At 34.2% G+C, this 72,089-nt stretch overlaps 4 protein-coding genes across 4 annotated transcripts; 1 reads left to right on the forward strand and 3 right to left on the reverse strand.

Annotated features, from left to right (window-relative positions):
• The first annotated feature begins 21,539 nt into the window (after window positions 1–21,539).
• LOC131061771 (G-type lectin S-receptor-like serine/threonine-protein kinase SD2-2) lies at window positions 21,540–22,166 on the forward strand. The gene has a single exon (XM_059217455.1). It carries the CDS (start codon window positions 21,540–21,542, stop codon window positions 22,164–22,166), a length of 627 nt encoding a protein of 208 aa, XP_059073438.1.
• Window positions 22,167–32,223: 10,057 nt separating this feature from the next.
• LOC131855960 (G-type lectin S-receptor-like serine/threonine-protein kinase At2g19130) lies at window positions 32,224–33,327 on the reverse strand. Its single transcript, XM_059217456.1, has one exon. The coding sequence runs from the start codon at window positions 33,325–33,327 to the stop codon at window positions 32,224–32,226; it is 1,104 nt and encodes a 367-aa protein (XP_059073439.1).
• LOC131061746 (G-type lectin S-receptor-like serine/threonine-protein kinase At2g19130) lies at window positions 33,298–34,594 on the reverse strand. Its single transcript, XM_057995571.2, has one exon. It carries the CDS (start codon window positions 34,559–34,561, stop codon window positions 33,335–33,337), a length of 1,227 nt encoding a protein of 408 aa, XP_057851554.2. The 5' UTR covers window positions 34,562–34,594; the 3' UTR covers window positions 33,298–33,334.
• A 35,454-nt stretch (window positions 34,595–70,048) lies between these two features.
• LOC131061744 (G-type lectin S-receptor-like serine/threonine-protein kinase At2g19130) lies at window positions 70,049–71,098 on the reverse strand. Its single transcript, XM_057995568.2, has one exon. The coding sequence runs from the start codon at window positions 71,096–71,098 to the stop codon at window positions 70,049–70,051; it is 1,050 nt and encodes a 349-aa protein (XP_057851551.2).
• Window positions 71,099–72,089: the final 991 nt, after the last annotated feature.

Consider the following 72,089-nt stretch of genomic DNA (forward strand, 5'->3'; position numbering starts at 1 on the left):
CTTTCCAGATAGAGGTATTATCAGGTTCTCTTAGCAAGTTGTTGTAGGCAATTTTGATAGAAAAGTCCCCAGAAGGGTCCCACTTCCAAATGAATCTATCCTAGGAAAAAGGGGGAGAAAGGTGCCAACCAAGAGCTTTCTGAAGCTCTCTAGCACTAGGGAGGAGGAAGGGATGATCAATGCAGTAGTCCTCCAAAGCCCTCCAAGTGTTGATGAAATAATCGTTGACCCTTTCTCCAAAGAAACTTTTGGCATCATCTTGGAGCCTTCTAAGGGAGGGGGATGAAGCAAGGGGCTTCTCTCCTAACCAAAAATCCTCCCAGAAGGGAATATTACATCCATTTCCAATAAGCCACCTCATAGCATGGGATAAAGGGTCCCTGCAACTCAAAATGTTGTTCCAAATTTTGGAACCGCTGGGGAGGCCCTCCTCTTTTAGTATAGAGGAAAAATCCCCATTACCCAGGTATTTATCCCTGATGATCCTGCTCCAATCCACATCCTTATTCAAAAGCTTCCAGGCAATTTTGGTCATAAGGGACTTATTGAACCTGGAGATCTTGTGGGTTCCCAACCCGACCATGGCCTTAGGGAGACAAACTCTGTCCCAACCCACCAAAGTGAGCCTCTTCTTTTCTTCCATCCCCGTCCAAAGGAAATTATATTGGATATTCTCCAACCTAGCAGCCATAGCCACAAAAATCTTAAAAAGGGAGAGGAAGAACACGGGGATCCCCTAAAGGGAAGAAGAGAGCAGCTGAAATTTCCCAGCACTACTGAGGAATATACCTTTACAACCAACCAACTTCTTCTGCATTCTTTCAAGGATAGAGATCTAGAAGGAATTAGAGACATCTTTGATAGTCAAAGGGAGACCAAGGTAGGTGCCAGGGAGGGAGGCCCTTTGACAACCAAGGATTCTGCAGACTTTAATCTTGGAGTTGAACATGAGTGTAAAAGAAGTAAATGTTGCTCTTCTTATAGTTAATGTGTTGACCAGAGGCCTGAACATAAGAGTTAAGAAAATATTTTAAAGCCATAGATTCCAACACAAAGGAGATACCAAAGAGAATAGTGTCGTTGACAAATTGCTGTAGAACATTAAGAGGTGTCGTAGATGTAGGTTTGATGCCCAGGAGAGCACCTCTGTTAACCATGGAGTTCAAACTAGAAGCCAACACTTCAGCAAGGATGATGAAAAGGTAAGGGGAGAGAGGATCCCCTTTTCTCAGACCTTTGTGGGCTTGAACTTCTCCAGGGGGCTCCCATTGAGAAGCATAGAGTAGGTGACTGTAAATATACATTCCCCAATAAGTTTAATGAGTTTATCTCCAAACCCCATTGTCTTTAGAACTTTGAAGAGAAAGTTCCAGTTGACTCTATCATAAGCCTTAGAGATATCAAGCTTGAGCACCATCCCTAACTGATGACACTTATCCATGGAATGAATTATCTCATGAGTAGAGATGGCCGCATCAAGAATCTGTCTACCAGGGACAAAACCTTTCTGGATAGGGCTAATCAGAGAATCCAGGAAAGGTTTGAGCCTATTAACAAGAACTTTGCTGAATATTTTATAAATAGTGTTGCACAAAGACTGATAGGGCAGAAGTCCTTGAGACTGGTTGCCTCTTGCACTTTAGGGACAAGGGCAATGAAGGTGTTATTGAGATTTTTGAGAAGCCTTCTAGATCTGAAAAAATCTCTAGTGGCCAGAATAACATCGGGGCCCACCACATCCCATAAATCTTGGAAAAAGGTCAAGGGAAAACTATCACGACCTGGGGCTTTGAAGAAACCCATAGCAAAAATAATGGAATTGACTTCCTCCTTAGAAACAAGGGCTAAAATGAGGTTGTTGTCTTCCACCAAGAGGTGGGGTGGGAGGTAGTTGAGAAGATCCTCCCCAACAGGGGCCCCAAAGTCACCATCCTCCCTAAATAAAGTGGCAAAATAGTTAGTAGTCAGTCTGCCCAAACTGTCCTCATCTTTGACCTCTTGATTGTTATCATCCAAGAGGGAGGAGATGTGGTTTCTTTGCCTATGGATAATAATAGATCTGTGAAAGAAAGTCGTATTCTTATCACCCTCTTTGAGCCATTGTACCCAAGATTTTTGTTTCCAGTAGAGTTCTTCTATGTGGGAGTTCTCCTTTCATTTTCTACGAAGAGCAGCCTCCTCCATATGAGTAGCTTCAAGGAAGTCACCTTGATCAATGCACTCTTGGATAGTTGTCAGTTTACTATTGAGATCCCTTTTTTTGCCTGAAGATGTCCCCAAAGGTATATTCATTCCAACCCCAGAGATTCCTTTTGATCAAATCAAGCTTCTAGGCAATCCAAAACATAGGTGTGCTAAGGATGCAGGTTCTCCACCATCTTTTGATGCAGTCCTTGAACTTCGGATGAGAATTCCACATAATTTCATACCTAAAAGGGTGATTTTTCCTTACAGAATTTGTGGTGCTCCAAAGGAGCAGGGGGTTGTGATCAGAGACCATTCTGGGGAGGGCAGTGAGCTTCAAAGAGGGACCAATTCCCCAATTTCCTAAGATGAAAAATATCTCAAGTTTGACTTGAATAAGATCCTTTCCCTTCCTAAGATTAGAAAAAGTGAATTTTTACCCCATTAGTTCCACATCCATTAACCCATTCCTACCAATGAAGTCGGCAAGATCAGTCATGCTGTCAGAGTACTCTGGGAGGCCCCCCAACTTCTCAGAGGGGATCAGTGGAGAGTTTAAATCACCCACAATCAACCAGTGGGCATTGGCATTATTTTGTATTAGAGTAGTTATGTCATTCCAGAGATTCAGTCTACCCGATCTAACATTGGGGGCATATACATTAATGAGAAGGCAGGAGTCCATCGGGGAAGAGAGTTTAGAGACCAAAAGGTTGGAAGAGGAGGAGAGAAGACTACTAGAGAAATGGGAGGGTTCCCATGTGGTAACCAAGACACTAGAGGCTCCAGTAGCATCACTGTTAACGAACTTAGCACCAGGCCAAATTTTTCCAGCAACAAGGGAAAAGGAAGACATAGACATCTTAACTTCTTGGAGGAGAAGGACCATAATTTTATTCTCAAAAATACAATTCTTAAGAGCATATTGCTTTTGGGGGTCATTGAGGCCCCTCATATTCCATGAGAGTACCTTCATTTCTTACCTTTCATGGATGTCTCCAAGGTCCATTGCCAACCATTGGCAATATCCCTTGCTGCTTCCTTCTATCTCAATAGTCTCTGTGATGGCCGACCGCTTGATGAAGCACTAGGTGCACCAGGAGAGGGGATACCCTAGTGCAGAGTGGGATGAGTTAACACTGTTGAGGAGCGATCCATCTCTGAGGCAAGAATGGAGCCCCTCATAATCTCACCATCTTCTAGTTGATCAACCGGTGAAACCGAGCTGGCCAACGAGGAGATGCACTATTCCTTCAAGGGCGACTTAGAGGCCTCATCCACATTCTTTGCAAGAGATTTGAGAAGGTTGATAATACTCTCAGCAAAGGGGTACTCTTCCATAACCGAGTCATCAACTATAGGGGGAGGCAAATCCGAGCCAAAAGTAGGAGCCACAACATGCCCCCCTATCGGGCCATTATGCTTGGGAGGAACATTTGGCACAAGGCATTCATCCAGGGTCGGGTCCTTAAGCTTAAGAGGCAAGGGAGCCAGAGTGTTGCATTGAGAAATAATATGCCCAACTTTTCGGCATTTTTGGCAAAAAAGGGTGGCATTCTCATAAACAATGGCCCGAGTCCAGCTTCCTAGCCTGGATTTGAGGGTTATAAAGTTGAGGAGATTCATGCTCACAGTAGCTTGAACATAGAAATGTGCATAGACTAGGAGTGATTTGGTTTTAGTAATCTCATCGACACCAACAAAATGACCAAAGGTATTCCCAATCTATTTAAAAATGGACTCATCCCAGTACTCAAGGGGGAGCCTTAAGAGTTGAACCCAAACTAGAGTAGTTTTCTATCAATCAGTCGCTGGGTCAAAACTAGCCTTCCATCGACAAAGGGAAAGATTGTTTCGAACATAGGACCAACAACTAGAAAGGACAAGAGTGGCATCCTCCTCAGTAGTGAATTTAAAGAGGAAGAGGGTTTCAGCCATGGTGCTAATAGAGACACTCCCTTTTAGTTTCCATTTGTCCTTGACCCATTTTCTAACCATCTCCACCATGGGGCATAGGGAGAAGAATTTTCCCACCAGAGTGTTAGCCATGTTGTGCAAAATGCGGTCAAGAACAATGTCAGGGAGCTCTAAAGATGTTCCCTCCTCAGTTTGCGAGTAGATGGGGATGATGTTGGGGTCCACAGTCTCAGTGTTTCCGACCAACACATTTTTTCAACCTTTGAGATTTGTGTTATCAGTAGGAGGATCAGTGATATTTTTCTTATCATGAACAACCGGTACATTGGGTTTAGGATTAGAAACCATGGGTGTTACCAGAGAACTCCCCAAATTAGAACCATCAAGCTGAATCACAGCCAGACCGGAAGGAGAATCCACCGTGGGACTAGGAGGGGATATGAAAAACATTGTTAGCATCGCAAAGTCCAAAGCAGGGTTTGTAGGCAGTGGGGGTGATCCCCACCTACAGAGTCCACCATGAACAACAGGTGTTTAAAATTTGAAACTTGTAGAGCAGCAAAAAAATGAATAAAAACTATGCATTGTTATTATTTAGATTGTTGTCATTATTTCTTGAAATATATTTACACATATTTGTTACAATTAGATTTAGTGTTTGTGTTTGGATATTAGTTTGATGTATGACTTATGTTTCTATGTGAAATTCAGCGTGCCATCTCTTTTGTTGGGATCTTATCTATTGTGAGTTAGAATGGCAGATGATGAAAAAATTCATGTGTGAGATGATCATCACCTTGATTATTGTTTAATATATCTAGACGGAGCACATGGAGCACCTAGAATTTGTGATGGTACATGTTATCTATAGGGATTGTTCCCTTGATGTTTTTTTTTTTTTTTTTTTACCTCTGATGAAATCTATATAATGAGTGGGATAGTTTTGGAAAAGGTGTGTTGTGCACCTTGCATACTTCTAAAGTATAAATTTAATATTATTTGTGGTACATCTAGAGGATCTACAATTACATGCATCACATAAGTTAGAATTTTTTGTGGTCATTTTATGTGTTGTATGGAACATTGGGATAGATATTTAATATATTGATAAAAATTAGTAACAAAAACTAAATAAGAGGGGAATTGGTTTTGCAAGCTCATGGTTGAAGTAGTCACCGGTGAGGAGAGAGCTCAAGGAGCTCAGTACAAACTGATCAGCAAGAGTAAACACAATGGAAACACACAGACATGATGGAGGCAATGTAGAACATATAGTTTTATTGCATGAAATTTGATTACATCCAACTGGTAACAACCGGGTTACAACATACCGACACACAGGCCTGGTAGAATAGGTCACACCGGGACCTTAAATCGAAAGATCTATCTTCTAGGCATAGTCTATCTTTGATTGATTATAATTGATCTTCAATTGATTGAATTATAAAGCATGATTACAAATATATATATCAATCCAAAGGATCCAGTTGGCCCAAAAGGATCAAAACCTAAAGAACAAGACCTAACGTACAAAATGAACAAGGTCGGTCTCCACCAAGAGATTCCTTCGGAAAATCCAAAGGATGAAATGTAGAAGGTTGACCACATGCTAAGAAACATCGAGATCAATGCTCAAGGATCCACAAGCTTTGAAATGGGTTTTGGTAGATCACCAGAATAGGTCTTAGGCAACCAGAAAAAAAGGAACAATCGGTAACAATAAACTGTCATAGAAACTGGTAGCAATATCTTGCCGGAAAGTGATCCAAATGAGATGCGGTTTGAAAGTAAGAAATATGGTCAAGTCTTCAAGTAGAATCCAACTCCATAGGATCCGGTGAGCCAAAAATGGGACACATAGAAAGGAAAACTGAAACTGCAAACAGAAAACAAAACAAAAGAGAAAGTGTTTTTGGTTGATGCAAGATTGTTGTGAACCGGGGATGCTCCTGCATTAGACATCCGGGTTTAATGAAAAAATTGAGCCTCTCACTTTAATGGGGTTAACAGGAAACCAAGACAGTCTACCTCTGCCTGAGAAATACAAGATGAATCTTTGAATAGTTTGCTCTTCCACTTCAAAAGATATTATTTGTACTGACTGTTCCGGGTACTATGCCCAATCCTACTGTCTAAAATTTCTTCAATCTGATCGGTTTCCTTCTGAGGAAATTGTTTCTCAATGTCCGCAACACTGTCCTCATCAAATTTTGGTTCATGGTACTCATTAAGATTTGTAATGTTGAATATAGGTGAAATATTTAGACTATTCGGTAGCCCTACTTCATATGCATTTCCAGAAATGAATTTCCTCAAAATATTATAGGGTCCAAACTTCTTCATCTACAACTTAATATAAGTTCCAACCGGGAATCTCTCTTTTCTCAGGTATACCATCACCACATCACCAACTGTAAATTCCTTATCTCTCATCTTCTCATCTGCCTTCTCCTTATATTTGCTATTCATGTCTTCCAAATGTTGTTTAACCTGAATATGCAATGCTTCCATGTGATCTGCAAATTCTTCTTCTTCTGAACTCTTCTGGTCTTCACTGCTAATGTCTCTCAATTCTTCTATTCATCTAGGATGCACTTTGGTAACAATCTCAAAATGTGTTTTTCCGGTACTTCTATTCACTTAATTTTTATAGGAAAACTCTGCTTGTGCAAGGATCAAATCCCAACTTCCAGTTTTATCTCCCACTAAACATCTCAACAAGTTTCACAAACTCTGATTACCTACTTCGGTCTATCCATCAGTCTGTGGATGAAAAGTAGAACTGAACTTCAAATCCATCTTCATCTTCTTCCAAAGTGTTCTCCAAAATAAGCCAACAAACTTAGTATCCCTGTCTGAAACTATGCTCTTAGGTAATCCATGCAATCTCACCACTTCTTTGAAAAATAGGCCTACTACATGCAATGCATCTTATATTTTCTTACAAGGTATGAAATGAGCCATCTTTGAAAATCTATCCAATACCACAAATATAGAATCATTCCCTCTCGATGTCTTAGGCAATCCAATTACAAAATCCATGCTTATATCCTCCCAAGGTCTTATCGGTACTATCAAAGGTTTATACAATCCCACATTTTGACTACTACCTTTTGCAACTTGACAAACTCTACAACTCTGCACATATCTCTTAACATCCTTATGAATTTGGGGCCAAAATTACTATTCACTCACTAATGCAACTATTTTATCAATGCCGAAATGTCTAGCTAAACCTCCACTATGCTTCTCTTTTACCAGGTTCTCTCTCATGGAACTCTTAGGTATGCATAACTGAACTCCCTTGAATAACATCCCATCATGAGTGAAATAATCCAACAATTTGCTTCTATCAACCATAACCAGTTCTCTACATGCTTTCCAAGGTTTTGTAAAATCTGGGTCTTCATCATACAAGCTCTTCAAATCTTCAAAACCTAATACTGTCACTCTCATCTCTGTCAACAAATTCCTTCTCCTACTCAATGCATCAACAAATTTGTTAGATTTCCTACTTCTATGCTTCAACACAAAGGTGTAACTCTGCAAGAATTCTACCCATCTCATATGTCTGACTCAACTTACTTTGACTGTTCAAATATTGCAAAGCTTGATGATCTATATACAATAAAAATTCCTTAGGAAACAAGTAATGTCTCCATTTCTTCAAGGCTTGAACTATGGCATAAAATTCTTGATCATACACTAAATATCTCTTCCAGGCATCATTCAATTTCTCACTGAAATATGCTACTGCTCTCCCTTCTTGACTCAAAACTGCTCCTATTGCTGTTCCACTTGCATCACAATCCACTTGAAATACCTTATCAAAATCCGATAAAGCCAACACAGGCTGCTCAGTCACATTTTGTTTCAACAATTCAAAACTTCTCCGGTGGTCCACTTGAATTCCTTTTGATCTCCTCTCATGGTCTTAGTCATAGGGTTACAAACTGAACTGAAATTTCTGATAAACTTTCGGTAAAAACTAGCCAATCCATGAAATGATCTTACCTCTCCAATGCTTTCCAGTGTAGGCCACTCAACAATGGCTTTCACTTTCTCAGGTTCCATCTTCAAACCATCCTTAGATATCACAAATCCTAAATAAACCAACTCATCCTTCATGAAAGTGCATTTCTTGATATTGATCAACAATTTTTCTTCTCTCAACCTTTGTAAAAATTGTATTAACTGCAACAAATGCTCCTCTTTTGTTCTACTAAAAATCAGAATGTCATCCAAATACACAATAACAAACTTACCCAAGAATCTCTTCAATACCTCATTCATCAGCCTCATGAAATTACTTGGTGCATTAGTCAATCCAAAGGGCATCACCAACCATTCATATAGTCCTTCATTTGTCTTAAATGCTATCTTCCCCTCATCACCTTCTCTGATCCCAATTTGATGATATCCACTCTTCAAATCTATCTTTGTAAAGTATTTTTCTCCACTCAAACAGTCCATTATGTCATCCATCCTAGGCAAAGGAAACCGGTATTTCACTGTGATCTTGTTTATTGCTCTTGAATCAGTACACATCCTCCATTCTCCATTCTTCTTAGGTGCTAATACTATTGGTACTGCACAAGGGCTCAGACTTTCCCTGATCAAACCTTTCTCCAATAACTCCTGCACTTGTTTATTCAGTTCTTCATTTTCTGCCGGTGTCAATCGGTGTGCAACTTTGTTGGGAAAAATAGCTCCAAGAACCAAGTCCATGCAATGACTAATACTTCTAATAGGTGGCAATCCATTAGGTACGTTATTTGAAATGATGTCCTCATATTCTGTCAGCAAATCTCTTATCTCTGTCGGGTGTTCTCCTTCCGGTTTTGGTCTCTCAGTCTTCTTAGGAATTAAGGCAAAACACGCATTCTCATGTCTCATTCCATCCATGAATTTCCTTCCATCTATTAAACAAATTTTGGTAGTCGTACAAACTTCATTCTTCAAAGGTTCCTCCAAAGGTAACAAGGTTTTCTTCATCCCATTGGCCACAATAGTGTATGTATTCTTCCTCCCATCATGTATTTCTTGTCTATCAAATTGCCAAGGTCTTCCCAACAAAAAATGAAAAATATATAAGCATAATATCACACAAAACTTCATCATGATAATTCCCAATTTTAATTTTACCAAACACTGTTCACTTACTAATAGCTTATGTTCATCCTGAATCCATGCTATCTGATAAGGCTTAGGGTGTTTCAATCTCTCCAATTTCAACTTATTCACCATCTCTTCTGAAACTAGATTATCTGAACTACCACTATCAATAACAACTTTATAACACTTACTAGATACCTTACATCCGGTCTTGAACAGATTCTTCCTCTGCAAGGGTTCTTCATCTCCTCCGGTATGACACAAAGCTCTCCTCATCATCAACAGTTCTCCATCTTCTGATTTATTGTCTAATCCGGTGGGGTTTTCTTCCACCACTGCTACTCTTCTGGTAGCCTCTGTCTTCTTGCATTCAAATGCATAGTGTCCTTATCCTCCACATTTAAAGTAGGTTCCTCTAAATGCCCTCTTGTCTTGTCTTCCAAAGTTCTAATTCCGGTAACCATCCGGTTCTCTCCTCTGGTAGAAATTTCTATCATCCTTCTGGTATGAATTACCTTCCTTGCTCACTTCCTTGTCCTTGTTATGATCTGCACTGGTTCCTCTTCCTCCGGTATATCCTCTTCCTCCTTGAAATCTTCCTTTGGTAAACCTTCCACCTCTACCTCTCTGTCTTTGCTCATGTATTTTGTTCAATTTCTCTTCACCCTTTAGTGCATATTGGTAAGCCTCTTCAATAGTCTCCAATTTGATCATACTCAGTTCATCTTGTATAGACATCCACATTCCATTCAAATATCTTGCAATTTTTTCATTTTCATCATCAACATGTCCGGATCTGATGTTCAACTTGTAAAATGCTTCAGTGTACTCCTTCACACTAGATTCCTTCTGTCTCATATTTTGCAACTTCCAGAACAAATCCACTTGATAACTCGCTTGGACAAACTTTGATTTCAACTTAGCAATCATCCTATCCCACGTCTTAATCTTTTTTTTACCTCTTCTTTTCCTATCAACTTGCAAGTGCTCCCACGAAAGAGATGCATGACCTTTCAACTGGGTACAAGCATATTTCACCTTCCTCTCTTCTACAGTGTTTTCAAAATAAAAATACTTCTCCATCTCCGAGATCCAATCCATCAATTCATCTGAATCTAATTTCCCATCATATTCCAGTGGGGTAAAATGAGGTTTAGTGTTTTCCCTACTCAAAACCCTTAAAAAACTTTCTTCATCCAGATCAACTGCCGATAGGTTCACTTGTTCTACCGAGGCTTTTTCTCCTCCTTCTTCTCTCACATTGTCAATATATTAACCTCTTCTCTGGGCTGTCTCCACGACTTCTAATTGGGCTGCTATTCCTTGCAACATCTCCATCACAACAGGGTCTACATTCCCACACACTTCACCATTCCTAGTTCCTCTTCATACCATTGATTCATGCTAGTCCTCTAGCAATTGTAGGTCGGATCCGCAATCCACCACCCTACAACAAAATTCAGGACACGCAACCTCCGGAACAAAATTTTTCTCTAATACCACTTGAAGAAGTCACCAGTGAGGATGGACCTCAAGGAGATCAGTCCAAACTAGTTAGCAAGAGTAAACACAACGAAAACACACAGACATGATGGAGGCAATGCAAAACATATAGTTTTATTGCATGAAATTTGATTACATCCAATCGGGTTACAACATACCAACACACAGGCCTGGTAGAATAGGTCACACTGGGACCTTGAATCGAAAGATCTATCTTCTAGGCATAGTCTATCTCTGATTGATTCTAACTGATCTTCAATTGATTGCATTCTAAAGCATGATTACAAATATATATATCGATCCAAAGGATCCAGTTGACCCAAAAGGATCGAAATTCGAAGAACAAGACCTAACATGCAAAATGAACAAGGTCGGCCTCCGCAAAGAGATTCCTTCGGAAAATCTAAATGACGAAACGTAGAAGGTCAGCCACATGCCAAGAAACATCAAGATCAATGCTCAAGGCTCCAGAAGCTTTAAAATGGGTTCTGGTAGATCACCAGAATATGTCTCGGGCAACCAAAAATAGAGGAACAATCAGTAACAAGAAACTGTCATGGAAACCAGTAGTGATATCTTGCCAGAAAGTGATCCAAATAAGATGTGGTTTGAAAGAAAGAAAGATGATCAAGTGTTCAAGTAGAATCCAACTCCACAAGTTCCGGTGATCCAAACCGGGACACACAGTTAAGAAAATTGAAACTGCAAATAGAAAACAAAACAGAAAAGAAAATGTTTTTGGTTGATGCAAGGTTTCTGTGAGCTGGGGATGCTCCTGCATCAATGGTATTAATCATGTACTATGCAAATAAGCACATGGGTATTTGTTGGGGTTATTTAGTGGAATATCTTGTGTAGGTTGCACATGTGAGGAAATGAAACATGGATTGGGATTTTAGGGTTGCATGAAACACATTTTCTTCCTCACATGGAGTGCATGTAGAGAGCTTGATGCTTGAACCTTGGTATTCATGGATACTTTATAGATGTATTATAATCTTTGTTCATGAGATAGTACATTGAATGTAAATTCTTTTGGAGGCTAAGTTTTTTTCGAGGTAAATCTTATGCCATATTGATAGTATGTCTATCTATTCTCTTGTCATGTGGTCTTTAAAGAAGGATGAAAACAAAAGAAGGATGCATCAGATTCTAGCCTCTTAGGAGGCATGATAGTTAAAAGAGTCCAAGACACAGGGGTAGTGGAAGCTGCAAGCACAGTCCTAGAGATTGCGAAATTCAGTGTTGCGGTGGTAGAGAAAGAGGCACAAGAAAAGGCTAATCTCCAATTGAAGTTGGAGACTATTTTAAAAGCTTACAATGATGCTAAAGAAGGAATAGCCAACAGAGACAACATAATTGCTAGACTCCAGAGTCAACTGGCAGGTCAATATCATCCCGGTGAATCTTCTACACTCATGATAGCCTCCTCTCTAGCAAGACCCCCTCCTACTAGTCCCATCATTGAATATCCCCCTTCTCCTATGCCTCTAGTTCCCAATTACCTGAAAATGCCCAACATGAGTTGGAAAAATTGAAACAAGCTCAGACATTGTATGCAGACAAATATGAGGAGAAGGTGAAAGCCACCATCTTGAAGTTTGCTAACTCAGTCAAAACCTCCAATGTATACATAAATATGAAGAGGATTCTTGAGATTTTGATCAAATTGAGAGAAGAAGAAGCCACTTTGGAACCAATCCTGAATAAGTGGGTGCCTAGAGGTAAAGAGTTAGAGCTCATGTGTTCTTCCCATGCAGATGCAGAAGAGAATGACAATCTAAGGTCCACATGTGAGTTTATAAAAGAGATGAATATTCTTTTAGTGGAAGGAGCAGGTATAAAAAGAAAAGCCCAACTTTATAGGAAAGAATATTCAAATCATAAATTTGAAATGTTTCCAGGAGGTTTCATTGGTCCTATCCAGCTAAAGGATGAGAAGACTTGGTTAAAGGAGGTGGACCAAAATTTGTCCCTAAGGATCAATCAGATTATTAATACTGATGACACATCCTTATTTGTCCAAACAATTGAGGAAATTGAAAAAGTGAAATCTCATTATGGTTTCATAGAAACAGAGATTGGGCATGTATGAGTCACTTGGAAGCGGCTAGAAGATATGAAACAGAAGATTGCTAGTTTTACTTGGCCTAGTGATGATGTGTATCAGGAGTGGAAAGATAAGTATATGGGACAGAAAGAAGATGCTCAGGAGTAGTTATAGGAGGTTGCAATAGAACAACAAGCAGAGGAAGCCGCAGATGCTGAAAAGGACTTATAACCACTTCTTGAAAACGTTTGGTTGTTTGTAACAAACTTTCTTTTGAAGGGTCCAAAGCTTGTATGCATCCATACTATTATAAATGGATACCAGGACTCCTAAAAAAATGATTGCAAGTAATTGTAAGAAAATGCTGCAAAAATTTATTTGAGCTTTTTTTCTAGTCTTATGGAGAATACTCTGAGTTTTGTAATATTTTCTCAAAATTAATATCAATATACAGACTAGAAATAGTGTATATACATAAATGTGCATAACAGTCATAGGGCAACTCATGTCAAATGTGCAACTCAATACAATAAATAATCTTAGTTTGTAGCCCTATAGCATCATAATGCAGTCCTTGACCAAGTATGCATACAAGAAACATCTAGTTCTATTAAGGCACAAGCATCAAAGTCAGAGGTTATGACAACTAGTGAAAAACATCAAGAAAAAAAAGTTTAGTCTCAAGAATTAGGAGCTGTAATAAAAAAACTTACAAGGATGAGGCATATTCATAACTTTTGCAGTCCCACCTTGGATATCAACACTTGAAGCAACTCATATTGTTCGTGTAAAGACAAGACAATATGGGAGCTCATTATACCGAGCAAATCATGGTGTTGTTGTTCGTGTTGGCTTTGTTGGACCCTGAAATTAAGATTCAATATACATTATTCAATAAGATTAACTGTGCAACATAATAAAATATTGAAAAGTGTGTTACCTTGTTGAGCTTCGCTTGGTTTCGAGAATAGTTTAATATTCTCTACTTAATAGGGCCAACCACGTGAAGGTGTAAGCTCATTTGGCCCCTCCCCCCCCTAATTCTTTCTACCATTAATAAAATTTAACATTCATTCATTAATTCTTTCTACCATTAATAAAATATAGCATTCATTCATTAATATCACATAACGTTCATTAACACATAATATTGATTAACATTAATTAACATGCAACATTCATCAATATTAATTAATACATATCATCCATAATCATTAATTAGCACATAATTACATTCACTAACACATAAAAATCAGTCATTATAAAATAAGTTAGATTACAATTATTTCTTTCTTTGTTTTTTCTTTGAAGCTATGAAAAGACTAAGTGGAACATCCATGTCTTCATCATTTCCCCCCTCTGCAGATGTTCCGCCAACTGCTCATGATCTCAATGTATGCTTAGTCCTATACTGAGGACGAGGACACTAAAGCGAAGGGGGGTCATGGGTTAAATTCAAAAAAAAAAAATTTATTATTGTTACAAGTATTTCATTAATTTAGAGAATATAATTGTTGTGCTCTTTACTTGATGGGGCCACATCATTTTGTGTAGCCTCAACCTCAACATGCTGAACACCACAGTCCTCTTCACCTGAGTGGGGAACATCACGTTCTTGAGGTTGTGTACCCAGATCATGCTCCACTTGCTCACCACCGACTACATGCTCTAAAATATTAACAAGAAAGGTTACATTAATTACTACTCTAATTACAAATTAAGATGTTTAATTGTATTAATAGCTAAATAAATAAATTTGAATAGCAAATGAATACCTCCACTACTGGGATGCACATTCGGACCTTCATGTGCAAGTGGTGTTTCACAATTAGCATGCTGCATTCCAATGACATGCACATTGTTATCATTGCTTGCTTATTTAAAACAAATATAGTCACTTTATGTTGGGACTCAACATCAATTAGATTATTGGTAAAGTATTCAATTTGAAACAACTTCCATTTACCATGTTTACCTGTGTGATAGATGCACTCGAATGTTATGTATGCCCACTCAATTCTCATAGCCGATCAACCACGACTGAATAGCCTTGCTGGTAGGCAATTCTCTTGTTATCTTATGTGGGCGCTCTATTGAATTCAGAGCCCTGCATTTTTGCTTGGTAGAGTGAATTTTGCTTGCATTGTTTGATTAAAAAAAAAAGGTTTGCAATTTATTAATATTTTGAGACAATATGGGAGTTTACATGAGATACTTACAATTCGTGCAACAAGTTTCATGTAACCACCAGAGCCGAGTTTGTGTTGCCCATGATTTTCTTTCCTTGGTTGCCTTTGACGTGTCACTCAGTCTATAAAAATTTTGAAATATGTTAGATTATATAAATATAAAGAGTAATTAATTAGTACATAATTACATTCTTAATAGTATCCCGTACCTTCTTCTGGCGTCTACTGGTGTATTTCCTTTTTTCCTTTCAATTCTCTCCTTGGCATCCAAAATCAGATCCTTCCACTCCCTCTCTCGAATCATGGGGGGACGCTTGTACTTTAAGTTCCTTTCCAAATGGGTCCTGTATTGGTCCCTCACATACTTTAGATATGTGCCAGCTTTTTCAAGGAGCTTGGTTTTGTCAAAGGTGTCATTTCCAAACCACTCAACCATTTGGTTTGACAATTCATCTTTTAACCTTTTTTCTTGGTCATTCCACCTTTTAAAGCAAAAACAAACCTATTAGATTCATAAATGAACTGAAGCTACATTTATTACACTTCAAGAAATGGATCAAACGAAAAGTATTCTAGCAATGATATGAAATCAAAAGTGGATAAGGGTTAGTTCACATATGATGTACCACCTTTTATGTATGGTGGGCCCAAATATCTACAATGAAATTCCACTAAGATGTTTATAGAAAATATCATTGCCTGCAAAAAATTCATGGGATCAATATTAGTCCAAAATGAGTGATCATAAAGTTAATTACAATTAGAGTATATATAATAATAATTTTAAAGTGCCTGGAACCTTTTGTATCTTTAAGGGAAGCATTTCTTCGTCACTCACCATGAATGTGGCCTACAATGTTCTCATACTAGCAATATGAGAAGATCCAGGAAACGATGCTATGTATCTTTATGGATTTCTTTACATGACAACCATCTACAAGGTATTCAAGATGCAAAAAAATATATTATATAAGAAGTAAAACAAATCGCAAATATAATATCTATACAATGAACTAAACAAATATCACTACTTACCTCATGTATTTTCCAAGATCATATATGACTTGCTTGACATTATTGTCGAAGTCGTCTGGGAAAGATAGAGGTAGAACGTACTACAACAATTATAAAATTATCTTTTCATTTTTTTGTAACATAATGAAAAGTACACGTACGCTCAGTACTTAAATACATACTAAAAACACAAGAACATGAATTACCTTAATGAAGGTATGCCAATCATGTGTTTTCATCCCTAGCCCAAATTCACTTTTCTTTGATATGAGATTGTTTATGTTCACAGCAAATCCTGTGGGAAATCAAATTTTTTGTATGACTTCTTTTATAGCATTGCTTTGCTGGTTCGTTAATAACTAAGGAAGCTCACTTATATTAATCTAGTCTCCATGGCTATTTGATTGAATGACATTTATCATTGCATGATTGGAATCTTGAATGTCACTACATATTTTGACAATTTTTTCTTTGTCACGCCTTCCATCCAATATTTTCCATAATGTCTCTATTATATTCTTTCCAATATGCATACTATCAAACAAATGAACAATTTGTAACTACTCATAGTAGGGCAACCTACTAAATTGTCGGGGATAACTTTTTATTCCCTTAGGAAGGTGGTCATTTATGCCTTCATGACCTTTGTGATCATCAATCACATCATCAATAAATAAAACAAAATAGAAAAGATGTTTTATGACAAACCAATAGATGGAATGGCATTACCTTAACGATGAATTCTATTATATTCCAACATCCACAGGTGAGGTGTCATTCTTTGTGGCTTTGATGTATTCTCTTCTTTCCCATTGAAAAGATGTTTTTCCGTATTTTGCTACTTATGATTTTTGTGGAGGAAGTTCCTATACTCATCAAACACCTGCTTTCCTAAACTTTTTGAATGATGAGATTTCATCTTTGGACCACAAACAGGGCATGCAAATTTTCCCTTTGTTTGAAGACCTACAAGATAATGTATAATTGGATTAAATATGATAATTTTTTGAATTATAATGTTCATGCACAACTTAAACACTATAACATACCACAAAAATGTGTTAGCCCCGGGGCATCGTGTATTGTCCATAGAAGCATCGCATGGAATTGAAATTGTCTTTTTCCTATTGGTCTAGAGATGTCATACATAGTGACACCATTCCATAGCTCCAGCAACTCGTCAATAAGAGACTCGATATATACATTCATATCTTTAACTTGGTACTTACCTAATCGAATGAACAAAAACATTACATAATTATTATGACCATTTTATTGCAATATTTATAATTAAATTTAGACGACTATATTTAAATGATAAAATACCTGGAACAATCATTGCCAACATTATGTGCTCCCTCTTTATTGACATCCATGGAGGAATGTTATTGTTGATAACAAAAATAGGCCACACTGAGTAAACAGATCTCATCTCTCCAAATGGATTGACACCGTCCATTGCCAATGAAATCCTGAGATTATGAGGTTCTTCTTTAAAGTGTGGCCACTTTTCCTCTATGTCCATAAATGCTGAACCATCCACAGGAATTTGAATAATGTCATCTCGACTTCTATTGCATGCATGGTAATCCATAAATTGTGCCAAGCTAGTGCACTTGAATAATCGTTGCATACGGGGAATAATGGGAATATAGCGAAGAACCTTGCAAGGAACCCTTTTTGTTATTTGATCTATTCGATATCTACTTATATGACATTCAGCGCATTCAGTTCAAAATTCATGTTGTTTGTGATATATAATATGATCATTGGGACATGCATCTATTGCTTGATACTCCATTCCAATATCTTTCATAACGGCAGATAATTCTTGGTATGAGCGAGGTAGAATATTTGATGGTGGTAACAAAAACTCACCTATCAATCTACAACAACAAAATATAATTTGTTATAATAAAGAATATTAATGGTACAACATGATTCATAGTTTACTATGACATATATGACATGCCTTAACATATGTGACATTGTTATGTTGGATAAACCATACATAACCTTCAAGTTCACAAACAACAATACATCGGAGAGAAGAGTTGCCTGCGAGCCTTCATAAAGGGACTCAGATGCCTTCTCAAGTAGAGGGACATCATGAACAACATCAAGGTCATCTTCATCATCATGATCAGTTGCGCGAGTACTAAATGAGTCATGGATCAATGTATTTGTACCATCATCTTCAATTGTGTTTGCTGGCTCATGATCATCATCTTCCATGGGATCATTATCTTCAGCTTCGATATTCACACCTCCATGTTCGTCCACTTCAAAAACCATATTCTCAGGGTTGTGTTGATCCATACCATGTGCTCCGAGGTGCTCGACCTATATAAAATTGATATACATAAATAAACCGTGATCATGATCTCATCATCACGTGATTTATTATGTATATAAATTGTCAGAATGATATAATGAAAAACTTACCAATGGATGATAATCATGTCCACCTTTAATGTGACCATGTGGCCTACAATGTTTCTTTGTTGTTTTGATTAGAAGTCTTCTAGTCTTTAACCCCTTACAAATTTTGCACGGACAATAACATTTTCCATCACCTTTTCTTTTCAAGTTAGACCACAATCTAGCAATTGTCTCCTTATTTTGTTGTTCGTTGATATTGTCTGACATGGTCTTTCTTCACAGGCAAGAAAATATAAATTATTGTCTGACATGGTCTTTCCCTCGGGAGCTGGCAAATGTTGCTTCCATACTTTAATTCTATTTTCTCAAAGGACAATCCTAAAAATCCATGCATTGCAAACAACTTTTTACACCTTTGTTGGTTGTGGTGGCATCATAGAGAGTTTACATCAATAAATGAAGAACATGCCAATGCTTTAATGCAGCAGTAGAAGTCTGTCTCTTATTCAATATCTCTAGTGAAACCCCCATGTTCTTTTGTTGGAGTAGAATTTGTTATATTCTAGAAAGGGTCTTGTCCTTTGTTGATGGGATATTCATCTACCTCAAGAAATAACTGTTCTTATCTCCAACAAGAAGTGGAACTAAATGAAGATCTAGCACCATGAAATTAATCCTCAAAAGGATTACTATAGTTAGTTTTGGTAGATAATGATATGGGTAAAATACTAATGTGGCTTTACGAAACATTATGTACTAGCTTAGCATACTCTAACAACTTTGTGTGCGACATGCTACATCCAATTAAGTCTCCATCGATATCTCTATTGTGTTTATGGATTGGGATTCAATGTACTCTTTTTATACATAGATTTTACTTTCAACTGAGGAGGTTTGTATGTACTTACTTGTCTTTCGATTGTATCCCTATTTCAAGAATTTCTTCTATCAACAAATCATTTGTTGTAAGTTGTACAAGTGGAAGCTTGAACATGCCTTCCATGCTAGCCTTGTTGATATGTTCAACACCATCTTGTGCAACAAATCTTTAGAACTCCATTTTTTCAAATTGAAGAGTGAGTAGTAGGGACAATCTAGGACACTTACAGAGGTTTTGCAAGAGAGATAAATAGACCTAAATATTATGGCTTAATAATGATCAATAGGTAAATAGATAAGAAACTCTCAATATCAAAATGACTTTCTCAATTGTCTTTACTAGAAATGGATAGATCTGCTAATAATGGCTTTATGACTGTATGTCAACTTTAGACTCAATCTAAGAAGAGCTATAACTAATATGTGATATCTAGATTTATGATCTCTATAATATAACAATCCCATAATTATGTTTCCACGCATCTATACCACAACACAAACATCATGCTAGTGTTCAGCCATAGCAATTGATATCCTAATTATAGAATGTGAAATATGCACATAACTATGAATAAAGATTAAGAAAAACAAAGAAAGATGCTTATTGCAAACATAAATGACTAATGGACAAGAATTGAATTCATTGTATATAGTTTTGAATATCAAATTCACTTATTTGTGTGCATTTAGTAACTCATGTACTTGTGGCCAACCATTTATCTCTTTCATATATTAAACACTTATTAATAACATTAAATGGCTGAGTAATTATGTTTTAGTTGAAATTGAAAATAAAATATTTTATTTCAGGATAGCTCACACTATTCCCTATCATATTTTAGACTCTCGGTTTTGTTAGTAGTGGTTTGATGTCTTTGGAGTTGATCATTGCATTTCTTTAGTTACGTTTGCCAGCCTACTCCTAGCCTGTGCCAAAATGGAAGCTTTGGAACAGGGTATGGACATCCATCAAAGCATAAAAGATAGAGGAATTTTGTCAGATGTAGTTGCAACTGCACAAAATGGATTTGTTGAGAAGGCTTTAGAAAATTTCAAGCAAATGCAATCGGCAGGTGTAAAGCCAAATTCCACGACCATTGCTACTATCCTCCCTGCCTGTGCCAAAATGGGAGATTTGGAACAGGGTATGGACATTCATCGGAGCATAAAGGATAGAGAAATTTTATCAGATGTTGTAGTTGTAACTGCCTTGGTAGACATGTATGCAAAATGTGGAAGCATAGACAAGGCACGTGAACTATTTGATAGAATGCCATAAAGAAATGTTGTCTCATGGACTGCAACGATTGCTGGATATGCACAAAATGGATTTGTCGAAAAGGCTTTAGACACTTTCAAGCAAATGAAATTGGAAGGCATAAAGCCAAATTCTACAACCTTTGCCAGCATCCTCCCTGCTTGTGCAAAAATGGGAGCTTTGGAACAGGGTATGGACATCCATCAAAGCATAACGGATAGAGGAATTTTGTTAGGTGTTGTACTTGCAAATGCCCTGCTTGACGTGAATGCAAAATGTGGAAACATGGACAAGGCTCGTGAATTGTTTGATACGATGCCACAAAGAGATGTGATCTCATGTGAACAATCAACACGTGCATATACGGGAGGAAGGGATTGCTGATACAAAATTGAATGCTTACTCCTCAATCACAGTTCTATGGTTTTACGAGATTAAACTAGGACAATTAACCACCACATGTATATTTTTTGCAACATGAAATTAAAAACTAGGGCAATTTGAATCTACCTCCTGCGTGGGATTGCCTTCGACGTGGGTTTGATGTTCTTGGGGGTTGAAGTCGCCACGGATGCCTACGAGGGATTGCAATTCACAAATGAATTCCCCACCTCTTTTTTAATTTTGTAATGGCCATTGTCATCGGAATTACGACGAACTCAAGCAATTTTTGAATAAAAGAAAATTCTCATATCTAATGCCTTCTTCGTCGAAACCAAATGGGTAATTTCCGTCAGAATTACGACAAATGAGGGCATTTTTTCAAAAAAAAATCAAATTTGGCCACAATATACCTTCTCCGTCGAAAACCTCAATCGGAAATCTAGTCCAAATGTATTAGTGTGGGGAGACAAGGATTTGGCTCGGTGATCAAAGGATCTCTACTAGATGGTACAGTGGTTGCTGTAAAGAAAATAAAGTGTTCACGATAAGATGAAAAGCAATTCCGAGCAGAAATTAGTTCTCTTGGCAACATACAACATGTCAATTTGGTCAGACTACGAGGGTTTGTACAGAAGGATCAAGACGATTACTGGTTTATGATTACATGCCCAAGGGTTCTCTGAATTCTATACTGTTCACCGGTAGTTCCAAAAGTAAACGGAAGGTAGTCGACTGGAAGACCCGATTTGAGATCGCACTAGGCACTGCAAGAGGGTTACTTTATCTCCATGAAGAATGTCGAGATCACATCATTCACTGCGATGTTAAGCCGGAAAGCATTCTGCTGGATGGTGATTTGTCACCTAATTTGGTCGATTTTTGGCTAGCAAAGCTTGTGGGTAGAGATTTTAGTCATGTGCCGACCACTACAAGGGGAACGAGAGGATACTTGGCTCCAGAGTGGATCTCCGGTCTTCCCATCACTCCCAAGGTTGACGTCTACAGTTTTGGTACGACACTCTTGGAAATCATTTCGGGGCGAAGAAATCTGGACTTAAAAGTGCAAGATTCAAGTTTGTTTTACTTTCCCCCATGGCTTGCAACTCAAATTCAGCAGGGGAACACAATGAACATTGTGGAGGAGGGTGTTGCAGAGGAGGCAAACATGGAAGAGGTGAGAAGTTTATGTGTTGTAGCCTTGTTATGCATTCAAGAGGACGAGGAAGTGAGGCCTAGCATGATGCAAGTGGTGCAGATGCTAGAAGGGAAGATGGAGCCTCAAACTCCGTAGGTTATGGACAGGCCAGTGGACCAAAGCGACACAAGCAGCATCACCTATAGCCATGTTACCAGTTAGAATATTGTAAGCGGTTGGTTAGTGCATTGTAAAATGTAGAGGAAGGTTATTTAAGCTCAAATTTTAGTTAAGATAGCTATACCTCGTATACCTATTTCAATATAAAAAAGCTAGTGAACATTAGGGCATATTAAGTGTGCGTTCAGCTCACTGTTTGGACCTTTGCGTTAAATTTGTATTTCATGTGGAAGAAGTGATGGTAACTTAGGGATAGATAACTAATTTTGTTCCTCTCATCAATGGATGTAGGTATTGCTCTTTATTGTAAGTTTTGGATGTCCTAATGATAAGGTTAAATGTTTAAAGTGATTTTTCAATCTATATATTTTTTTAAACTCTTTCATTAGTGGTTGATTTGATAGGAGGATTGAGAATTTTGGAGGTTCTTATTTCATGTAAAATAATCATGTAGTTATTTCAGCTGTTTAAAAATGTTACCACTTTAAAGTTTTTTTAGATTATAGTCCATTTTGTATGTACTAGATAAGGTTTATCATAACCGAACTTAGCATCTATTTAGAGTTTTGTCTTCAACATTTTATCATTTACGAAAGTCAAAATTAAATCGAATGAATATTATTTTTTATATGTTATAAGTTATTTTATTTGTATATAACTTAAATTTATAAAAAAAATCATATTTTACTTTTATTAATAGATTTTCTTTATTTTAAGTGGATACGTGACTTACTTCCAAGATAGATGTGGAATGAATGAATTGTATGATCTATGCTCATTTTCTTCCATATTTCTATTAACATTTTACACTTTCAATATTATTGCAATGTCCCTTGCTTTGATTGAAAGTTTCTATTGTTATTCAAAAAATGAATTACAAGAAATTTTTAAATCACACATGCATGAAAAACATGCATAAACAAGTCACGTTTAACATTCCACTCTTTTAATTTTGCCACAACTTTGAGTTTCTATTACATACTCCCTTCTAGAAGACAGAGACTATTAATGATCATACACGTTATATTTTTGGTATTCGTAAATGTCTATATGAAACAATCTCCTTTCTTGAGATTCTTGTGAACAAGATTATTGTTTAAGGGAACCTTTTCAACTTATGTCATTTTGTAGAAGGTTCTTTAACCTATGATATTTTTCGATTTAGCACATTTGTTGACGCTAGAATCCATTTATCAGTCAACCATACTACTTTATCTTCACTCAAATTAATCTTAATTCTCAAATCAAGATTGCTTGGGTGACCTGGACCTAGTTAAAGACTACTTATTCAAATATTTTTTGTTCACATCTTGCTCCATGGAAGTCACCTTCAGAGAGTCGCGTATAATAAGAATCGAGTCTGCTTATAGACAAATTGCCTTGCTGAGATGTACTAGCAAAGACAAAATAAGTGCAAATCGTAGGTTAAATCGCTTGCATGGGATTTAGCAAATCGATGGTATACTTCTCTTTATGCTCACAATCTTATGTATCGCCCTCCACAATGAATGAAAATAACATGCAAAAGAAATTTTGTATCCTATATGAGGATTTTCCCCTGCAATAAAGAAGTCATTGCCTTTCACATTCTTCTGGATGAAGATGTTTGACCTCTACACAGTTGATTTGCCTTTTCAATGAATAAAAAACCTCACACATGTTTTTTTGGCAGTCTTTTACACATCATAGTGCAAGAGGCATCCTCAATCTCAAAGACTTAGTTTCAACATATTTATTGGTGGAAGAACTCAAGCGAGTTGCAAATTTGACACAAGGACTTCGATTAAGAAATATAACTCTCCCAACAAAATTTTGATTCCTCTTGGATGCCTCATTAAAGAAATGATAGCAAGCATCATGGGACAATGGGGTTTGAATTGAAAATGACACCATTCCTAGCATTTACGACTCCCACAAAAAGATAAATGGAATTGCACAAATATATTATTAAATTTAAATATAATATTGCTAAAATTGATCAAAAATCATTAAACAATAGAAATACAAATACATTAATGTCAAGTGCACAAATTTCCACACTAAGCTTATTTTACTCATATCTCAAGTGCAGAACTTTGATGGATTCTTGCAAAGTGTTGGACCACATGAAATAACGACAGTGTCTCATGGAATATGACTATCATTGTGTTTAGAAGGTATGTGTTTTTCTCTCAAGGTAATCACACAAACACATATAGAACAATGACAGATAAACACACTTTGTAGACATAGATGATTGAGATAAATTTAATTGTCTTGCATCATTAAAAATATCTATTAATTATAGATCATAAATACACTAGATATAATAAATAAATTGAAATCATCATATAACTTTATTTATAAACAAACATTCCTCACTAATAATACTAAAGAATAAAATTAATTACATGATCGATCCATCTTGCCTATAAAATATCATGTTGAATTCAAGGTTGAAAAATGATAATATTAATTTTTTTCAATATGTCTTTCATTGTGGATTAAAACCATTTCACAACCCTATTTGTGATAAACAGAACATTTCAAATTACTGATGTTATGATCAACTAAATTCCCTAATAGGAAGTGATGTTGATGGATGAGGTAACTCTTATTTGCAATTGACTATACTTAGAACTTGAAGAATGTATTGCCAAAAATATAAGAATAAACTTGTATTTGTATTCAATATTGTACTTCATTAGTGTAGAGTACAAGGTAAAGTATGTGTTGTACAACCTTCATTGTAGGTAGATAAAATGAATTACTTTGGTCAAACATATAAACACAATTTGAATCATGTTTCACCATTCAATGAAGGAATTCATCTACAAATAAAATTTCACAAGATATAATTTATTTAAGATTTATCTTTTTAGATGTTTTTTTTAATGAGTTTCATAGTAAATGTACTCTACTTTGTGTGGTGTGCTTCATGACATGATCTTCTCATTTTTTTAGTGATAAATTGTGTTCTTTATAGCGTATTGGTGGAATGTGGTAGTATTGGCATGGCTATTTAACCATTGAAGAGCTTCGATCAATAAAAAATAATTATATTTATGCAAGATATGCATGATTTTCATGGATTAGAAACTATTGATATCCGTGAGGGAGGATTACTTTCTTTTAATAACATGTTTGTCTTTCATGTCACCACTATCTTTAATCTACAATAGTACAACCTCTAACTCTATTGTATTATTATAATATTATTATTTATCTTTATTTACTATCTCTATATACTATTATATTTATTCTACTTCCAATGCATCTGAGAGAAAATATTATAAATTATAATTAAAAAAAGTGTTTATCTATCAATTATCAAAATTAACTAAATATTTTTATTTCTCCCAATTTATAATATTATAAATGTAATGCCATAAATTTCATAATGAAAATAGAATATGCACCATTTTCTTTTATTTTGTTTTTGAAAGATCTTTTAACTCTAAGGTTTGATTTGATACTTACATGAGGTAGAGAATGGAACCATTTGGCATAATTCTAGTGGGTGAACAAATATTCACATGCATATTTTGTAACATAGATTATATTATTATGCGATTAGTATCGTACACAGGTCTTTCAAGGATAGCTATTTGGACAATTATTCCTTGGTGGGTGACCATCTATTGATAGAGAGTGATTAAGTTTTCTCAAGATAGGCTTAGCATTAGGTCATCATGTTGAATTTCTAATGTCATTAGTTAGAGAGTTAATTTAATTTAGTAACAAAGTTTAAATGTCTCATCAAATAGAAAAGAGGATCTAGGAGAAAATGATCTACACAAATTATCGATAATGCAAAAACCCAACTGATATAGGTGATAATGGAAGGGGGCTCATGGTTGTGGCTTGGATACACCAAGCTATAATTTCTATAGCTTGGTGTAGAATTATACTATTTTTACATTACTATTAAAATAATCCACACATTTTCCTGATTATTGCCACAATGTATTGGCTTATAGATCATTGAATTTGTGTGTAGTTACGTAGTGTTGAAACTAGGCAGTGCTAGATATAATCTTTAGCCATGACAATATATTTCATTTTAGTGAAGGAATATTTTCTTTAGAACATTAACTTTTGTTGTTACAAACCAAGCTTATCTCTCTTAATTTTTAAATATATTATTGAAGTATAACCTTAAAGAGATTATTTTATTTATGATTGCTTTGCACTAGTATTAAATTAAAAAGGGATATTCTTTGATATTCATAGTTAAAGGAGTCTTCTTTTATGTTTCTAGTTACATTTTTTTTTGAGTCATTAAGATTCTTTATTTACTGACCTATGCCTATTCTCGACATAAAAACACACACCTGCAAAAATAGAAATTTGCATAACATGATGGTTTTTCATCATATTTTTTGGGTTTTAATAGCATTGTGGAGGCTGATTATGAGGATTCGAATGATGAAAATCATGTGAAAAATCTATCATGATTTGCATATTTTGATTTTGGTATGGAATGTGGTTTTGTGTGGAGATTAGTTGTGTCTCAGATATTGGCCAAAAATAAAGGAGAGCCAGTAATGGTGCATGAGGGGAGTAGATTTTTATAATTTCTTCCTATATAATTTAGGGGATTGCAGAATTATTAGCCAATAGGCTATATATGGTGGGCATCACCCACCAAAATTCAAAAATCTCACGTTGTTAAATTGTCTCAAAATCATATAAAATTTAAATTAAAACATAATTAGATAAGTATCATTTATTATAGTGTTAATAAATCTAAAATGCACTAAAAACAAAGAGAAGTGCTAAGGGATTGTAATTGTTAATCATTATTATTGTTGATTTATATTATTTAAAATTAATTTTATGTCAAATTATTTTTATCCTTGATTCTTGCAAAATCATATTACTTACATTTAAAATATATAGTTTTTATCTTATAATATTTTAAAAAAATTAATAAAATTAAAAATATTTTTACAAAATTTAGAACAAAGAATCAATACAAGAGATAGGAAGGTTTGCATAATATTTTTTTAAAATTATATTTAAATAGCTCATTAATTAAATAATGAAAAAACATTAAAAATAACATTAAAGGATAACAAATAATAATTTTTATAGCTTGTAGTCAAGAACAACATATCCAAAAACTAGCCCAACATTGATGATATATTAAAAAGGAATGGCTAGAACAATATTGTCTACTAAGTCAAAATAACAAATTTCTCAAGTATGAAAAATTATGACAAGATAGGACAGTCTAAATATTAATTATTTATTAATATTTTATTATAAAATAAAATTAAAATATTTAATTTCTAATTTTTTCCATATAATAGTATTTTTTCTAGCACACGATCATATTATTCGAAAAATAAGTAGATATGACATAGCCATTATTTTCTCCTAATTTCAAATTAGTTTTCAAACTCTTGCTTCAAATTCAAATTCATTGTTGATCAAGCTTAACTTTTGTGATTCTCAACACTTCCTCTTCATAAGGGAAAATGACTTTTGACTTTTCCATAAAATTTTCACCACTTTCTTCCTAGGTTACATAGGGAGGGTCATAAATTGATAAAATGTAATATTTATACATAAGTAATTATCCAACTCAAAGCTAGACATATTAGGTACTTAATTTTGAAAAAGAATTAAAAAAACCTTTTAACACTACTTAGAAATATAATTGAATAGATTCATGCTATAATATAACATAATTTTCAACATAAAAATCTTAGTTTCTTCATGGGTCTCAATCCGTGTCACAAAGAATTTATCACATCGAGATTTTCTTGAGAACGTCTAAATATTTCTATTAAACTTTATATCACTTACATACTTAAAATATTTGATAGTAAATATTAGATATAAATAATTTTTTTATAAATTAAGCTTAATAACTCTTGTACACAATTTATATAATAATAATATTCTATGTGTTTTCTTTCTAATTCTAATAGAATATAAAATTTTTTTATTCATAATATTAATATAAGAAGAATCTAATAACTTATAAATTATGTTTATCATGAATTAATATCAAAACCTATTTTGTTTTATAAATTATATAAATTTTGATAATAACCAAAAATTCATAACTATATATCATCAAATATTTTTTTAATTGAATTCACTACAAAAATAAATACATAGAGGTACCTAGCATATCTTAACCACTTTAAATTCATATTTTGTTTTCAAAAGATCAATGAAAAACTTTCTTTATCAAAATTTATGACTGACTACTTTAAGTTTATCCTTTGTCTTCCAAAGATCATTGAAAAACTTGCTTTATCAAAATTTATAACTAAGGGTTCAATTATGAATGGTGAATAATAATAACTGATATTAATATGAATATTTGTATCCTTACTTTTAGTATCATAATTTATATCTTAGTTGTTGTTAATGTTGCCCACCAATTATAAACGACTCCTCTCCCTTTCTTTAAAATTTAGAAAATGAAAAAACATAAATTAGGCACATGCCTTGATTGACCCGTCTGCACGTTGCTCTTCCACGTTCTGGTAAATTGTATTGATTTTCTTCCATGTTCAGTAAAATAAATAAGCCTTTGTTTGGACCGAATCCTTGAACAAATAAATTAGATATTGATTAGACTGAATCAACATTGCAATGCCTATTTAACGCATGTATGGGAGCGTCTATTTATAGCACCATTTGGCTTCTGATAGTCAAAATTCCTCATTTAAATATGAATTTGAACTTACACATATTTTTTTCACGTTTAAAACGACAAATAACTTCAATAAAATATCTTATTGTTAAATTGGAATAATTTCCTTGAAAAATCTTTACATTTAGGAGTAAAAAAGAAATGATTTCAATAGCACGGTGAATCCTAAAAAATAGGGTTTACTTTTACACGGTCATATCACCTTTCTGAATGTCGAAGTCCGATATCCCGTTTAAGCCAAATTTTTATAGATTTCACCATTTCTGCAACACCATAAGATGCACTGTCAATTATCATATATACACCATGCACACTTGCAATTGGAGTCAGGCTTAGCACAGACCCGTCCCCTGCGGCGCCTCTTCTTTTTGATGCATTTTGCAAAACAGAACCAAACGAAATAGGGTTTCAATTTTGGTACATCCAATTTAGGGCTTCTACAATGAAACACAAAATATATTTAAAGTGATAACCAACTAAAATAGTAGAAACTTGGCACCTAAACTATTTTATAGAATGCCACATTGCATTGTTTCTGTTGCACTACATGAACCAACGATGCCTATGAATAAATTCAAAACATTATAAAATTGAGTTTTGAACGTTGTAGTCTTGGATATTCACGCATTCTCTCGCATCAGAGAATACAAGAGACGGTGGAAGTTTTAACATATAAAAGTCTATCATCTAGTTATATTATAATCAACTTGCATAATTTATTTTAACTATTAAAGCTATAAAAGATTGGTTAAATCATAATAATATAAGCTTGGTTAATTTTTAAACTATAAAAATTATAAAAAACATTTTTAATTGGAATTTGATACTAATTTGATTTTGAGATGGTAGAAATGGACATTTGTCTATTTCATAATTTTTACGGTGCTAAAATATGGTTCATTGATGTTTTGACAAATATTTATTGCAAGAATTATCATCTACCAAGATATACATGATTTTCACGTATTAGAAATTACTTATATTAAAGAAACTCTTAGATAAGCATTGGCCATGAAAGTAAATCTAGGTTGTTCTTTTGAAGAGAAAGTACCTCTTTGCAACAAAAAAAAAGATTTTATTTTTCCTCAATTTGTATTTATTAAAATCTATGTGGTATACAAAGGGAGAGAGTGATAAAAGAGATATAGGGAGAAATATAGAAAGGGGAAAGTACGAGACAAGAGGACATGAAGAGATATGTAGAGAAAAGTAAATAGAGAGAGGAAAAGGAGATAAAAATAAGAGATATAAAAGGAAAGAGAGATAGTTAATGTAGAGATTGGATTTTGATCAACTCTTTTATATCAAGAATTCAAACATCTATGTAAGTGTAGAATATTGTGTTAAGAATATATTCTTCTAGATACGTTTTCTATTTTGTTGTTATCTTGTTCACATATTTATTTCTTAGGTGTGAAATCTTGCATGTAAATGCATATTTAATTCTATAAACAACAACTATTCTAGGTTGCAGTGCACTATGTACTTATTTCTAAAGTAATCCAAATTAATCCTTCAATCTTTCGATTATTGGAATGGTTTTTAGTTTGCATATTGACTATTATTCTTGGTTCTCAAATGATATGAGAGGTAAAATATCAAATGATAGTTGCTTGTAGGTTGGTCCATGTATTGGGAGGTTTATTCCATACCAGTGGCATGCGCTGTGTTGTACAAAAGCAAGGCATTGCATGATGGGATACTGATCCCATCAACAAAACTTTGTAGAAAAATAAGGGTAAACCAAAGGATGAAACAATGATCAGCAACCGAGTAAGGCTTGGCAGTCAAAGCAGCCCAAAGGAACACTAAAACCCCCACAATAGTAGAAGAGAAATGAAACACAATCCTTCACCCACATTCCAAAGGAGTGAAGAAGATGGGACTATAGATCAAAGGGAGGGTCACAAAGGGACTTGCTCTAGGCATCCAGTGCTAAATAAAAAAGAACATAAAATCTCTACCACAAACAGAGCCCCCCCCCCACACACACACCCCTACAACAAGCAAAGAAACCAACACTAGCACCCAAGTAGAGAGGAGGGACTCCTTTAATAGAAAAACCATAGCAATAAGGCCTAATGACAACTTGAAATATAATCACTAGCCACCAAACCCAACATAAACAACAATCACTACCAATAGGAGCACCAAGTGACCAAGGGGCAAAGGATCCTTGCACACTACGACTAGAGACACCCTCTATATAACTCAACACAAATGAAATCCAAACGAAACTGGAGGGGAACAAAAGAGAGGGGACACAACCCCAATTATAGAAAGAACTCCCTACAAAGAACCCTAACAACACCATAGATCACTAGAAGAGGGTAGGTATAGACCCAAAGGGAAGTACCCAATAGAGGGTGGGGCTCCAAGAGCCAAGTACACCAAGAGAAAATGGCAAAGGCTAGAGAAAAAACCAAAAAGACAAAAACCCTTATTGATCCAAAGGGGGACAACAGTGGAGCAAGAAAACTGCTATTCCTGCACCAACCTAATAAGGGGCCAACAAGGATCAATTCCCTCAGGCAGGTTGAGAGGAAAACACCAATGATAGAAGGAAACTCTAGAAGACACATCCTCCACAAACCCCAAGGAGAAACACAAGGCAAAGCAAAGTCCCAAAACCAACCAGGCAATAGACCCAATCCCATTTGTGTCACCATCGCCATCTTCATCTGCTTCCTCTACAACATCCAAAACCCTACCACTCCTTCCTCCTCTCTCGCACACTGTCAATTTGGTTAACTTGTTAATAGTAAAGGATCATATATGTTAGTTGTGTTAGTTTTATAATTACATGTTAGCAATATATTTTATAAAATAAATATTTAAACATATTTATCACATGAGATACTTTTGCATTATTTATAACACTTTTTCAGTGTGACAATTAAATAGACATATTTTAAAAACACATAAATTATGATGGTTAAATAGAGGTTTTTTAGATCTTGCCACCAAGATTCAAACACCATTGCGATGTTATTGTTGAGTTCTCATATAAAATTTATTTGCCACCAAGAATCAAACTCTATTGTGTTTTTATTATTGATTTCTCTAATGACAATGAAGTACCCCATTTAGAACCTCACTAATTTATAACTCTCACGAGATACATTTACCTTTAAAAAATAAAATAAAATGATAATAATTTTTAATTATAAACATAAACATTATAATAATAATATTATTTTGAAAATTAATTCTTAAATAAAATATAAAATACAAAATATTATGATTGTTTCTTAGATATGGAACATAAATAAAATGATGACTTACATAAATTTATTGACTACTCAAAATTGAATTTACCTAGCAACTAAAGTTTAAGCTTAAATAGCATACCTCTACATTATTCTAACTAGTAACATTTCAGTCACTATAGCTGTTACTATTGCTTTGGTCTCCATCGTTGTCCGTCAGAGGAGAGCTTGGAACATGTGGAGTTCGAGGCTCCATCTTCCCTTCCAGCATTTGCACCACTTGTCTCATACTGGGCCTCACTTCGTCATCCTCTTGAATGCATAACAATGCTACAACACATGATCTTCCCACCTCTTCCATGTCTGCCGCCTCTGCAATACCCTCCTCCACAATATTAATCGTCTTCCCCTGTTGAATTTGAGTTGCAGCAAACGGGGGAAAATAATACAAACTTGAATCTTGCACGGTTAAGTCTAGATTTCTTCGCCCAGAAATAATTTCCAAGAGTGTCATACCAAAACTGTAGACATCAACTTTGGGAGTGATGGGAAGACCAGAGATCCATTCTGGAGCCAAGTAACCTCTCGTTCCTCTTGTAGTGGTTAGAACGCGGCTTAAATCTCTACCCATAAGCTTTGCCAACCCAAAGTCGGCCAACTTCGGTGATGAATCACCGTCCAGCAGAATGTTTTCGGGCTTCACATCGCTGTGAATGATGCAACATCTGCATTCCTCGTGGAGGTAGAGTAACCCTCTGGCGGTGCCTAATGCAATCTCAAATCGGGTCTTCCAGTCGAGTACCTTTTTCTTACTCGTGGAATTACTTGTGAACAGGAGGGAATTGAGAGATCCGTTGGGCATGTAATCATAAATCAGTAACCGTTTTGATCCTTGTGCACAAAACCCTCGCAGCCTGACCAAATTCACATGTTGTATGTTTCCCAGAGAACTGATTTCCGCCCGAAATTGTTTCTCATCTTGTCTTGACCCCTGCATTTTTTTAACGGCCACAAGCGTACCGTCTTGTAGAGATCCTTTGAACACTGAGCCGGATCCTCCGCTCCCCAACTTAGACCTGAAATTCCTTGTTGCAATTTTCATCTCCTTGTAACTAAACATTCTCAGAAAAGAGTCCGAGGAATCTGCAGGCCTGTCCATCGACCGCTGCTGATGCCTCCACCAAATTAAAACTGAACAGATACCCAGGGCAACGGTGAGTGCACCAACGATACCCAGCACGACGCCTACAATACTTGTGGTTTTGCTTTTCATTGAAAGTTTAGAAGCACCTACTCTTGAAGACATTTGAATTGATTTTTGATGGAGTAGAGTTGCGCATGTTTAGCAAATCTCCAGACCAGACTTGGCACGCCCCTGAAGGCGGATTGAAAGCAAACGCGGTGCACGAACAGTTGCGGAGGCAGGCTTCCTGGCAATCTTTCTTTGTGGATGCAGCGTATGAGGAAGCCTCATCATCAGGCAAAGTTACACCATTGTCGATGAATCGGTCAGTGCTGCAGTTTAACGGGCTCTGCCGAACACAGCCACTAGACGCCCAATCTTGCGAAACCCAGGCGTGATTGTCCGAGGGTTTGAAGCCTTCTTCACAGCTGCAGAGCGCCAGATTTCGTGAGTCACAGGTTCCGTACGGACCACAGGGACCATATACGGCGCATGCATCTCTGGGCACAGACCAGAACATGTTCCAACCAGTGCTTTCGAATGAAAACTGTTGCCCTTGTCCGAACTTAGTCACGACGAAGCGTGCGAGAGCATTGAAGTTAGGAACCAACGTATAAGTAAAATCCAAACCAGAGCTATTACCTTCAACGCTGACATTGAAAATGTGTTTGTCTGATATTTCTGGAATTCCACTGAAAATTATGCCGTCCCAAGTTCCAGTCGTATAATACTGTACAGAATTGTTCCATGTCAGAACGAATTGTTTTGCACCAGAAGGATCCATGTGTAGGGAAAAAAGCCCAGGAGCAGGATCCAATGAGCTTTTCCAAGACACTAACTTTTGGTGTCCACCGAACCTCATTCCGGGCAACAAGGTATCTACAGGATTGTCGAAACTCTGCCAAACAGTTTCAGATTTATTGCCATCGCTCAGAACTAGAAAATTACCAGAATCCAATATCACAGCTCGGGAGGCCTTGTTGCTTGTGTTGACTGACCAAAGAGATGCGCCCCATGCATCGAACAGTACCAGATTACCTTCTCGTGACAGCTTCAAAACGCCTGACTGGTTTCTTGCGGGAGTCTCCCTGTTAGCCACCCAAGCATACGTCTTCTGTGGTATTTGGGCATACCAGATGCCAATATACCAGTTGCTTCCATTTGGGGTGAAGAATCCCAACTCAAATGTGCCATTCTTTGAAATGATTGTCTGATTTCCAGTAAGCGAGGCACCCAGGGAAAGAGTATCTCGAGCACCACTATTACTCTCGAGTTGAATAAACAGGGTAACTGCAAAAAGCAGGCTTAAGCATATATTTCCCATCGCTAAAGGGCAGCGTCAGCTCCAAGAGAGCTTCCCCTTGAAAGAGCAGCGTTACCTCCAAGACGAGTCCCCTAACTATATATAAGCCAAAAAAATTCAAGTTGCGGGTAATGTTTTCCCTCTTGCGTAGCGTGTCAAAGGGTTCACAAACACTATCAGACAAATAAAGCCAAAATAATCAACTTGTGTGTAATGTTTTCCTCTTGCGTTACGTGTCAAAGGGTTCACTGACACGCTTTTTCATACCAGACAATCTGTCAATTTTCAACGCACTTGCAAAGTTGTGGACAATAATAGAAGTTGAAAAAAAATATATATATCTTGGTATTTTGGAGTTCATTAGTGATAAAAGTAATTGTAATGAGCCACACAAATATTATATGTTTTAATTCATTATTATAGTTTTTAAGAGTTTAAGATTTTTAATGTTTTTTTATATTTAATATATGAATTTAAAAATTAATCTTAATTGAAACATTGAATTGAATCTATTTAAGTTTTAAAATTAAATTTTACTCTTTAGTTTTTACATTCTATTTTTTCCCTTTATTTATTCGTTCTCAATTTAAAATGACATATAATTCAGAAGGGTTACATTGTAATTAATAAGTATTGTCATTAATTTTATATATATTATTTTTTAATTATATATAATAAAATATTTATTTTTTATTCTATATATAACTGGTATAAATATCTTAAATAGATCAATCTACCATAAAATTCTTTTACTTCATATTAAATTATGTTTACTATATACAAAAATATTTAAATTATATTGTATCTACATTATTTAATTTTTCTAATTGACAACTAATTTTTAATACTTAAATTTTAACTTTTTACCCTTGGTAAAAAATTAATTAAAAATATTTTTTATATAAAATATATATTTTAAAAAAAATCTAAAATTATGAAATGGTGGTATATTTTTAAATATATTTGTTTTTATTTTATATTTATATATCTATTTAAATATTTTAATTTTGATGAGGGTATATTTTATTTAATATGCTATTTATTTTCAAAATATTAAGTTTATAATAAATATTAATATTTTGACATGTGAATGGTTGTCAAATTTAAGCTAAATTGTAAAAGTTAACATTAGCACAATCACACCATTTCACTCCACCCCTTGTTGCCATTATAGAATGCCTCCCATCATTAATTGGATTTTATGTTAATTATTTTAATATGATTCTATTGAAATGAAAATATGACGTTTAAGTTACTTGTTTTTCTTAAATCCTTTTTGAAAAAGGTTGCAATCTAGATGACACATATTGTTGAGAGATTAAATTTTAAATTTAAATATAGACATTCTTCATAATAAAATAAAATGTATCCACTAAGGTATTTATAATTTTTTGTAGGGAAAGATGTCAACCTTATTCAACACTTACATTTTTCATTATTTTTAGATTCATATATTAATATTTCTATGTAGAGTTTTTATAAGTGTGTCCTTTTTTGTTGCATTGTAGTGTGGCAAAGAATATATATTATACTAGCATAGATATCTTTAATACATCTATCTAGAATATGTTAAGATATCACTTTCAAGGACACTTTGAGATTAATATATTTGTTTCCAGCTCACCTCACTCCCTACCTGTAGTTAGTTTAAGGACATATAATTCATTTATTGTATTCTCTTTCTCTTATAATCCCAATGACACATAATGGAGTGTGATCCAAAATATTTATGATAAAATTGATTATGTAGTATAATCTTCAAAAAATACTAATATTATGTATTATAAAAATTTGATGCCTTTAATTACTTCACAATGATAAATATGAATGTTGTATCACATTTTACAATGTGAGTGTAATATGAATTCTATTGAATAATTTCTAATTTCATGCAAATTTTATTTTGCAAATCTTTATTCTTCATTTAATTCATTTAGTACATTAGTATTAGAATGAGGTTAGAATTGAAGGATGAAAGGAAATTATGAATGGTTTAGAATATTTATTTGCAATTCTAACCCATTAATTTTAGTCAAAAATATGGTCTATAGAAATTCATTACAGATATCTTATATATGGTACACAAATTTTCCAATTGGAATTGTCTACTAAATGTATATTTTATACCACTCTGGGTCTAATTACCCAAAACAAAATTATTTTTGAAAAACTCGATGTTTCAACATCTCTTAAATGTAAAAATACCCTTTTATAGATCTATAAGTGAATTTTCAAAAATATATCTTTTATTATTTTTTATTGAAAGTAGGTGATCAACACTAAAATATAAGGTTGATTATCTTGTAAAGGAAAAATACTAAAATTATTCAAATTTAATATATATATATACTAGAGAAAAGAGTGTATGTCAAGATGATATAATTATTTTTTAATTTGAATAAATAATTAATAAAAAGGGTGATGCCAAATGGAAATATTTGTATTTCAGTACACATAACTTTTTAAATTTATTAAAAAATATATATACATAAACAATAGTTAAAAATATATTGTTGCACTAATGTTTCAAGTTATAAATATACAAAAAAAATTGAAGAAAAAAAGGTAAAATTTACTATATAAAGTGTGACACCTCGTGCAACTTCAATTTTAGCATTTTATCATCAACTAAATTATAGTGTTTACTCTATAAGAAAGTATATTCAAATATTTTTAAAAATTTATAAAAAAATTAAAAACATAAAATACACAAAAAATATACATGTTATTAGTTTACATCATTTCAAAATTCAAAAGATGTAGTGTTTTTTATTGATTTGATTTAAAAATTTGAATTAGCATTGGCAATTTTCTTTATAAAAGTGTGATACAACTTTGTGCTTTTACCCATAAGTGGTACATAAAATTTGTATAAGTGCACATGACATATATGAGTGCATAGATTTTAGGTGATTATTTATTCCTAGACAATGTGGATGATTGTGGATGGTGTATTATTATTAGAAGAAGACATGCCTAGTGAGAAACAAGCAAAAACCATGAAAAATATATCAATAAAGTAAGGCTCTAAATGTTCAGTTTGTAAATAGTGAATATGTTAGAGTTTTTTGTAATTTATATAATATTAGATGTCTTTACATTCAAATTATTATATTTCGACAAAACAAATAAATATTGTAATGAAATGGGCATGATTTATATGAAAGACTAGGAGTGTGTGGGAGATAATCCTAAGACATTGCATATGGCATACAAAATAAAATCTATATGAACACCACTTAAAATAATAATATATTGTATCTTATATGTCTAACTATATTATTTTAGCCATAATAAATTAGACATTTCTCATGTAGAAAGAGTGGGAGTTTAAATAAGAAAAATATACAAATTTAAATCTTTACAATGTAAATCTACACTTCTACAAATAAATCATCTAAGACATCTACATATTATTTTCCTCTTCTCCTCCAACCATACTATCATACCAAGGTAAGCCCATGAATAAAATGTAAAGAAAATATTTTTAAAATAAAATAGGTGAGATATTAGAAAACAAGAAATGACTTGATGGATCTCATATTCCATTTATACAAAATGGGATAAAATATTCATAATTATCAATTTGAAGTAACCAAAGACATCTAATTTTAACAATCTATAATATGAGTATCAGTTTTTTTAGATTATATGATGTACTAGCTTTTATTATTAATATTTTGGATTACACACCATCATCCATAATTAGAATGGTGAGAGAAAGAGAATAAAATTATTGAATTCAATAGCTAAAAAAATATATTTTCAAAAAACATAAATATAAAAATAAAAATAAAATATGAAAAAAGTGACTATTGAATAAACTTATCATCTTTCACACTAAACAACTACAAAGACCTTAATTGATACATTGAGAATATTTATATTTAAATTTACTTTTAAGATCTCAACAATATGTGTCATATAGATTCCAATATTTGTCCAGATGACTTAAGAAAACAACTTAAACCTTGTCACAATAATTAACATTAAATCTTTGAAGACATTTCTCTTCTCTTTTTATTAACAAAATATTTTAGAAACTATTAAAAAACAAGAGAGCATGATTAGATTTCTTACAATGAAAAATAAATATTTTATGATGTATAAAAATAAAAAATAATATAAATAAAGTTAATTACAATACATATGAGTTACAATGTAATCTTCTTAGTTATATCTAATAATAAATTATTATTGTTTCCAAAAATTATATTAAAAAAGGTGTATTAAAGAAACCAAAAGTAATAGATTGGAATCAATATTATAGTTAAAAATATATTTTAAATTGATAAATTAAACATTAAAAATATTGTACCCTATAAACCTAAAATAATACAATAAATTATATTTTTTTTAGATGGATAATATTCATGTGACGATAAATTTTATCACGCATTCTCCCGAACACCACTATATATATATATATATATATATATATATATTATCAGTAAATTCTTTTGTCAACTTGTGATATTTTTCACTAGAACACCTTAACTGATGGTGTGTGAACCCTCTGACATGCAAGGCAAGAGAGAACCGATAGTATGTGAACCCTTTGACATGCAAGGAAAAAGAGAAATGATATAGATTTCCATGGAAATAAGTGATTACTATGATAAATCTATTGATAATGATTTTAAAATAAACATGCATGACCATTTGAAACATGCAAAAGAAGACTGAATGGCATGCAAGAAGAGAGACCTATGAAATGTGTCATTGCTACTATAGAGATGCACCAATACCAACATGTATGGAGGTATCAATATCAACCAAGGCTACAAATAATTGATGCAATATGAAGAATGATTACTATCTAAAATTGGAGAAGTTGCTTCTACACAATCTCCCTATCCGGAAAATCTCGTCCAAACCTAAATAAAATGATGCCAATCTTATCAAACATAAACCTTGAGTGAGATTAGTAGTGTTGGGTTTTTGTCCAACCTACGAATTTATCCAAGGGTTTTTTCATCTTGAAATATGGCTACTACTATCAAACCAGCAACAATATTGGTGAAACTATCAAGTATCAAATCAACATATCATAATGGTTGGAGAAGGAAGAAAATACCTTAAATAGATTTTCTAAACCACTTTTGGACCTCAAAATCACAATGTGTTAAATTTTTAATAAAATTTTCCCTCCAAGAATTTCTTCCCATTTCTAGAAGGCTTAATAAATGTTAAAAATTCATTTTATAACTTTGCCCCCCTAATAAAGTCACTTCATATTTTATTAACTTCTTAATAAAGTCGCTTAATAACTATATTTCATAACTTAAGTCACTTTATTTTTATAATTTAATTTTCTAACCAAAATTTACTTTTCCCTTATAATATTACTTTATGGGCTCAAAGTAATATTATTTATTTCTCCATCAATAAATAAATGACAATGTGAACCTCTCATCCCTTATATCTCCACATTAGCCTATCAGAATGACAAAAGAATAGGCCAATCAACACTTTAAAGTTCACTAAGGAGAAGGGGACATTACAATCCTTCCTTCTTGGAGAATGCTTTCCCTGAAGCAATCTACACTAATATGCTAAAACCAAATACCAGGATCCCATATCAACCTCATGAACATTGCTCCACCAATCCTCAGCACTACTCTGATATAAAATTCACGATGCCTTGAGTTGTGGAGAAACTTTTCAAACTCCTATTGAAGAAAAGTATCAAACATCCCGATTTCAATTGTCCAATTATCTTGCAAAGGCTGATGTGCAAAATTAGAAATCTTGTTAAATCTTTTGCATAAAGTGGAAGTGCCATCATCCTCATGTGAAGTGGCAGCAATCTCATGGTGATGAAAGGGAAAGAGATTGTGGTTTCCAAGAAACAAGTTAAAATGGAAGTGATGTGCAACCACAGTGTTTACAATCACTCTTTCCTTCATGGTGAAAGATTCCTTACCAAATGCTTCTTCAAGAAATGGCTCTAGTTGGAAGTGACAAATTTCAAAATTTACTTCATGGATGCCAACTACCCTAACTGAAATGTTGTTGTCAATAATCAGAACATCAGAGTATTCTGAGTTTAGCATAGTGTCAAAATCAATCAAGCACCCACTGACAAAGTTTTGATCACTATTCCCAAATAAGAAATTAGAGCTTCCCAAGCTTATGGAAGCACTAGACCCAATCAAGAAAGTATTATAAAAAAGAAGACAATTTTCTTGTGTGTGTAGGGTAGCATCAAACTTTATCAAAGAATCATTGTTCTTAATCAACAAATCAGAAATTTTTGATTTTGGTGGAGTGTTCTTTTGTTGTTTGAAACCTTTTTGTTTTGACAGAAATCCACCAAAGGTCTTCCTATGTGGTTGGAAGGGAGGTGTGGTATCCAAGTCAAGTGTTAGGCCAATGGCATCATGAAGTGTGCTAGGCTTATAAGCCTTTACTAGACCTCACAATCTATCACTCAGACCCTCAACAAATAGCATGGTAACATGCTTCTCAGACATGTGAGGAACCATAATACTATTTTCATAAATTCATTGATATACGATTCAACATAACCAGCCTACTTTAGTTGTGCCAACTCCCTATAATAAATATCAACATCCTTCCTATCAAACCATGCAATCAATTTATTAACAAATTCCTCATATGAATGAATTAATGCATGATCTTGTGTAGCAAATCCATGGTTCCACCAATCGTATGCCACACCCTCCAAATGCATTGTGTCAAATTGTATGACCTTGTCTTCTTCCATCAGTTTGTGTGATAGGAAGGTGTCTAGTTTGTGGACCCAAGATTTGGCACTCAACTATCCACTACCATCAAAAGTTGGTAAGGGAGTTTTATTCAGTGTATTGTTATATTCCACCGGTCGAGCACCTTGTCTAATATGTCTCTAATCTATCCTCTAGGCCTCTTGTCTTGCTTTTTTAGATGGTACCTAACCTTATCCTTCCACTAGTCTATGAACAGATTCAAGTTCATTAATCCCCTAACCTACTTTGTAAGTGCCATGTAGTCATCATATATAGTCATCATGTCATCAGTGATATGAGTTTCCTTAACTACTTTGTTAGGAATTTCCTCTTCTTGTATTTGTCTAGGTAGAAAAGTAGGGTGAAGAGGTTTGTCATACCATGTGTTTTCTATCCTTATAGTATTAGAAGATGCACTATCTTTATTTTCATGTCCAATATTGCCTATACTAGGTACACAACTAGATCTTCTTGATCGTGAACAATCCATTCTCATTTGTCCCATAGCTATGATCATGTGATCTTGGAACTATTACATCATTTGTTGTTTCTTTTGTGCAAGAGCTGTTAGAAATTTATTCAATTGATTATTCAAGTCCCTTTGTGGGATTTCATTTCTTGTTTCATCCATGTTTGCTTCAACTAGGTTAATTTTAGCCTCTTGTTGTTGTCCGGACCTTCTCCTTGTGTTATATCTGTGCGATCCTAACTCCCTAGAGTGCATAGAACTAATTCAAACTCAGATGCAATTGGTTAGAAGTAACATGCAACCAATGATTCTGACATGCAACTGATTAGAAGCAACATGCAACCATAAATTTTTACATGCAACTGATTAGAAGCAACATGCAACACTCAAAATCAACATGCAATTATCTAGGTAGTTGCCAAACTGACATGCAAGATCTAGGTAGTCTTCAAATCCGACATGCAAGATCTAGGTAGTCACCAAAACTAACATGCAAGATCTAGGTATTCACCAAATAGACATGCAACACTAAAATCCCAATAGAGTGGCAAGATCACTAACTTTGATACCATTGAAATATCTAAAACTCAGATATTGCTTCAAATTTGATTTGGGTTTTCAATTTTTGCCATGTTCTGCTTCATTTCATTGCAAAGTAACATGCAAAATAAATGATATATATTTCCAAGAAAATAAGCAATAAAAAAAAAAAATCTATTAAGAATGATTCTTATATAAACATGCAGAAGAAGATTGAATGACATGCATGAAGAGAGACCTATGCAATATGCTGTTGTTGTTATAGAGATGCGTCAATACCAACATGCAAGGAGGAATCAATATCAACCAAGCCTACAAATAATCGTTGTAATATGAAGAATGAATACTGTCAAAAATTAGAGAAACTACTTTGACACAATTGCCCTATCTAGAAAATCTCCTCAAAACCTGATTATAATGATGCCAATCTACTCAAAGATAAACCCTAAGTGAGCCCACCTCTCAAGTAGTGTTGGGTTTCCATCCAACCTACAAATATCCAAGGGTTTTCGTCCTTAAATATGGCTGCTACTATCAAACCAATAACAATGAAGAAATTATCAGGTATCAAATCAACAATTCATAATGCTTAGAGAAGGAAAGAAACCCCTTAAATAGATTTTCTAAACCACTTTCGGACCTCAAAATCATAATATGTTATTTTTAATAAACATTTCCCTCCAAGAAGTTTTTCCCACTTCTAGAAGGCTTAATAAATGTTAAAAATTCATTTTATAACTGCTAGAAGCTAGTGGATAAGGAAGTTGGATCCCTAAAAGATGGGATTCAGGGAATTATTGAAACTTTCACGAAATCCCTTGGGCATAATAAAACTAAGAAGATTATGAGCATGATCCAGAAGATATCTGAAGATGTTGAAACTATGAAGGTATTCCATGAGCGCATAATTGATAAGCTAGAATAGTATGTGAGTGATATCAAGGGAAGCCTAAACAATCTAGTGGAAATCAAAAGAGAGGCGATGGCCAGTAGTGTTGATGGTTTGGAAAAAAATAATTCCATGATGGTCGACTTTAGAACCAGATCCATCGCCAGTGATCCTCTCTTGGGGGAAAAGAAAAAAAAGAATGCTTTGGAGGGTGGACAAAGTGTTGTTGATGGGAAAACTAGCTCGGGTCCTTGCACTAGAACCAGGACCTGGAGCCAGGACCAGAGAACCTCCAGATTCATCATGGAGGATATGGAGAAAATTAACAAGAAGAGTATTCAGAAAAATACTAAATTGGTGCACTCTCTTAGTTGAGTGTTTTCCCTGTTTTTTGGCTATGTTGGTTTTTTTTGTTTGGCTTTCAATCCGTGTGGGATTTTTCCCCTATTTTTCTCATGTTTTTTATTTGGTTGGCTGTTGGCTTTGGTCTATAATACTCTGGGTTTCAGGTCCCTATAAAACCTGTTTATCTTTATCATAAAACTTTGCCTCCCTGATAAAGTCACTTTATGACTTTATTTCATAACTTAAGTCACTTTATTTTTATGATTTAATTTTATAACCAAAACTGACTTTTCCCTTATAATATTACTTTACAGACTCAAAGTAATATTATATATTTCTCCATCAATAAATAACTGAAAAATTTTGACCTCTCATCCATTATATCTCCACATTGGCCTATTAGAATGCCAAAATAATAGGCTAATCAATGCCTGAATATTCACTAAGGAGAAGGGGACATTACATTTTATATTTCAAAAAAAATATTATTTATAAGAGTAGGAGTTGTTGAAACATCGAGTTTTTCAAATTTTTTTTTGGTAATTAGACCCAAAGTGGTATAAAATATATATTTAGTAGATGATTCCATTTGAAAAATTTGTGGCCCTTATATAAGATAGCTATAATGAATCTCTATATACCATATGTTTGACCAAAATTATGTTTTAGTTAGAATTACTTTAATTCACTTGTGCTGATAAGTTGGCTTGAAACTTGACATAGTTTGCGCTTTTACTCTAATAGAATCAAAACTAATATCCTAACTGCAAGAAAAAAGTGATAGCTTATCAATGTAACATAACATAAACTAAATGTTACCTTATAACATTCCCCCCTTATTACATTAATCCAAACAAGGGTGGAATTACATAATTCAATCCAATCCTTCTAAAACATTGAATGGAGTACCTTCACCAATCCTCCTTACCCAAGAAATACTAGACTAATTCTCTTAGTGGATCTTCTAACTGCAAAACTTGCAAACCTCTTCACAACATGAGAAAATGTAAAGTGACCCAAACCTCCTTACAAAATGAGATAACAAATTTCCTTTAAAATTCCACATATCCTTAGAGTATTACAAATCCATCCTCTATAGTATGAAATACCCTTAACTAAATGTGTTCATAGATTAAATGTGATCTCACGAGAAATATCAAGATGCTAGGCCACCCACTTTCTAAGGGAAACTCACAAGAAATATTAAGATGCCCAACCCCCTTTTCTAAGGGACACAAATAAGGTGATTCTCATGCAATGAATCGTCCTTGAGAAAGAAGCATGCTCAGGATGATAGATGTCTTCCTGCCTCCATTTCCTCCAACCTTTGATTTTACCATCTTTACATTCTAACTGATGTATTCATTCTCACTATCATTTTGTGGTGAATTTGATTTATGCACATCAAAACCACAAAATTATATTTCATCTTTATTCATAGTAGAAACCTTATTTTTCCAAATTTCAATTAATGAGACTTTTGACCCATCGAATACAATTAATTTTGATATGTCCCATATTAAAAAAATGAATTTAAGTGCTATTATTTTGATATGACAAGTTAAGAAATTTCTTCAATAAATGAATATTTTATTCTCTCTTCTTTCTTTGTCAATGAAAGAAGAAATCACTATTCATAATCTAGTATTCATTTAATTCAATGTAAAAATGATATGATCAAAACTTGAATGCATGTAACTTAGTAATATTTATTTAGCATCATCATCATTAGTAGTAGATTTTACATCTACAAGTTGATAAAGAAGGAAACAAAATGTACAAACATGTTGGCCAATATTGTCTCCCTCTTTCATCATCAAACTAAAAAGATTTTTTCTTAGTAGATATTTTAGCATTTGAAGCTTGTGATCACATAAATAATTAAGACCTTCCCATATTTCATAGATCAATATGATGCAAATATACATTTAATAATACAAGACCAATCAATGTTGTGGCCCTATGATCTTTAGCTATCCATTTTATTCTTCACCTATATCTATATAGACTTAGTAGTTACAATCATAATGTCCCATAAACCTTTTTCAATTAGAAGTAATGGCATCTTTATATTCTTTATATGAAAATCATGCCTTTTAAATTTAGTAATTCTAAGTATTTTTTCCAATTTTATAAGGTTCCTTATTTACTCCAACATATTTAAACAACATCAAAAGTTGGTAAAAAAATTTTAATACTCCTTATATCTCCCTAATAGATGCATAAAATATCTCATACACCAATGTAAAATAATTCACACGTACCTTTAGAGACACACCATATACCAATGCTAAATCTCTAATCCATAAGCCATTAATTCATGGACTTACTACCTAATAACAAAAACATTCAAACAAAGAATTTGTGTTACACTCTATTGTTGCCCATACATTAGTTCCTTATGCACTCTACCTCATTTGATACTAATTTTCTTTTAAAATTCAATCTCCTTCAAATCACTTTCACCATCATTTCTTTAGTGATAATTTGAATGGAATACCATAAGTTTTAAAATAATACTACCCACAAATAAAAAGACCAAATAAATTTCTAAAAGTACTTTTAAGTTCCTCGCATTTCTTTATTTTGATATATGAATCTCACACCTCTAGTCCAGAACCATATTGCTTGAATTATTTCTAAACACAGTGAAGATAACACTTCAAACATAGGGAGACTTAGTAGGTCAACAAGGTTTCCCTTGACATTATAGCATATGATTTTATATTCTCATAGATTCTAAGATGCATTGGAAGGGCCTTTCTTCTATAATTTAGTTTATGCCTAAGAGAGACTAATTTCTTTCCACAAAAAACTTATGCCTTTAATACATCACCTCCAATTTTAATTCAATATGCACAAGATTATTCATTGCTCTAATATTAAGTGAGGTAGGAAAGAAAAAGTTAATGTTTCATTAATTCACTTCAACAATGTTAAATACTCAATACATTTGTAAAAGTAGAATAACAAAACCAAAACTAATATTCCAACCATAGTATTGTAAAGACACTTTTCTCCAAGACTCAATTAAGTAATTGCAACAAAATGAATAGATTAAATATTAATGTTTTTTAATATGGGAAAACATGTTTTGATGGGCCCCTGAAACCCATTATAACCAAAAGATCAAAAGATTTACATCAAAGCGCAGCAAAACATAAAAGACAACACACTAAGAAAAGACAGCTGATGAACAAAACGAAAACAAACAAGAGACAGCAAGTCAAAAACCAAAAAGGACCATCAAAATCCCATATTTATGTTAATTTCTAAAGCATTTCAGTAGCTTCCAGCTCCAGTTGTTCCATATTAATAGTTGGCCATTTGATATCCTCAATTTCCTTGCTATGGATTTGCATCTTTTTAGTACTTGCCCGCGTTCTTCTCCCAAGCCCCGTTTCCTTATCATCTGGGATGTCATCCTTTACATCAATAATGCCCACTATAACCTTATCCCCATGGTCATTCTCTAGCTTACTAATAAGAGCCTTCATACTAGTCGGGGGCAACCTTAAGAATCTTATGACTTTGCTCACCTATTTTTTTGAGTGTGTTCTCAACTCCATCAAGTCTTTTTTCAGTAGCCCCTGCTCTATTCTCTAGGCTAAGAAAGCTATTTCGATTAGCATTGATAATCTGCTCTGCATTACCAATAGCTTTGGTAAGCTCACTAAGATAGTATGGTAGGGAATTGATCTTTCTCGAGCCTAAAGCTTGTAAAGTCTCGATTTTTCCAACTTCCTAGGCCTACTTGGTTTTAATGCCAGCAATTTCCTTATGCATCCAGTGAAGTACCTGTTTGAAGTTATCCATACCATTATTGATGCAAAGGTCAATATCCAAGTGATGCTCTTTCTGGGTCTTGTCACCAGCAGTTTCAATATTCACTTCTAGTCCCACCTCCCTGACATCAGAGCTTTGAGCTTCTTTCATGGTCGTATCCTCCCCCATCAGGCCCTTATCCTTAAACTCAGTCATGAGAGGTGATCGGTCTTTGGTATTCACATCCTTACTTTTAGGAGTCTTCTTTTTCTGCTTTTGGCTCACTAGGGTTCGGACCTCCTCGCTTTCAATATCCATGTCATTGTCAGTCTCATTATCCTCCTCATACCATCTATCCTCATCCTCCCCTCTCTGCTTCTTTCTTTCCAACCCTTTATTATGTTTCCCATGCTCTTTTTTTCTATTTTCCCATTTGACCTAGTAATTTGGGGGTCATCCTTTGTCTCAGCTTTCATGCCATAGCCTTCACCTTCCTCATCATCAAAGTCATCAAAATCCTCTTCCAAATCAGAGACAACTATATTCAACTAGACGGTAGTGTTTTTGATGTGATTATACAAAATCATCATCAAACCTTTGTGCATTGCTAGGTTGATACTAGGGTTGGATATAGCATCCTTGATCCTAGCATTAAGGGCACAAAAAAGATAATATGGAATAGAAATTTTATCTTTATACCTAAAGTGATTAAGTAAGACAAAATGGTAGTTGTAAACCCTAGTGTATCTACCATCGAGTGTGGTAAATTCCATTATAGAAAGAAAAAACCTTCACTAAATTAATTTAATTACCTTTGGCGAGAAGTAGGTATGGCTTCCCTTCACTAGTCTAGCTTTCTCATCCTCATCCTTCAGAAATTTCTTCACGACAGCGTCTAAAATATTTTTGTCCTTGTAGAACTTGATGTCGTCCATTAGAAGACCCATTGCCTCCACAATCATAGTTTCAATCACCTTGATCATTCTGTTGCCTATGGTTAAAGTGCCTTTGTTCCAGCCCTTCTTGAAGATTCTCATAATTTTGGGCCATTTCTCTTGCATGCACTGCATGAAATCAGTCATCTTGGCAGTGTGAAGAACCTCCTAGACCTGCGGACAACTCTTCTATTTATCAATAGTGGTAGCCTCTGTTCTCTTTCATTTTCCACCCATAATGCTATTGATGTCGATTGTCTATAATTCCCAACTGACACCTTTCTTCGCTATAAACTTTCTGTGAGAAACCACCCAAAATCTATAGAAGATTATGATGCTTTTGTTCAAGAGGGATAAAAACACCCATAAAGCATGTGAAGTGAACCTAAAATGATTATTGTACCTCCTTCTCGGCTATCTACAAAACCATCTCCTACTGCCACGACTTCTCCTTACACCTCGAGAAATGATTTCAAATCTGACCCTGCTTAATCTTTCATAAGCTAAGATATCACATGCCACACATGGTAGCTCCCCTTCACCATTCCAGGTAATAATTATCTTGCTTCGTACTACCTCATTGGCAGCCCAATTAGCACTCCTATTAGCCTCTTTGTAAACATGGGAAATGTAGCAATTTTTAAACCCCTGAAGCAACTCTCTAGCAGAATCAATGATGTTTTTGATAGTCCACAAAGGTTGATGTTTACCAAGAAGGTAGTTAATAATGTTATTAGATTCGCCTTCCAACCATAGCATTTTGACCCCTAAATTATAGGCTAATTAAATTGATTGAAGGGCACCCATAGCTTTTGCCAGATTATTGGTCTGAATTCCTAAGGGATAGGAAACCACCCCAGTGCAGAAGCCAACCCCATTTCTGATAACACCACCGCAACTAGTAGGTCCTGGGTTTCCTTTCACTGCGCCATCAAAGCTGGCCTTAAACCAATCATTAGGGGGAAAGGACCAACAACATAATCTTCTATTGATTTGGTTGATGTTGGAGCCCAAAAAGGCTGGGATATTCCATCTTTTGAGAACATCAAAGTCCTCCTTATTGTTACAACAATGTACCCCCCTAGCCATCACATTCTCAACATAGTTATTTTTTATCTTGACCCACACCACTTCAGTGGTGTTAATATCATTCTAGAATATTCTATTATTTCTCTCTTTCCATATCTCCCAAAGGACATGGGAAAAAGAGAACTTCCATAGATTTCTTATGGTGATGTTATTTGTAGAATAATGCTAGCTTCTGAAACAATCCTGCATCTCCTCCGGGAAAACCCAATTCAACCCCCACATTTGAAAAAACATCCCCCAAATAGGAGTGGTAAAAGGACAATGTAAAATGATGTGGTTCACACATTCCTCATTATTAAGACATAGATAGCATATGTTTGGGAGACAAATTAAATATTAATGTTAATGTCAATTATAAGATGACGTAAAATTAAACTAGATGTAATTAGACAAAGTGAATATGACATGTAATAATCTATTATAAAGGCAATTGTTAACATAATAAATTACATTTAGTAGTAAGAATCCCCCCAGATGGGCGGCCAACAAATATAAATATACCAGCAAACTGATTTTTGAGGCCGAGCCTCTTTCTAAAAAGAAGAAGCTTATGGCTAAGGACTATGGTCCGAAGACTTCGCACCAGGAAATTAAACTGAACATTCTTATTAACATCCTAAAGGATAGGCAAGGGACCATGCCTTAAGAAGAGGATAGTGGGTTACAAAGGAATGGTATGCTGATGAACCTGGTGATGGAAGCGACCAGAAGCCAGAAGAGTTAATGGAAGTGGGTAGAGAGAGAAATTGATACCCTCAAAGTGGGGGTCAAGGAGATAATAGATATCTTCAAAGCTTTTCTTGAGCCTAGCAAATTTGAGAAGCTCATGATTATGACCCATAAGCTCTCCCAAGATGTCGAGGTTATGAAATGCAACCATGAACAAAGAATTGAAAAGGTGGAACAGTCTATGGTGGAGATAAAGAAAAACCTCAAGAACCTGGTTGACATAAGCAAGGAGGCCATGAATAATAGTATAGAGGGGTTCAAAAAGATCAATGTCATGGTTGTGGAGTACAAATCCATTCATAGTGAACCTGATAAATATCTAGGAGGTGAAGACATGGCTATTGGAGGCAACAAAATGATAGGCCCTAGTTCCAGGACTAGAAGCAAGAGCAATACGTCCAGATTCATTATGGAGGAGCTAGAAGAAATCAATAAGATTACCATCCAGAAGAACAAGGAGCTAGTGCACTCTCTTATTTGAGTGCTTTTGTTTTGTTGTCAGTGTCTCTTTTTTTTTCGTGTTTGTTTTGGGGTGCTCCCCTATTTTGTTGTTGGTTTTTGTCTGTTTGGCTGATGGCTGGCTTTTGTAAAACTTTTGGTTTTGGGTCCATGTAAAACCTGTTTATCTTTATCAAAAGCATAATAAATTAAATAGCATAGCCACATAACTCAACCATATTACCATCAAATCATATATAAAACCTTCTCAATATATTCTAACATCAACGTTTCAAATAATTATCTTAATCTTGAGAACTTGGAATGGTCATTCTCTCTCTAAGAAGATTCTAGTGGCCTTGGGTCCTTTACGACTATGGCACCCAACAGAGGAAATCGGTTCCTACACAGAACCCATTGTTCTTATGTAGAACCCTTCATGCCTTCACAAAATGAAAAACATAGCCTTGGCCAGGACATCCTGAGTGTACATTGTACCCCGAGTTGGACACACACTATGTGCGCCTTCTCACTAATTCTCATAGCCCACCAATCCACCACCTTCTGCTTCTTCCCACGAGTGATCTCCATGCCCTTCCAAGCCTCACATAAATGGTCTATATAACTTTTTAGTGGTGGTTTCTCAAACCATCATGTCCTTTCGAAAAGGTCACCTTTATTTAACATTTCATTTGTACAATTATACCTCTCTTTTAAGAGAGTTTTCATTAACATTAGTTACTAATCTTTCTTTAAGACAAAGGATAAAAATATCCTTTATTTTTATCACTCTTTTTCAATATAAAAATTTTATTTCATAACTTTATCTTCTCTTGGAGAAAAGGTCACATAACAAGTAGTAGCAAATTTTTATATTGGCATTTGGTATGAAAAAACATGAGATCAAATATATGTTTGGGTCGCTAACAGTGAAAGTCCCATGAGCAATAGGGTTGGTGTTTTAAAATTTTCTAGTGAAGGTAATCTAACATTGCTTGATGCAGACAATGCATCTATTTGGTCATTCAAGAGGACGATGAAGTGAGGCCTAGTATGAGGCAAGTGTTGCAGATGCTAGAAGAGAACATGGATCCTTGAACTCCACATATTCCGAGCTCTACACTTAGGCCAACACACCGAAGCAACACAAGTAGCTATAGTGATGGCAATGATACTAGTTAGAATAATGCATTCTAAAATGTAGAGTCAAATTATTGAAGCTTAAATGTTAACGATGCCTTGTTTACCTAATTTAGTAAATTTATGTATGTAAGTATTCAATAAGTTTTGATTATTTTATTATTTAATAATATTATAAACATTATGTTATTAATTAAGTATTTTGATTTTTATATCTAAATGATTGTTAAACTTAAGCTCAATGTAATCAATTAATTTTATATTCAAGTAAAATTGACACATTGAAATAAATAAAATAGTTTATATACACAATTATAATATTAATATACATTTATCTAAACCCTTTTAGCATATATATTCCATATATCTAAATTTTGTTACTATATATCTTAAATAAAATATCTTAGTGTCAAAAATACTTCTTAACATTATAAAAATTAAATTAAATTGAGAAACAAATTTACACATCTTAAAAAGTTTATTGTGGTTTTCCATTTTATATTGACTATGCCCGGGACAGTAAAGAGCTTAAGCACGATTCACCATTCACTGCCTCTACCCCATTGTCGCTTAACACCAATACAAGAGCTACAGTTGCCATTTTCATTCGCAGCCTCGTCTTTGTTTGATTTTTATCCCCACCTTTCAAAGGACAGAGGTAATAAAAGGGCCAAAAATGAACCTGGGCTATCAATCTAACTAAACATGTAATCATTCACGGGCTTGGAAATCTCGAGTCCCTTTCCACTGAACATGTTTTTCCCTATTTTCATATTAACAAGACGACCTTTTTATAGAGAAATTCGACGTATGGAAAAAGAAAAAAATTGTGCACAGTAGGGCCATATCACATGTGAGCTACAGCTACTTTTTTATTAGATAAGGTTTAGTATAAGTGATCTTAGTATCTTAATTTTGTTTCTAGTTTTTATCTTAAACATTTTAGCATTTAAAAAAAATAAAATTACAGTATATGAGTATTATTTTAAGTTCTTTGGTTTGTCTATTAATTAAATTTTTAAAAACAATATTTTACTTTTGTTTATCAAATTTCATTATTTCAACACTATCCTGATTGGGTACTCATTTTTTAACTATCCTATATTATAAGTGGATAAATGTGAATTTAGTCATAACTCTATATCTAAGTATTTTATCTTGGCATGCAAGGTAGATGATAAATATTTAATTGTAAAAAGACAAGGGAAGTCATTGATGTTTGATAAAATGGAAGAACCATCCAATAAAAATACCACCTAAGTAAATTATTTTTTTATATAAAAGTGTCCACATTTGATCAAGGATGAGAGCAATAATTCTTTGAAGAGGGAAGCATGCTACACCCTTAATCCTAGTGTGTGTATAGGGTTATAAGTTGTCATCATGTGACTACCTTAATAATTAATTAAGTCATATTATCATTATTATATTCTTTTTTAGTAAATTAGGTTAGTCTAGGGATTATAAGTTGTTATCTAAGTTTTCTTGGGTAATATCCTATGAAAAAGTAGTTACATGTAAGATGTATTGAGTCTTATTTGATCATAAGATAGCCTCATTGGAGATTTTTTTATTTTTAGCCCCTTGAGGTGACTTATTTTTAATTAGTGGTAAAACAAGTTTTAAAGGGACTCGAAACCCTTTACAAATGCATTGTGTTGGGATTTAAAATCCACTTACACAATGATGCTAGAAGATAGAGCACAGAACAATAACAACCAAACATCATCCAAACAATAGTAGAATAGATTTTTTACAAAATTAAGGCCATAGCCATAAATCGAACTAGCTCAAGGAGACAACCATCTTAAACCTTGAATACAACAAGAAAAGCATAAAGAAAAATAAACTTTTAATCATCACTTTTCTTTGATGGAGAAGCATGAAACCTCTAGCTTCCTCAAGCTCCACCTCAATAGGAATAATAGAAGTAAAACTCAAAGCACCGCTCGAACAAAGGGCGGTAGAAATGCTCTTATCACATCTCCCATCTTCTCCTCCAACACACATCTCGACCTCTATAAGAAGATGAAAAGAATGACCAACAACCTACTACAAGAAATAAAAATATCCCACCAACATTCTCTCTACCTCAATAGGAAAAAAAAGGGTGGTATAAAAGAAAGGTGAGGGAAATATCTCCTTACAATTGATCCAAAAGTTGGAAGCAAAGATATCCAAAACATCCAAAATCCTAATAACATGGGATTAAATAGATATATTACTCAATGAGCACTCCACCTCTAAAAGAATAAAATGAGCAAGAACCAAAGAAAACACCACCATATCCACCACTAAAAAAATAAAAACAAAAACCTAAAATTGGTCCAAAAGAAATAGTGGCCATAGTTTCAGTCAAAAGGGAAGGAAAAAAACCCTACGTCAACAGAAGAAGTTAGAGCACCCAAAGAAACCAAACGTGGAAAAACCAAGAGGGCAATATCTCCCTACCAACTCCTCCAAACAAAACCAATAGAAAACATGGTAAAATTAGAAGATAGGAAGAATAATATCATGCCCACCAAAACATAGCTCATCAAAAAGATATAAATGCCCAAAACCAAGTGAAGAAATCCATGGCCAGAACCAGCAACAGAGTATTTGGCACAAATCAAAATTAGAACAATCATTACAAGTCTAGGAAGAAACATAGAAACCCTCTACAACATGATAAACCACAAGACATGCTCCACTAAAACCACCACAACTCTCCTCACAAAAGCCCTCTCTAAAGAGGGAAGAGGACAAGAGAAACCCAAAATGATGTTTCAATCCCCACAGAATATAGAGCCCAATATTCAACATCCTCAACTCCAACAATAAGCATAGAGAAACACCACCACGACAAAAAAAAGCCAGAGTATGCCCATCAAGATCTACATAATTGTAAAATTTTTAACCTGACCTATCCTCTCTAAACCAGCTGATTAGCAAACAATAACAGCAAAGAGAATAAATTGCAAAATGAAATCACAATTCAGAATAAAAAAACAAAGTGCCTTGTTTTTTTTTTGGAATTGCACACACCAATTTCTTTATTGAAGCTTAATTAAAAAATTACATAGAGGTTGTATATATAAAGAATTTGTAGCCTAGAAGAATTAATAATAACTGCAGTTCTAAATATATTCCTAGCATTGCATGGAAAGCTATTAAGGCTCTCAAACTAAAAAAACAAACAACTCCCTAAATTAAGGATACAATAAGTGCATGCACATCATGCTTTATTTACTAAAAACAAACTCATACAAAAAACAAAACTAAAAACAATCCTAAAGATTAATGGATGCTGGAGTACATGCTTTATTTGCATGAATAAACAAAAACTGATTTAAACTAAAAATAGCTTATGCATGGTGATGAATGGATAGATTCATGTCCAAACTGGAGCTACATGGAGCTGCATGCTAAAGCAGCATCAATTATCAACATACTTCCCCTTGATGCTGAGAGGGCTCACAATCTTATCTCGTAGTGCTATAAACTGAGCTTTCACAACCGCTTTGGTGAATATATCTGCTAGCTGATCCTGGGTGTTGATGTGCTTCAATTCAACATCCTTCTTCTACACCAAATCTTGTATGAAGTGATATTTCAAATCAAAATACTTTGTTCTGTTGTGATGAACCAAATTCTTAGCTAACTTGATGGCACTCACATTGTCACAATAAATTATTGTAGGCTGAATTTGTTTTTCTCCAATTTCTTCCAAAACTTTTCTAAGCCAAAGAGCTTGTGTACTTGCTGAGGTAATTGCAACATACTCTGCTTTTGTATATGAGAGGGCAACAATACTTTGTTTTTTCGAGCTCCAGGTAATCAAACCAAAACCAAAAGAAAAACAATTTCCAGATGTAGATTTACAATCATCCATACTACTTCCCTAGTCTGAATCACTAAAGCCTACAAGATTGAACTTTTCAGACGAGTAGTAATGAATACCAAAACTTAAATTCCCTTTCACATACCTCAAAATCCTCTTGGCTGCCTTCATATGTATTTCAGATGGATTTGTCATATACCTTGAAACAAGTGAAACTGAATAGGCAATATCAGGCCTCGTGTGGATTAGAAACATCAAGCTCCCCACAATACTTCTATAAGTTGTCTCATCAACTAAATCAGCACCATCATCTCTACATAGCAAAACTCCATGAGCACTTGGAGTGGAGGCAAGGTTACAATCAGTCATATTAAATTTCTTCAGCATATCCTGTGCATACTTTGTTTGACAAATGAAAATCTCATCCTTACTTTGATAAACCTCCATTCCTAGAAAATATTTCATCAAACCAAGATCTTTCATCTCAAATTCTTTCATCATAGTAGCTTTGAATTCATCTTTCATCTTAGAACTACTACCCATATACAAAAGATCATCAATATACAAACTTATGATGAGAATATCAGTACCTTCTTGTTTGTAGTAAAGGGTAGGATCACTCTTACTTCTTTGGAAGCCATTCTCCTAAAAGTATCCATCAATCCTGGCATACCACGCTCTTGGTGCTTGCTTAAGGCCATACAAAGCCTTCTTCAATCTGTAAACAAGATGCTCTTTTCCTTCCACTTCAAAACCTTGTGGCTGCTCCACATATACTTCCTCTTCTAAGTATCCATTCAAGAAGGCATTTTTCACGTCCATATGATGTATGCTCCACTTCTTCTGAGCTGCTAATGAAATCAGCATTCTTATGGTCTCTTATCTTGCTACTAGAGCAAATGTCTCTTCATAGTCAATTCCATACTTTTGTGTGAAGCCTTTAGCAACTAATCTTGCCTTGTGTCTTTCAACACTCCCATCACTGTTAAACTTGGTCTTGTAGACCCATTTGTTGCCAATCTTTTTCTTCTCATGTGGGAGTTCTGTTAACTCCAAGTGTCATTCTTGTGAATGGAATCCATCTCTTCTTCCATGGCTTTCACCCAAACTTCATTAGTACATGCATCTTCAAAACATGATGGTTCAAAATCAGCCTTGGCTAATAAAGCAAAATTCACTATCTCACCTATTGGGTTTTCTTCATGTACTTGATTTCCACTCTTCTAGTAGATATCACTCAATCTCCTTACCTTCCTTGTAGAACTTGGAGAAGAAGTTGGACTTGAACTTGGTACTAAAGAACTTGATGAAGGATTGCTTGGTGGAGTTAAACCAGTGGATGTAGAAACATTAGTTGGTTGCTCATGATCAATATCAGAAATTATATCATCATTCAAAATAGATTTTGGCTTCTCAACATGTCCTTTTTGATGACCATAAACTCTCCCTTCATCAAAAATCACATCTCTTGAGACAATAAGCTTGTTAGTGAGGGGATTATACAATCTATAAGCCTTGATTTTCTCACTATATCCAATAAAAATACATGACTCACTCTTTGCATCTAACTTCTGTCTATTTTGATCAGGTACATGCACATAAGCCAAACAACCAAAACTTTGAAATGATTAACATTAGGCCTTTTTCCATACCAAGCTTCATAAGGAGTCATCTTTTCTAGTGCACTGGTGGGGCTATAGTTGAGGATGTATACCGTTGTAGCAACTGCATCTCCCCAATAAGAATTGCTCAATCCCTTGGTTTGTAACATGCACCTTGCCATTTCAACCATAGTACAATTCTTTCTTTCAGCTACCCCATTTTGTTGAGGTGTGTATGCAGTAGTAAGTTGCCTCTTGATGCCATTAAAATCACAATAACTTTGGAAATCCTTTGAACAAAACTCTCCTCCATGATCAGTCCTTAAACATTTGATCTTGCACCCTTTCTCATTTTCCACAAGGAATTTAAACTTCTTGAATGTATCCAAGGCTTCATCTTTGGCCTTCAAAAAATATACCTAACAATTTCGTGAGTAATCATCAATAAAAGTGATGAAATATGATGACTTACCCAAACTCTTAGTCTGCATAGGACCACATATATCTGAATGAACAAGCTGAAGTGGGTGATGAGCCCTCCATGCATTTCCCTTTGGAAACTTTTCTCTTGCATGATTTCCTTTAGCACAACCTTCACAAACCTCCTTGTGTTCCTCAACCTTGGGCAAACCAGAAACTAATGCATGCGAGGTTAGAAACTTCAAACTATGAAAATTTAAATGCCCATACTTGGGATGCCATAACCAACTTGAATCCTCATAAGCCATATTTGCCAAACTGTTGTTATGTTCACCAAACCTCAAGGGGAACATCCTATTTCTTGTCATAGGAACAACAATGATCACCCTATTATCCTTACTCTTATCATAGATAGTACAAGTCTTATTCTCAAAGACTACTTTATAATTTTTCTCACATAGCTGCCCAACACTTAACAAATTATGCTTCAATTGTAGAGTATAATAAATATCATGAATACTCTTTATACCTTCTTTTGTTTGGACCTCCATAGCTCCTTTGGCAGCAACCTCCAATGATTTATCATCACCAAGTTGGATCTTGGATTTGAAACTTCCATCCTTTGTTGAGAACAACTTCTCATTCCCTGTCATATGGTTAAAGCATCCAAAATCTAGGTACCAAACATCTTTACTAGTATTTTCACCCTTGGCTTAAGATAAAAATAAGTGATCAGGAGGATTCTCACTACTTTCTTGAGCATAGTTAGCACTTTTACCTTCTTTCAATCTGCATTCTCTTTCAAAGTGGCCATACCTATTACAATGGTAACATTGAACATTTCTCTTATCAAATCTGCCTCTACCTCTTCCTCTGAAACCACCACTTCCTCTTGAGACACCTCTTCCTCTACCTCTTGAAGAATTTTGGCTTTTCCCTTTACCTTGGTCTTAATTGATTTTGGCACTACTGCTGCTTCCATCTTCATTTTTTGTGATTAACAATTTAGAGGAAAACACTTTCTCTACACCTTCAAAAGAATCTTTCAATCTTTCTTCATGAGACATCAGGGATTCAACCAGTTGATCAAACTGTAGTTTTGTCAAATCCTTGCTTTCTTCTATGATTATTGCTACATGATTCCATCTGGGTGTCAAAGATCTCAACACCTTTTTAATCAAAACTTCGTTGCTTACAACTTCCCCAAGTGTAGCCATTTTATTGACCACATCTTTGACTCTGACACAATAATCACTTATACTTTCAACTTCTCGCATCTTCAAATTCTCGAACTCTCACTTCAATGTCTGAAGCTTGACCACTTTAACTTGATCACTACCCTGGTAAGCTTTTTGTAGAGTCTTCTAGGCATCTTTGGTAGTTGTTGCTCCTGATATTGTTGGAAATAAGCTCTTATCAAGAGCTATCTGAATGTGAAACAAAGCTTGAGCATTCTTTTTCCTTGCTTTCTTTCTTGCTATTCTATCATTGGCTGTAAGGGCATTCCAATCAGCTGGCTCTTCATAACTTGATTCAATAATCTCCCACAAATATTTTCCAATCAAAAAGGTCAGCATCTTAATGCACCAATAATCATAATCATTCCCATCAAATTCTGGAATGGTCATATTGTTAGAATTCGACATGATTAACTTTGGTGAAATTCCAACAATAAAACTTTAACCCAAAACAATTTTACCTGCTCTAATACCACTTGTAGAATTTTGAACCTAACCTATCCTCTCTAAACCAACTGATTAGCAAACAATAATAGCAAAAAGAATAAATTGCAAAAATAAATCGCAATTCAGAATAAAAAACAAAATGTCCAATTTTTTTTTTGGAATTGCACACACCAATTGCTTTATTGAAGCTTAATTAAAAAATTACATAGAGGCTGTATATATAAAGAAATTGTAGCCTAGAAGAATTAATAATAACTGTAGTTCTAAATATATTCCTAGCATTGCATGGAAAGCTATTAAGGCTCTCAAACTAAAAAAACAAACTACTCCCTAAATTAAGGATACAATAAGTGCATGCACATCATGCTTTATTTACTAAAAACAAACTCATGCAAAAAAAAAAACTAAAAATAATCCTAAGGATTAATGCATGTTGGAGTACATGCTTTATTTGCATGAATAAACAAAAACTGATTTAAACTAAAAATAGCTTATGCATGGTGATGAATGGATAGATTCATGTCCAAACTGGAGCTGCATAGAGCTGCATGCTAGAGCAGCATCAGTTATCAACAATAATGTATAGCCAGGGTCTGGCCGGGCTTAACCGACAGACTCGAAGCTCTGACTTTCGATCAAAACGTTTACAATTCCGTTTACAATTATGTTTTTGTTTCCTGGCATCTCCCTAACAGTTATCACTATCACAGTTAAGTATAAACTTGTTTTTCAAAAATCTGTCTCCCACCCACCCAGAAGTCACAGTCATATTTGACATTTGTATCTCCTGCCTACTGTCCAACTGACCAAGCCATTTAAAAGGTAAACCTAGCACCCTGTAAATGCTCTATTTGTGAAGGAGATGAAAGACAACACAGTTAATGTATGCAACACAGGCAAGGAAGTGTAGAAAAAGGTGAGGGTAGCGAGCATGTTGCCCTTGGGTGAGGCTTTCATCATATGGTTTTTTTCTAAGCTGGTTTTTTTCTTATTATAGAAATTGGCATGAAATTGTAATTTAAAAAAATAAATATTTTTTAGAAAGCCTCTCCACGAGACTCGGCCTTATTACATTTTTACATTTTTATGATTGTGATAAACTCTTTTGACAAATGAAAAATGATAAAAATCAACAGTCTATATCATTTAGATCCTCTTGCATAACATATCCAACAATTTGGAGGTTGATATCCAAAATCAGCTCAATCACTTCAAAAGAAACTCCTATTAATTTCCACTAACAAATACCTACTTTTCAGCCATTCATTTTAGGGTTGGGAGAAATTGCTTGGATGTGCCCTACTTTTTAAAAAATTTAATCTCTTTTAATTTTGAGTGCTAGTTGTTTCTCCAATGAAGAGTTTACTGCATTCTCCAAATTTCTTTCACAATCTCTTTGATTTGGCATTTTGACTTGGACTTCTAGTTGTTTCTCTATTTTTCAAATTTAGAGTTTCAGTTGTTTCTCTATTTTTCAAATTTAGAGTTTCAGTTGTTTCTTTATTTCTCAAATTTAGAATGTCAGCTATTTCTCTATTTGTCAATTGTTTTCTTAATATTTCTTCTTAACTATGGTTTAGAATGTTAAATATTTCATTTAGTGAATTTTTTGTTTCTTAGAAATCTTTTAATTAAATCTATGTTAATGTGGAGCATCAGTTATTTATCTTGTGAAATCCACTGTATTTCACAAACATCATCTGTTTTATTTTCTGTTCTCTAGTGAAATTCATTGATTTCACAAATCGCATCCTTTTACTTTCTGAGATTGGAGTGTTTATTAAATTAATGTACAAATATAATCTAGGTAGACTATAATTTTCATAGAAATATTTGTATATATTTATTTGTATTAGTGTTTTGAGATTTGGTTTTCATTAAAATGTTCAAGGATAATACATATAAGAGAATAAATAATTTAATTTTTAAGTATATTTAATTTCAATTAATCAAAATGAACAAGAGACACTTTAACATTAAATAGGGAGATTTCATATTGTTCTTTTTTCACTATTTTTGAAAGGAATTAATTTTTTTTTAGTTATTTTCCTTTCCATTAGATAATGATATAGCAACACAGTTGAAATTTGAAAATAAGGAATGAGAGTGATTATTAAGAAATTATTTAGTATAACTAATACTTACTATATTCAAATTATTATGTCTAAAGGTTTCTAAAGTTGAAAAATTATAATATGATTTTACACAATGAGGCATCTCATGCATGATCAAGATGTGTGGAATGCCATAATTTTTCTATTCACATTACTAAGCTGGGTTTGCATGCACGCTTCCTCCATATGAAGTACTTTGATGGATTTTGCCAATCTAATTGTTGTAGAGGATTGATTAATCCTTATTCATGTCTTTGATGCAATTTTTTTCTTCATGTGTCGAGGTTTTATCCTCTATCTTTTAATTCTTATATTAAAGTTTTGTTTTTCTTTACATTTAAGTTTTATTGTGAATTATTTTGGGGATCACAAAAGAATTTTAATATATGTTTTATGGTCATTATTTGTTATTTGTAGATGGATAACCTTAAGGTAGCTTCCTTTAAGAAAACACAAATCTAATTATGTTCTTTTGTGAGTGTTATGAATTTAATAATGTTATTGAGGCTCTATTTTCTTTCTTATGCTTGCAATCCTACAATGTTTCACCATCCTACAAATAATAATAATAATTATATATCAAAATAAGATTGTAATATGGTTGGCTCTTTTAGTTGATTTCTTACATAGAGGTGTGGTTGACTTGGATGATGATAGGGAAGTTGTCAAGATCTCAGTTCACTTTTTTTCTCATCAATACAAATGAATCCATCATGCTAGAAGTTTCTCAATAAATTAGCATGAATTCACTTTGCAACCAAGCCAATCAAGATTTTAAGTTGTTTCTTATGCAATATTTTGTTATATTGCATAGTGAATCACATGATGAAATGGAAGGAATCATTTTATAATCCACCACCCAATGGGGATATTTTAGAAGTTTTTTTTTTTCTAATTTTTGTTTTGATTTGTTGAAAATATACAATAAAATAAACTAATAATTTTTTTAGTCAAATCAATATCTAGTGCAATGTCCCCATCTCCCCTATGCTCTCATTAATTTTGATTTCCATGTGGATAGCTTGATAAATTAGATTTCCTAAGAGCATAATCAATGCTTCTAGTGTTGAAACCATTGACCCTAGTGAATGTGTGTGGGAATATTGGGTGAAGAAGAAGCAATGATGGGTAGAATAGGAAGAAGTCGATTTGGATCAACATGTGCCAATGCCTTATGTTGTGCCATTCCACCACCAACACCTTATATTGATTTGATGTTAAAATAAAGAACCTTTTTTTATCAAAGTAAAACTCCACCCAAAATTTTCTAGAAAAAACAATAGCACCTCAAAATCAGCATGTGGTCAATGGTCAAAGACCATCCACGATCACCCCCAAAATATACTACAATCCATGCATTCCTAGACCACCTAAGTGGAATTATTATTTTTTTGTTTGGAGACATAGGCTGATTTATGAAAGCATAAATAAATTGTTGGCCTATAGTTTGTTTGGTAATATGTAAATCCAAGATCTATCTATGCAATAGTCCATCAGCATATAGTTTTCATGTCTCTTTTTTCTCTAAAGGTGGAGTCTATCTAGATTTCAAATGAAGTAACTAAATTAACAATGGTTTGCATTGAGGTTGCAGACCATGAAACATGTGGAATCATATTAGTAAAATGTTAGATTAAATCATTTTTTCTTGGAGCAAATTTATGTTATCATTTATAGTTGCTCACAAGAGAGCCCTATTAGGTCGAGGTGTGTGGGGTTTCATTGAGTTGGGTTTTGGGGAGGGGAGATTCACATGAGCTATTTTATATAGTGGGGTTTGAATTTTTTATAGAACATATCCTAATAAAACTTCATACTAAAGTATTTGGTCTATATAAATGTAATGTGCATTGCCTACATTTATAATAATAGAAAAATAAATAAATAATTAGTTGTACATTTTAATATATGAAATAGAGGATTCAAGGTACATTCCTTAATAGTGATGCTATCTTGGTCCATGTAAGGTAGTAGGAGATAGAAAGTACTCTAGATCAATAGTTTGAACCTAGAGCGACCTATAGGGTAGATCAATAGAAAGGTAAAATGAGGGGTATCTCAATCAAGTAGAATGAATATAATTTTTTGATAAATTTATTGTCTTCAACATTTTCTTTTGGTTTAATGAATGAGAGAAATATATTTCAACTTACATGGATTTTTTATATAGATTTTTACTTTTCTTTCTGATAGGGGCATGTGTCAAACCGATGCAAATATAAAGATGCAAGGGTTTATCACTAAATTTTAGACCACGAAAGTATGGACATCATGAACTAAAATAATGGTATATGATATGTGCTTCTTTTAAAATTCAACGTTCGATGAGGAAATCAAGGGGTGATTTTACTATAAGTTTCGATGAGTCACTAATGAGATCAAATATCATGAAATCTATCTATGGTATTCGAAAGGCAACTTTTAATGAAAACACTTTATAAACAATTTTCTTAAAATCCAAGGTGTAGGCCCTAAAAGAATAAGACAAAAGGTGTGGAATTTCAATGGATACAATACATACTCTAGTTTTTTTTGAGTATGATTTAATTTTTTATTATCTAAAAGCTTTTGTGATGTCAAGAAATTATTATTGGATGTGCTAGTCAAATGAGTCAACTATTACTTTTCTTTTCTCTCATTTCTAGGTAATCTTATTGCAAAAATTAGGGGTTGTGGCTTATGGGTTCCATATAGTATATGAGTCTCTACAAATATGTTAAACATGTAAGAGTATTATATCAGACATGGATTTGTGAGTCTTGTCAAATTAGGAAATCATAAAGTCAGTGTGCATCTATAATAGGTAAATTACTCTTTTAGTAGTATTTGTGCATTTTTTTCTAAGAGAAGCATACCTAGATAGGAGATTGGTAAACCAAATACTTTAAAGTTGAAGATGTGTTGTATGTTTATAGTTTATTCCATGATCCTTCAAGAACAAAATTGTTGATTTGTTTAGATTAATATTTTCACAAGTTACTCTTTCATATCTATCTAGCACTCTCTTGATAACTCTAGCCTTTATTTTTATGGTTTCCATAAATAAGAGTGTATCATCAATAAATTGGAGATAAGTAACAATAAATCCAAATTTGAATAGATTTTCAACCTCTTAATATTCTTGCAAACCACTTAATTCCCCAAGGCTCATTCTAACACCTAAAAGTTGCAATAAGAAAGAGAAAACGAGATAGTGAGTCTCATTGCCTAGAATTCCCATTTTCATATTGAATAAATCCACATGTCTCATTGATGAGGATGGAATAATATGCCAGAAAAATACAACTCAAAACCCACCTACTCTAATCCCCATAAAACTTGATTTTATTTATCGTTTGGAGTAAGAATATACCCATGACATTTTTGTATGCCTTATTCATATCGATTTTAAGAAGCATCATGTCTTTCAAGTGTTTTGTTTGATAGAATTCTCTATTTCATGGACAATGATAATTCCATCAAGCATATGTATTATTTTAAGTAACCCACTCAATTTCTCAAACATACTTCTAACTAAATAGATCAAAGTATTATAGATTTATAAATTTATAGTGATGAGTGTCAAAAAATTAAAATCTCATCCCTTAATAATGATTTTTTGAGAGTGACACTCCATAATTTTATAGACATCAAATCGCACAATGTCCTAGAACTTCTAATAATTTTTTTCTTGGAAACTAATTAGTCCTCAAGTCTTCATAGACCCAAGTGGGAAGATAGCAACCTTGATTTCCTCCATAGTGAAGGTTTTCTTTAACTCATCATTTTTATTTCACTTGATTGTTTATGGTATATTATAAAGAAAGAGGTTTCAGGATCTTGTTTTTTCTTTAGTTCATTTCCCAACAACTTCTTAATGTAGTACACTCCTTCACTGCACTTGGTTGCAATTTCAATCACCTCACTTATAAAGAGAAGAACTATTCTCTCAAATTTTTCACTTAACTTTTGATGTTTGTGAAGAGGTGAAAGGTTTTGGTGTTTGTATCACCCTCCTTTGGCAATTCCACCCTAGACTTTTGTATCCAATATATCTCTTCCGTATTGATAATGGTGTTCATACCATTAAGCTATTCTCCTTACATCTATTTTATTTTCTAAGCCCAGACAACATTTTCTTCTAATTTTTCTCAAGTTTCCTTTACACCTTCTACTCTCAAAAATGTCAAGTAATACAAATTTATTACAAAGTGTCACCTTGTGTTTAATATCTACTAACATCCTTTAAACAATGTTTATAGCACCCTTTAAATTTTGGCCTTCCACCATTCTTTTGACATTGAAGAAAACTCTAGATGTTTAAGCCAAAAAAATTGAATCTTTGAGTAACCTCTTAACATAGCTTCTTTTCTATTTTTTAATCAAATTAACTAGTGGTTCGAACTATCATAGTGAATCACCCTAGTAAAATTTTACTCTAAATCCAAAAATACCATCCTAGTGGATGTAAGCTTTGTCCATCCCCATGTTGCTTTACACAAATCACCCATCTTTATGTTTCTTATGCATTAATGACTGATGAGAGAAAAGTGCCCTAAAGGCATTCAAGCCTAATGGAAAAATAATATTACCTCCTATTTTATCCCATAAGTCTAAATTAGTATTGAAATATATTTTAATGATCCCATTTTCATTTGATATTTTGGATTCTAAAATCATCAAAATTGTACTAATACTTTTACTCACTTTCCATGTTCAAACTATATATACTTGAAATCATTAATCTTGACATTCACCTAAACTCTAACAATTAAAATATTTTAATATAATATATATTAAATAAATAAATTATACAAAATTTATAAAACATAATTCAAATTATTTCAATCTTCAATGAACAATTCATACATTAATTATAACATAATGAACCATTGTATACAAAATTTAAATATAATTTTTAAATTTTAAATATTTAGAAAACCTTAAAATTTATATACATTAACAACATAGCCAAGAATTTAGAAGAATTTACACCGAACAACTTAAAACTATATAATTTTAAAAAATTTAAAATAATAATAAAAAAGACTCGTTCAAAATCAATTGACAGATTGATCAAAATAGGACAATGGATTGTTACAGTACATTCACCTGAGTAGTTCCAAACCACTTTGGAGGCTATATTATAATAGCGAAAATGAATTTTGGGTTTCCTTCATGATTTATAGGGGATTTTGATGGGAATCAAGAGCCCTTTAACCAGAAGTATATATCAATTTAAAGGATTTTATGGCATTGGAGGTGAACTTTGGATGAAAGATTTTTTTATATTTCAACCAGTAAGCCCAAAAGAAAGTCCTAAGTAATATTGCATGGAGAAGGTCCTTTTTCACTGATGATTTTCTGGTAGCTTTTTTCTCTGTATCTTACCTTATTTAAAGGAAGAAAGCTTTTTTGTGCAAGCTTCCCATGATATTATTCATGAAATGCCCCATTATTGTCTAAGTATACTACACTTCCATCATACCAATATCACGTGGATCATCACAACACTTATCGCATGGCATGTCAAAATCTGTATTCCTTAAAAATCTTTGAAATGGATTACAGGCCACAGTATATCTGAGTCCTGTGCAAAAGTAGCACTTTTATAAAATTTAAATTTCTATGGGCAAATAAATTAGTTTATCTGCTAAATAGAGTCGATAAAGAAAAAAACTTTAGGAAAAATCATACAGAAAAAACAGCACAGTGATGAGGGGTTGAGTTTAAAGAGCACTTAAAACATCATTTTTTAATTCCCCGCCCTAATCTTATCAAGCTTGCGATTGTCAGGCAGCATAAGTCTTGAATTTTGGTAACTGTCGCTTCTACCCAACTAAGAATCGACATCCCCTTTGATAGCTAGAGAAATATCATCATTGCACATCATGACGTCCTCCTTTGACAAGCTGGGCAAATCAAACCTGATTTGCAATTCATTGATTGTCACTCTCCATAACATCCCATGGCCTTCGAACCCTCAACATGTTGTCTCTCGAAGGCTGTGTGGAAAGGAATATAAAGGAGTCCTTAAAAAGCCAGTCCATGGTATTTAGCATCTTCCTCATACTTGTCAGGGTGTATAAGCCCTGCATCATGAAAAAAAAACCCTTAGAGACAACACACCCAAGGGCAACATGCTCGCTACCCTAGCTTTTTTCTCCACTTCCTTGCCTACGTTGCATACATTAACTGCGTTGTCTTTGCTCTCCTTCACAAACAGAGCATTTACAGGGCGCTGGGTTTACCTTTTAAATGGCTTGGTTAGTTGGACAATAGGCGGGAGATACAGATGTCAAATATGACTATGACTTCTGGGTGGGCGGAAGACAGATTTTTGAAAAACAAGTTTATACTTAACCGCGATAGTGATAACCGTTAGGGAGATGCCAGAAAACGGAAACGGAATTGAAAACGGAAATAGAACTTTTTGACCGAAAGTCGGAGCTTCGAGTGTGTCCGTTAAGCCTGGCCCCAGGGCCTCAACTAAAGACTCTAAATCACATACTAGAAAACCACCAATAGCAACAAGGGCCAAAGATAGATTAGCCCAAGCTACGGAGAAAGCAGCGGGAGAAAGGGGAAGCTCATGCCAAGTAAATCGAAAACCCATGCAGGACCCCCATCCAAAAACAGACCCTCCACACACGCGCTCGCCACATAGTCAGAAGGTAGAGACACGCTCCTCTCTACCAACCCAGGATAACCCATTTACTCCATTGTCCTTCTTTGATCCATCTTCACTATTCTCATCGTCCCTTGCAGTCGAAACCCCTATTCCCGCTCACTCGCACATTCTGGCTCTATTGAGGTGACTTGTTATTCTTTACCAGTATTTGTACATATTTCATATTATACTTATCCTTTTGTAAGTTATCTTAGTAAAATATTTCTGAGAGTATCATATTTTTTAAATAATGTTGGTTTTTGATAAATTGGTCTCAAAGTCATATTAAATATGTGTTCATTCGATAATTTTAGTTGAAAAATTTATGATCAAAAACTAATTTAGCTAGAATCAATCTAGATAGACTGTATATTTGACCAAAACAGAATTATTTATTAAAACAAAAAACGTTGTATAAATAAGTTGGCATGAAATGTAGTTCACAACTTTTAAAATTTCACCAAGAAACTAAGAGCTAGTTAGTGTAACCCGAATTTTAAAGCCAAATAAATATGCACATTACTTCTAGGTGTTATATCAATTTTTCTAATAGTAAGATTCAATGTTTGTATCTTTGACATTTTACTTCTAGTTATTTGAAATAATCCTTAATGTATGTTAACGCTTGATCCATTATCATGTATAAATTATTTAATGATCAAAATAACACAATTCACCATAATATATAAAGCTAATGTTTCAAGAAATACCTTCCAAGTTAAACTTATTTATCATTGAACAATATATTATACTATTTTTGTGGCTAATAAAATCTATTAAAATGTTATTAATTAAAAACTGATATTAAATGTAACTTGCACTTTAAATATAGCCTTTTGTATTATCTCTCTCTATAATGTTGATGTATAAAATGTGTCCATATTAGTAGGAATTGTTCACTTATAAGGACTTGAATTGGCATCATTCTTATAGTAAGCACCTCTTATTACTCTAAACCCAAGCCTAATGGACATGATTATATATGTGCCACAAGATACTAGCACTTACATTCTAATGCTATCAAGCAAACAAGTTACTTTTTATATTTTATTCCTACCATTATATTTTGAAAAAATGGTTATACATTACATTCTATTTTTTAGGTTCAAATGAACTAAAACCTCATGATTAACTTTTATATCTTTTATTTTGGTTTTTGTCTAGTTCTAATTTTTGCAGTGGTTGTTAGTCTTAACATTGGGTTTTCTCACACCTCATGAGACCCCTTTCGTCTACCTTTTGGCTATTATGTAAGGGTTCATGCCCTCTCTTGCTTTATCTAATCAAAACTTTAATAGTTATCTCTAGAGTTAATTCAATTAAGAATCTTAGATAGAACCACCAGTCTCCTTCAACTAATATTCAAGAGTAAAAAAAAAAATCTCATACAATTATCAGAAGATGACAAGTATCATCTACATCTACTTTTATTATAATAAACTCATTTACGTAGTTTCCAATGCAACTTTTTGCAGATAAAATTTCAATCTAGGCTTTTAATTACTATTTTCATAGTATATGCTTTACAAAAGTAATTATAACCTAATAAATTCACAACTTTATGGTGTACATGTGTAAGCTTCACATTCATGTACGTTACTACATCTAGCAATTTTTTCATGTTGTAACAATATTGTATTTTCTCACCTATAATCTCTTTTCTTAACATAATCTTTCTACTTTCTACACTATGTACCTTTAACATGAGACCAACAATGCATTTATGATATAAGTTCACCAACTTCTTGTTTCAATGTTTAGAAACAAAATGAATGAATATGCAAAAAAAATACTCTTCACAATCTCATTTTGTACAAACAAGAGGAATTATCATTTTCAAAATTGAAATCATTACATATATTTCCTTCATTTATAACCAAATATGCAATGCAAACATTTTTCAAATATTATAAACAATATAATACATATTTCAAAATTATATAACAACATTATATCGTCAATAAAAAAATATAACTCCTTAATCTATTAACTTACCTATACTATACTATTGGTATAACCTTTGCAACAATTACTACTAAATTGAGAACAAATAAAACATCACATACTTATATCTCAACATGTTAACTTGCATATCCATTTCTATCATAACAAGTACTACTAGTTATAATTAAGTTAACGTGTAAGCTTAAATAACATGCCTCTGCATTTTAGAATGCATTGATCCATTAACATTTTTCTTACTGGTAACGTTACCCTCGCTGTAGCTGCTTGTGTCACTTGGGTGTTCTGGCCTAAACGTTGAGCTCGAAATCTGCGGAGTTTGAGGCTCTATATTCCCTTCCAGCATCTGCACCACTTGCCCCATGCTAGGCCTCACTTCCTCGTCCTCTTGAATGCATAGCAACGCTACAACACATACTCTTCTCACCTCTTCCATGTTTGCCTCCGCTGCAACACCCTCCTCCACAATATTCATCGTGCTCCCCTGCTGAATTTGAGTTGCAGCCCATGAAGGAAAGTAAAAGTTACTTGAAGCTTGGACATTTAAGTTTACATTTCTTTGTCCCGAAATGATTTCCAAAAGCGTCATACCAAAACTGTAGACGTCAACCTTAGATGAGTTGGGAAGACCAAAGATCCACTCTGGAGCCAAGTACCCTCTGGTTCCTCGTGTGGTGGTCAGCTCGCGGCTAAAATCTATACCCACAAGCTTTACCAGGCCGAAATCCGCTAACTTGGGGGACAAATTACTGTCCAGCAGAATGTTTTCGGGCTTGACATCGCCGTGAATGATGCAATCTCTGCATTCTTCGTGGAGATAAAGTAACCCTCTTGCAGAACCTAACGCGATCTCCAATCGGATCTTCCAGTCGAGTACCCTCCGTTTACTTTTGGACGGACTTGTGAACAGAAAGGAATTCAGAGAGCCGTGGGGCATGTAATCATAAACCAATAACCGTCGCGACCCTTCTGCAAAAAACCCTCGTAGCCTGACTAAATTCACATGTTGTATGCTTCCAGGGGAACTGATTTTCGCTCTGAATTGCTTCTCATCTTGTCTCGAACCCTCCATTTTCTTTAGGGCCACAAGCGTACCATCTGCTAGAGATCCTTTAAACACGGAGCCGAATCCTCCCCTCCCTAACTTAGACCTGAAATTCCTCGTTTCAATTTTCAACTCCTTGTAACTAAACATTGTGAGAAAAGGGTCTGAGAAATCTGCAGGCTTGTCCATCAACCGCAGCTGATGCCTCCGTCAAATTAAAATTGAGCAGATACCTAAAGGAAAGGTGAGTGCACCTACAATTCCAAACACTATGCCCACTGTCCTTGTTCTTTTGCGTTTCGTAGAAAGATGAGAGGCACCTACCCGAATAAAGACGTTTGAATTGCTTTTTGATGGAGTAGAGTTGCGTATGTTTAGCAAATCTCCGGACCAGATTTGGCAGGGTCCTGAAGGTGGATTGAAACTAAACGCGGTGCACGAACAGTTACGGAGGCGGCCATTCTCGCAATCTTTCTTTGTGGACGCAGGGTATGAAGAAGCGAAATCATCAGGCAAAGTGACACCAAGGTCGATGAATCCGTCAGTGCTACCATTTATTGCATCGCATCTTAATGGACTCTTCCGAACACAGCCACTGGATGCCCAATCTTGCGAGAGCTGGGAACAATTTTCTGTGGGTTTGAAGGCTTTCCCTCAACTGCAGAGTTGAAAATTTCTGGAATCGCAGGTTCCGTATGCACCACAGGGACCATACACGGCGCATGCGTCTCCGGGCCTAGACCAGATCATGCTCTATTTAATGCCGTCGAATGCAGACACTTGAACATGTCCTAACTTATTCACGACGAGACGTGTGAGTGCATTAAACGGAGGAATCAAATTATAACTTCCAAACAAACCTGAGGTATTACTTTCAACGCTGATATTGACCAGACGTTTGTCTGCCATTTCTGGTACTCCACTGTAAGTTTTGCCCTCCCAAGTTCCGGTCTCCCAGTACTATACGGAATTGTTCAATGTCAGCACTTAACTTTTGCATGTATACCTGCGGGGTGGCGGGAGACACTATCTTCTTTCTCCTCATTACCCCGCATCATCATTTTCAAACTCATTCAACCAGCCACCTTTCTTCATTTCTACTTACCTCGCAAGATCCTCTTTTCATCCTTCTGCATGATGTTGGATAGCGGGATGCATGCTACCTTCTTTCTGTCTTGCC

This window comes from Cryptomeria japonica, chromosome 3 (genome assembly GCF_030272615.1).
Source record: "Cryptomeria japonica chromosome 3, Sugi_1.0, whole genome shotgun sequence".
Taxonomy (NCBI): domain Eukaryota; kingdom Viridiplantae; phylum Streptophyta; class Pinopsida; order Cupressales; family Cupressaceae; genus Cryptomeria; species Cryptomeria japonica.

What these genes read in the sequence shown, in the direction of transcription:
- LOC131061744 (XM_057995568.2), bottom strand. Translation starts at nt 71,098, where the DNA reads ATGGACAAGCCTGCAGATTTCTCAGACCCTTTTCTCACAATGTTTAGT.
- LOC131061746 (XM_057995571.2), bottom strand. Translation starts at nt 34,561, where the DNA reads ATGGGAAATATATGCTTAAGCCTGCTTTTTGCAGTTACCCTGTTTATT.
- LOC131855960 (XM_059217456.1), bottom strand. Translation starts at nt 33,327, where the DNA reads ATGAAAAGCAAAACCACAAGTATTGTAGGCGTCGTGCTGGGTATCGTT.
- LOC131061771 (XM_059217455.1), top strand. Translation starts at nt 21,540, where the DNA reads ATGCCCAAGGGTTCTCTGAATTCTATACTGTTCACCGGTAGTTCCAAA.